The 60,948-nt window shown below is 41.4% G+C and overlaps 1 protein-coding gene across 9 annotated transcripts; it reads left to right on the forward strand.

Moving 5' to 3' along the window:
• The first annotated feature begins 40,882 nt into the window (after nucleotides 1-40,882).
• LOC147458506 (nucleosome assembly protein 1;1-like) lies at nucleotides 40,883-60,692 on the forward strand. Of its 9 annotated transcripts, none has more exons than XM_086513153.1 (11): nucleotides 40,883-41,102; nucleotides 41,257-41,291; nucleotides 41,373-41,456; nucleotides 41,592-41,684; nucleotides 59,067-59,160; nucleotides 59,278-59,339; nucleotides 59,404-59,529; nucleotides 59,627-59,685; nucleotides 59,772-59,949; nucleotides 60,036-60,079; nucleotides 60,209-60,692. In XM_086513153.1, exons 1-11 carry the CDS (start codon nucleotides 41,048-41,050, stop codon nucleotides 60,375-60,377), a joined length of 999 nt encoding a protein of 332 aa, XP_086369279.1. In that variant the 5' UTR covers nucleotides 40,883-41,047; the 3' UTR covers nucleotides 60,378-60,692. The 9 variants fall into 9 exon arrangements, with proteins under 9 accessions (XP_086369279.1, XP_086369280.1, XP_086369281.1 ...); XM_086513154.1 differs by having other exon boundaries at nucleotides 41,260-41,291; XM_086513155.1 differs by having other exon boundaries at nucleotides 41,263-41,291.
• The last annotated feature ends 256 nt before the right edge of the window (nucleotides 60,693-60,948 follow it).

Here is a 60,948-nt window from a genome sequence, read left to right on the forward strand (position 1 = left end):
AGTTTGGGATAGCCAATGAAAACTTTTACCCTAAGGTTTTAATACCAATTGCCAGGTCCGTAACCCTGAAAGATTGGGGCGACTTGATAGATAGCCTTCCTTTATTCTCAAGTTCCATATGCAACACCCAACTCTGTTTCCAAGAAGCAAGGATACGAGCAACAAAAGAGAGGAAGACCTCTATCTATCGAGATTGTGGTTGTAAGGGTCATACATCGCAAACCACGTCGATAAATCAAAGGACTCTAATATAAGCTAATTCCTATATCATAAGGATAAAATCCGATTAACATACTTAGGATCTATAAACAATACCTTTTTCCGATTAACATACTTAGGATCTATAAACAACACCTTTTTCCCACATTTAAGAGGCATGACCACCATTCATAAATTTTAAATATGATATGAGACTTATGCTTAACTAACTAATAGTCTTGTGAAAAGTACCTAACTAATCGAATCACCCGTCCATAGACATAGTTTTCTTTGGATACTAGTGTCCACTTTCCACACTGCACTCACCTGTTCCTCTTGTTTTTTAATTACTATCACATTGTTTTACATATACAAACGTGATTCTTTTATTAATTTTGAGTACAGGTTCTTTCATACAACCCTTATAATATCAAGAAAATAATTCTTTCTCAAATAAGGCCTAATAAAGATAGTTCTATATTTCAATAAAAATAATTATTCAATTTTCTCATGAGTTTGCCGCTATCTACATACTATCTCTCTCTAGCCAACAGAGGCTTTACAAAAGATTTACTTATTCGCTAACTGCGAATTGTGCTTACTTCTGCAATTGCAAACCGTAGGAGGAATTTTGCTAATTGCAAGAGAGCTGATAACCTCAGCTTATTCTCTCGCTAACCGCGGGATCATCTCGCTAATTGCGAGGCATCTTGCTAACCTCAAGGAACAAAAGATATTCTTTATAAAATTATTTTCTTTAAGTGATTCTTTAGATATGATCAATCAAATCTTCATATCTAATAGTAACAAGTTATCAAACAATAACAGTTTATCAAACAATGACAATTTATCCAACAAATCTTTCACTATTTTATGAAATCAATGCTTGTTTTTTTTTATACAATCATGTTTCTTGGACGGTTTAAGGAGAATTCCTAGACTTGACTTACTATGTCAATGTCATAAAATCTAATATATAATATCTAACCAACCCAAATGATTTTCTCATATTAAATTGATCACTTAATGTGGGAGAATAAACGAGAACAAGTGTTAAGATATAGACATGTGCTTGTAGATCTATCTCAACACGGGGCCAATGGTAAAGGGGCCCAAATGAGAGATGGTCTATCAAAGAGCAAGGCTAACAAATGGAGCATAAGACCTAAGGGTTAGCTTCATTGAAGACCTCCAATAATGTGTGTAAAAGTCCTTTGACCTTAGGTAAGCTAGGGATGAGCTTGAGGCGCGGGAACCTGACCCAGCTCGAGGTGCTTGCCCTGCTTGATGACTAAGGTGCTTGAGGTGCTTGATGATTGAGGTGCTTGAGATGCTTGAGGTGCTTAATGATTGAGATGCTTGAGGTGCTTGACATGCTTGAGATGCTAGGGTTGCACTTGAGGTGAGAACACAGCCCAAGCTTAAAGTGCTTAAGAGCCAAGCTTGTGGTGGGAACTGGGCCTATGCATGAGGGGCTTGAGGTGTCAAAAAGTCAAATATTCAATCCCTACAAGGAGGGGGTGAGCCCTACATGAGGGGGGATGAGAGAGAACACCCACACACTCACACAAGGCATGCATGATACAAAGAAAGCAAAAGGGACACTTGTCAAGTTCCTCCTCATGTTGCCCTCATGGTGTGCCTGAAGCCTATTGGTTGGCCACTCAAGGGGTCCAATAATAATTTAGGAGATTTAATTAATTGATTTAGCATTTATCTAGCCCTCTCTCTCAAAGGGGAAAGGGGGACACTTGTCTCAAGGCTACCCTTGCTGCTTGTAATGCCTCTTGCTTATGATTGGCTAGGCTTGGAGGGGTCCAATGAGCTTGAAGCATGAGCTACAAGGGGGGTTCTACCCAAGCAAGCTAGGGGGTTGCTTAGGGGGTATACTCACCCATACACACTCACAAACACTCTTATTGTGTGCTATGCAAAGTGCAAGAGCTCCCTCTCCTTCTCCAAGCAAGTAGAGGTTCAGAGCCTACACCAACACTCTTGGATATGGAGTGCAAATCCAACCAAGAGCCATGATTCAATGCTTAAGCTTGCCATCTCCTTCTTCTTCATTACTATGCTATTATGTATGCTAGCAACAAGAGTTATGATAAGTGAGGAACTAATTCTTTCTCCTACGAAATGTTTCTTCTTCCTCTTCCCTACCCTCATCCCCTGCTAGCTCTCTCCACCTTCGAAGGTGTTTGAGGTCTTGGGACTGAGGCTTGGGATAGTTAAAGCTTTTTATGTTATGTTTGTGATGCATGAAGCTTTCCATCTTCATTGCATCACCTAGGTCACAAGGAACACAAAGATTGTATTGTAACAAGTCTCTCTTAATGGGAGAAATTATAATACAAATGCCTATTGGAGGGGGGACCGGCTCCACATAAATCCGGTCCTCAACTGTTGTCATGTTCTCTAAATTCTCTCTCTTGCAAAAGTATTGTTCATGCCAAGTTAACTAATTGCTATGATTATGTTGCTATCTTCAATTATGCTCACCCGCTATGCTCACAAAGTCATTTCTCAAAAGTACTCTCATTAATTTCCGCTACTCTCAAATTAAATAGGCCAATTCCATTACATTGGTATCATAGCATTTGGTTCTCTTTTCTTGCTTAAGAAGAGAGGTCCTTAAGTAGCCTATAAATGGTTGATGTTGTTGATTATATTAGGGTAAGTGGAACTGGGCTCTATTATCGGTTTTGTTGAGCCCACTATGTGGGGGATGGTGCACACCTCGGGAGATTTGGACTTAATAATGGAGTCTTTTTAGACTTGCCTACGGCTTTACGATTATTGAGCCATAAGAAGTCTGAAAGGAGCTAGCCCTCGGCAACTCTGCTATGTTAGACCTACTCCTCTACTCTCTATAATTAACCACTTCGAGCCGTGGGTGTAGATACTTAAGATCCGATTTTCAAAGGCTAAGAGGAGTGGAAACTAAGGTTTTGAATTGCCAAAGCATACACTAAGTACATACATAAATTTTGTTAACATGGCTGACAATAATCAAGAGAGTAGAATGAACATTGATAGCTTTGGTTTTGCACATGAAGGTGCTTAGGATGATGCTCCCATGTTTGTGAATTATCTCGTCACTAGGTTGCAGCAAGCTATGGGCAACCCTGCTTTGCAAGCCGAAGTTACTCAACAACTTCGTGCTTATGGAATTTCCCTTCCTCTTCAAGAGGAGAGAGAGCTTAGGAGGCCTCTTGAAGAGACCCCCAAAAGAAGACTCTCTCCCATTCGAGAGGAGGAACTCAAAGAGCAAGAAAGCAATGAAAGTTTAAGTTCCTCTGAAGATGTGGCTCCATGAAGGCCGCGGTCTAGACGATTGCCCCCTCCTCCCAAGAGGAAAAGATCAACACATAGTCCTTCTTCTCATCACTCTAAAAGGCAAGAGAGGAAACAAAGGAAGAAAAGGGCTAGGAAGAGGTCACCCTCTTCTCCTTCTTCTTCACCTTCCTCCTCTTCCGATGAAAGTTATGGCTATTCTCCTAGAGAATACAAGAGGGGAGGACATCGCAAATCATTTCCTGCATGGCGAAGGTCACAAAAGCTAAAGAAGTTCGAGGAGGGAGGAAAGAGTATCTCTTTTCTCACCTATGATGGCACCTTTGGTGCTACCGACAAAGTGTTGGCCTTCATCCAGCAATTTGATGCGGCCTTTGGAGACGAGGGCTTCACAGAGTCCTCCAAGCTACACCATGTAGCTATACACTTCCAAAAATCAACTCGTGAATGGTGGGCTAGCCTTCGTGGCAATGGTGAAGCCCCAAAGACGTGGAAAACTCTACGAGTTTCCATCATGAAGCAATTCCTCACAAGCGATGCAAAAGACAAAGTGCTTACTGAATGGCGCAGCTTGAAGCTTCTCTCTCATGAGTCTATCCACAAGTACGTAGACAAGTTTTGGGATTTACATCTCAAGGCTACTGTCTTTCAAAAGATAGACTTTGCCGAGCAAAGGCAACAATTCTGTGCGGGATTACCTGAAGAGATGGCCGAATACATCAACTCTCAACGGCCTGGTACTATTAGCGAAGTAATCCATCACACCATGGTTGCTTCACGCATCAATTTCCATCAAGGGGCTAGACGTAATGTCAAGCCCATGGAAAACAAAGACAAAAATGATGCAAAGGGGAAAACCAATGTTCAAAATACTTCCCAAGTCACGTCCAACAACAACAACAATCGGTCCAAGGAGAAGGGAGTTTACAAAGGTAAAAACAAACTTTCTCTTGAAGAGCTTGAAGCTTTTCGCAAGGACCATAAGTGTTTCAAGTGTGGGGAGCAATGACATGGCTATCGTTCTTGCCCCAAAAAGAATACTCGCAATGAGACTCCTAGGGCTTCCACCATCGAAGCTCCAAAAGAGGATGCTCATTGCAAAGGATCATCACTTTCCTATGCTTGGGGAAAGGTAAGACAGCATGATGCCTTCATCTTGTTTGACTCTGGCTCTACTCTAAACTTCATATCAATGGAGTTGGCCACCAAGTTGGGCATTCAAGCTTTTGAAATGGGAGATATGGTAATGGCTGATGCAGCTTTCAAGGGACAACAAGCCTCCGTTACTCCCTTGATTGGGAAGTTGAGGCTTCATGTCCAAAGCTATGTCGACAAAGAAGACTTCTTCATCTCTCCTCTCCAACATGAGGACGCTGTCCTAGGGGCGCCATGGTTTGATCGCATGGCTGCCAACATGAAGTTCCCTGAAAGGAGAATCTACTTCACCTACAGGGTAAAGAACATGTATATAGATGCTAGTGAGCGTGGTCCCACTATTCCACTTGTAAATCCTCTTGATTTTGATAAGTCAATGAAGAGCTAAGTTTCTGCGTACATGATTTTTGTCAAAGAGTCTCTAAAAGATACTAATGTTTCAACAAATGTAAATGGTAGGAATCAAGAAGAGTTAAACTTGTCTAATTTTCTAAAAGGATTCCAAGATGTGTTCATGGATGATATCCCTATGGACTTACCTCCAACACGAGGGGATGATGACCATTGCATTGAGCTCCTTCCAGGAAGCTCATCGCCTAACAAACCTCCCTATCGAGTCTCACAAGCTCAACAAGAGGAGATCATGAGGCAAGTACAGGAATTGGTAGACAAAGGGATGGTGAGGCCTAGTTCCTCTCCCTTTTGTTCTCCAGTCCTTTTAGTGCAAAAGAAAGATGGTACATACCGTATGTGTGTGGACTATCGAGCACTAAACCATATCACTATCAAAAACAGATTTCCCGTGCCTCGAGTAGAAGATCTATTTGATAAGCTACAAGGCTCTACCTACTTTAGTAGGATCGACCTTAAGAGTGGCTATCATCAAATAAGGATAGTGGATGAAGATATCTTAAAGACCGCGTTTCGCACAACGTTTGGTCTTTATGAATATCTAGTCATGCCTTTTGGCTTGACTAATGCACCAACTACGTTCAATCGTCTGATGGAGAAAATTTTTAGACCATACCGCAAATTCACTGGAGTGTTCTTTGATAATATCATCATCTACTCCAAGTCTTTGGAGGAACATAAGCAACATCTCCAAGTGATTTTTCAAGCATTGAGGGAGAACAAGCTTTTTCTCAACCAAAAGAAAAGCAAATTTTTCCTTCAAGAGATTCAATACCTAGGTCATATTATCTCTCACGATGGTATCCGTATGGATCCATCAAAGTTAGAGGTAATTAAATCATGACCTAACCCAAGAAATCTACATGAGCTAAGAAGATTTATTGGTATGTGCACATACTATAGATGCTTCATAGCAAAATTCTCTCAAGTAGTAGGACCACTACACGACTTAACTAAGAAGAACGTTAAGTATGTATGGACTGCTAAGGAGCAAAATGCTTTTGATAAGCTCAAAGAGAAGCTTACTTCCCAACCAATCCTCGTGCTTCCGGATCTCTCAAAGCCATTTGAGGTCCAATGTGATGCTTGTGGTGATTGCCTTTGAGCAGTTTTTCTTCAAGAAGGGCATGCCATAGCATATGAGAGCCGAAGGCTCAATACTGATGAACGAGTCTTGGGCATTTATGAGAAAGACCTTTTAGCTGTTCTACATGCCCTAGGTACATGGAAGCACTACCTATTGGGGACTCTATTTATCCTACGAACCGACCACCAAAGTCTCAAGTATTTCATGACGCAAACCAAGCTTTCCGACAAACAAATGAGGTGGGCAAATTTATTTTTGCAATTTAATTCCCATATTGCTCACATAGCTGGTAAGCACAATCAAGTGGCCGATGCACTTTCACGACGACCAAAATTAAATGCGGTGTCTATAGCTACTCACAATTATCTATCCACTATAATAGATGAGTATGCTACTGACCCTGACTTTAGAGACATAATGTCAGCCCTTGCTTTGGGGAAGAAAGAGGAACCATTCACCTTTCAGGATGGTTATCTTCTCCATGGCAATAGGCTATGCGTTACCATTCCCTTCGTGAGAAAGTTATGTATGATTCCCATGCTCCTCCATAGGCGGGGCATAGAGGTATTCAACCTACTCTCCAAGGAGTAGAAACGTACTTCTATTGGCCTACCATGAAAGTGGACATACAAGAGTATGTTTCAAAATGTGTAGTATGCCAAAAGACCAAGTATGATAGAGGGAAGCAACTTGGATTACTCCAGCCATTGCCTATCCGAAATTCACCATGGGAGAGTATATGCATGGATTTCATCTTTGGATTACCCAAGTCTATCCATGGGAATACAAGAATATGAACAATAGTCGACAGGTTTAGCAAGCAAGCACAGTTTATTCCTGCCAAAAAGACTATTAAGGCACATCAAATGGCCAGTAATTTCTGGAAAGGTCTCTTTGAAAATTTAGGAACAAGATTGAATTTCTCTTCGGCCTATCACCCACAAACGGATGGCCAAAGTGAGATAGCTAATCTTACGATACTCGATCTACTCAAGTCTTATGTTACCGAAGTAGATCAACGCTCACAATGGGAAAAGTACTTACCTCTTGTAGAGTATGCCTACATTAATACTGTACATACTTCTACGGGAAAAGCACCTTTTGAGGTCATTGAGGGAAGACCTAAAAGTCCCTTGCTACTCAAAGTACATGGGAAGATCTTCGCCGCCGCCAATGAATATAGCCGTGACCTACAAGAATCTTTTCAAAAGATTAAGGAGGCTATATCCATCTCTCAACGAAGTCAAAAAGCTGTTGCTGATAAGCACAGAAGAGCCTTAATGTTCAAAGAAAATGATTGGGTCTTACTCAAGTTTCCTAAGGCTCGATTAAGGCAAACAACGGGCAAAAATCCTACGGGCCATCAAAAGTATTATGCTAAACTAGCAAAAAGATACTATCGTCCTTTTTAAATCTTGAAGCCCATCAATGAGACGGCTTATCAACTCAAGTTGCCCAACCATTGGCTCATACACAATGCCTTTCATGTAAGCCTACTTAAGCCCTACAAAGGAGAGCCACCAACTGAACCAATTATTGAAGACCCTCCCAAAGTTGAAGACCAAGAAGAGGTGCTACAACCCGAAGCTATCCTTCGGCATGAAGACAAGGTACTACGACATGGCAAGATTATCCGACGGTATCTTATTAAGTTCAAAAATTATCCTTTTAAAGATGCTAGATGGATGCAAGGAATACAACTTAAGGATAGTATGAACCTTGTCAATGCTTACAATGCTACATTAGAGTAAGCAAATGTACAAATTTGTTTTAAATGACTCATATTTTTGTCTTATAAGACTAGTCCTCTTTTTAATTGTGCACAAATTTAACTAGTATGCATGCTTAGAATCATGTTTGTGATGACGATGTCTCTCAAACACCAAGTAGAATTTGTCACTCTACTTTGGGAGAATAAAATGGACTAAAGAGCAGACATGCTTGCAAAAGCTATGTCTCCCAAGCACCAAAATGGATTAGTCATCCATCTTGGAAAGATGTCGTAGGGTAAAAAGGGATTCTCTACCCGCTAAGTAAAATTGACTAATGACTAAGGCTTTATCTCTTCTACCTCATAGTCGAGGACAACTATGATTTCAAGAGAGAGGTAATGTCATAAAATCTAATATCTAATATCTAAGATCTAACCAACCCAAATGATTTTCTCATATTAAATTGATCACTTAATGTGGGAGAATAAACGAAAACAAGTGGTAAGATATAGACATGTGCTTATAGATCTATCTCAACACGGGGCCAATGGTAAAGGGACCCAAATGAGAGATGGTCTATCAAAGAGCAAGGCTAACAAATGGAGCATAAGACCTTAGGGTTAGCTTCATTGAAGACCTCCAATAATGTGTGTAAAAGTCCTTTGACCTTAGGTAAGCTAGGGTTGAGCTTGAGGCGCGGGAACCCGACCCAGCTCGAGGTGCTTGCCCTGCTTGATGACTAAGGTGCTTGAGGTGCTTGATGATTGAGGTGCTTGAGATGCTTGAGGTGCTTAATGATTGAGATGCTTGAGGTGCTTGACATGCTTGAGATGCTAGGGTTGCACTTGAGGTGAGAACACAGCCCAAGCTTAAAGTGCTTAAGAGCCAAGCTTGTGGTGGGAACTGGGCCTATGCATGAGGGGCTTGAGGTGTCAAAAAGTCAAATTTCAATCCCTACAAGGAGGGGGCGAGCCCTACATGAGGGGGGATGAGAGAGAACACCCAAACACTCACACAAGGCATGCATGATACAAAGAAAGCAAAAGGGACACTTGTCAAGTTCCTCCTCATGTTGCCCTCATGGTGTGCCTGAAGCCTATTGGTTGGCCACTCAAGGGGTCCAATAATAATTTAGGAGATTTAATTAATTGATTTAGCATTTATCTAGCCCTCTCTCTCAAAGGGGAAAGGGGGACACTTGTCTCAAGGCTACCCTTACTGCTTGTAATGCCTCCTGCTTATGATTGGCTAGGCCTGGAGGGGTCCAATGAGCTTGAAGCATGAGCTACAAGGGGGGTTCTACCCAAGCAAGCTAGGGGGTCGCTTAGGGGGTTTACTCACCCATACACACTCACAAACACTCTTATTGTGTGCTATGCAAAGTGCAAGAGCTCCCTCTCCTTCTCCAAGCAAGTAGAGGTTCAGAGCCTACACCAACACTCTTGGATATGGAGTGCAAATCCAACCAAGAGCCATGCTTCAATGCTTAAGCTTGACATATCCTTCTTCTTCATTACTATGCTATTATGTATGCTAGCAACAAGAGTTATGATAAGTGAGGAACTAATTCTTTCTCCTACGAAATGTTTCTTCTTCGTCTTCCCTACCCTCATTCCTTGCTAGCTCTCTCCACCTTCGAAGGTGTTTGAGGTCTTGGGACTGAGGCTTGGGATAGTTAAATCTTTCTTCACGTTTATGTTATGTTTGTGATGTATGAAGCTTTCCATCTTCATTGCATCACCTAGGTCACAAGGAACACAAAGATTGTATTGTAACAAGTCTCTTAATGGGAGAAATCATAATACAAATGCCTATTGGAGGGGGGACTGGCTCCACATAAATCCGGTCCTCAATTGTTGTCATGTTCTCTAAATTCTCTCTCTTGCAAAAGTATTGTTCATGCCAAGTTAACTAATTGCTATGATTATGTTGCTATCTTCAATTATGTTCACCCGCTATGCTCACAAAGTCATTTCTCAAAAGTACTCTCATTAATTTTCGCTACTCTCAAATTAAATAGGCCAATTCCATTACAGTCAACATGTATTACGATGCAAACTTTTAAATTTATCTTACCATATTGGGGATGTGTTCGACTACCTTCCGTGTTGGAGGTTGGATGGCTTCAACTTCTTCCACAATTGATACGTGCGCTTGAGCTATAATTGGAGTAGATAATCCCTTCATTTATACCTTCCTTGGAGGTGGAACAATAGAAGCATCCTTCGAGCTTTGAATCACTACGTTTGAGTTACAATTGGACTAGATAATACCTTCCTTTGTAGCTTCCTTGGAGGTGGAACGACAAAAGCATTCTTCGAGCTTCGAATCACTCACTTCGGGGTCATCGTATTATGATAGAGAAAAGAGAAAGCTTTGCCGTGAAAAGTAGAGTTATGGATTCTTTGCTTGCCAAGAAGATGAGGAGAGAGAAAGAGAACTCAACAATCTTAGGGACAACAGGATGGTGGTAAAGATGGAGATGCATTGGGGGTGAAAGCTAGAGGGAGAGAAGGTAACTTCGGCGTCAAGGCAAGAGAGCTTCTGCTTCTGAGAAATTTTGTGCGTGTCTTGAATTTGAAGGAAGAGGTGCTTTTATATAAGCTCTCAAGAGCCAAAAGAGAAAGCTAAGAATAGCAAAAAGCAAGAAGAAAAGTTCGCGTACATCCACGACTCTTTTTTTTTGCACGTACACATCCTGACGCGCGTTTTTGACTCTAATTTTAGGAGAAGCTTGTCTAATTTGAGAAGAAGAAGAAAAGGAGCTTTAATCTTGACTTTCCTAAAAATACTCTTTTATGTTTTAAACACTCTTTCTTTTCAAAAAATACTATTTCTTTCCTAAGAATTAGTCAAAAGTTTCTCTTTCTTTCTAAAGGGTCAACTCTTATTTTTGAACAGTTTTAAAGCTTAAATTTTCCATGGCAACCCATTGTTTTCAAGTGAGTAAGGGCCATAATTAATAGTTTCGGAGCCGGATTTTTTATTCGATCGATTTGTTAAAACTCTTTATGACTTAACAAAAACTAGACCTCAAATACTTTTGTAAAATAGCTGAAATAGTTTTTATTGATAAATCTTGGGCATGTTACAATCTCTCCAAAATTGGGATTTGAGATGTCCATATCTTGAGAAAAAGTGAGGGTAGTCCCACTCTCATCACTAGCTCGTCCATTGATATATCCAAAAGGGTATTGTCTATGGTCTGCTTTAGTTGTTACTACTGCTCTATTACTTAGACGTGGGTAATTGTTTCGATAATGGCCCAACTCTCCACATTCAAAGCATTAAACATCCAAACGTGGAGGATTTTTCACATTAGCAGCATAAACTCTTTGTGGTTGTCTATCATTGAAGCTCTGATTCTGTTTAACTCTTCTTCTAATCCCTTCCTCCTTCATCAAAGATTTAGCTCGTAGTAAAGCATCTTGTACAATGGTAGGTTTCAGGGCTCCCCATTGCGAGCTAATTGGTTCTCTTAAACTTTGTCAAAACTGGACTACCTGTTGTTCTATAGTCATTGGCAATGCGTAACATATAAGCCTTACAAAATTTGAATAATACTCTTCCAAGGATAAGCTGTATATTTTCAAGCTAAAATTGCTTCACAAGCACGAGGTAAGTATCTTTCCTTCATTGCTTGTTAAATTTCCCTCAAACTCTGAGAGTTCTCTAATACTCTCATGTCACAACAATGTTATTTCAACTATAAATATGATACAACTTGTCGTAATATTCAGTGGATTATGATATGGATTTAGGAAATGATACACACAATGAAGTTCGGGATAGCCAATGAAAACTTTTACCATCAGGCTCTGATACAAATTGTGAGGTCGGCAACCCCGAAAAATTGGGGTGACTTGATAGTTAGCTTTATTTTATTCTCAAGTTCTATTGGCGACACCTTACTCTGTTTTCAAGAAGCAAAGATATGAGCAATAGAAGATAGGAAAACCTCTATCTATTTCTATATCATAAGGATAAAACCCCATTGACATACTTAGGATCTATAAACAAAACCTTTTTTCCATGTTTAAAAGGTACGACCGCCATTCATAAATATTAAATGTAGTATGAGACTTATGCTTAACTAACTAATAGTCTTGTGAAAATTACCCGACTAATTGGTTCCACCCGTATGTAGACATAGTTCCCTTTGGATACTAGTGTCCCACTTTCCACACCGCACTCACTGGTTACTCTTTGCTTGTTTCTTGTGATACAATCAAATTTCTTGGACGGTTTAATGAGGATTCCTAAACTTGACTTACCATGTTAGCATGTATAACAATGCAAAGCTATAAATTTGTCTTATTGGATTAGCGATGTGTTCAACTACCTTCCATGTTGGAGGTTGGATGACTTCAACTTTTTTCGCAATTGATACCTCCGCTTGAGTTACGATTGGAATAGATAATACCTTTCTTTGTAGGTTCCTTGGAGGTGGAAGGATCGAATCATCCTTCGAGCTTTGAATCACTCCGCTTGAGTTACGATTGGAGTAGATAATACCTTCCTTTGTAGCTTCCTTGGAGGTGGAACGACAAAAGCATCCTTTGAAGATTTGAATCACTCGCTTCAAGGCCATTGTATCGTAATAGAGAAAAGGAAAAGCTTCACCTTGAAAAGTAGAGTTATGGATTCTTTGCTTGCCAAGAAGATGACGAGAGAGAGAGAGAAAGAGAATTCAACAGTCAGAAGGACAACACGATGGTGGTAAAGACGGAGATGGATTGAGGGTGAAAGCTAGAGGGAGAGAAGGTAACTTTGGCGTCAAGGCAAGAGAGCTTCCATTTCTGAGGACTTTTGTGTGTGTCTTGAAACTAAAGTAAGAGGTGCCTTTATATAAGCTCTCAAGACCCAAAAGAGAAACCTAAGAATAGCAAAAAGCAAGAAAAATCATTCACATGCATTTGCGGCTCTTTTTTTCATTGCACACATGCATTTTGGTACGCGATTTTGAGACTCTTATTTTAGGAGAAACTTGTCTAATTTGAGAAGGACAAGAAAAGAAGCTCTAATCTTGAGTCTCCTAAAAACACTCTTTCATCTTAAAAATACTCTTTCTTTTCTGAAAACACTCGTTATTTTCCAAAAATACTTTTTTTTTGAAATTTAGCCAAAAGTTTCTCTTTCTAAGGGTCTAAGGGTCAACTCTTATCTTTGAACACAGTTTTAAGGCTTAAACTTTCCATGGCAACCCATTGTTTTCAAGTGAGTAAGGGCCATAATTAATAGTTTTGGTGTTTGATTTTCGATCCAATCATTCTGTTAAAACTATCTATGACTTAATAAAAATGAGACCTCAAATACTTTTGTAGAATAACTGAAATAGTTTTTATTGATAAATTTTGGGTATGCTATAATCTCCACAACTTAGGGATTTGAAATGTCCTCATCTCAAGAAAAAGTGAGGGGAGGTAGTTGTCCTCTCAAGGTAGTCCTTGACTCTTAGTCCTTGACTTTGTATATGGGCATATTGTCATTGTTCTCAAAGAGAGGGACCCAATTTACTCTCTTGAAGACGTGATTCATTTATTACAGGCATTTGAAAAGAAGCACTCTCCACACACTCCTCATTACTCTGGAACACTCATTGCCACTTCAAGCCGCTTTAACAAAAGGAACCTAAAATGTTGTCATTGTGGAAGAACCAACCATTTGTCTAAAGATTGCTACAAAGTAAACTCATGTAAAATTTGTATAAAAAACAACCATGTCACAAAGATCTACATACTCAAAGACAACAACAACAATAACTATGCTGGTAACAACAACCACTACAAGGATAAGGGGAAATAAAAAATCAATCTTGTTGTTGTTGATGATTTTGATGACGACGACAACAACAGTATAGTTAGGTTAGCTTATGATGATGACATCTTGTGATTCATATCCATATAGCACTCTTTTGTATAATCACCCTCTTTGTGTATAGGGGAGGATTGTGTGTGTGTGTCTGTGTAGGGGAGGATTTTAACAAACGATGAAAACAACAATATAGTCATGTTAGCTTATGATGATGACATCCTGTGATTCATATCCATATAGTGTCAAATTCATTGGCTAACCTTGATCTATTGGTGGCCATTAGAATTCATCTCTCTCTCTCTCTCTCTCTCTCTCTCTCTCTCTCTCTCTCTCTCTCTCTCTCTCTCCCCCCCCCCCCCTTAAGTGTTTGTCTGTTTTCCCACTACTAAACCATTACAATATGAACTTTATGTCAATCATCTCTCCACAATATGGAGATTTGGTTGACCTTCCAATACATTGATCTTTATAATGAATGAAGGCATAGTGATGGGACTTACTCTCAAGTAGCAAATAGCAGTTTAAGACACCCCTAGATACAACATGGATAAAAAGAAGCAGTACAATACTTGTTGCTTGAAGAGGTGGAAGGTATACACTAATCTCTCTCTCTCTCTCTCTCTCTCTCTCTCTCTCTCTCTCACACACACACACACACACACACACACACACACACACACACTCACACACACACACACACACACACACACACACACACACACACACACACACACACACACACAAAATCCTTTCAATTGTTGTCAAAGGCGGAGGGAGTCTCACTTGGAGAGACTCCAAGTTGATACTCTCTCTCTCTCTCTCTCTCTCTCTCTCTCTCTCTCTCTCTCTCTTTCTCTCTCTCTCTCTCTATAAAGGCGGAGTGAGACAAACTGATCGATAGGTCGGTTTGAATCACTTGTTGCTTATAAGGTCAGGTATTGGTTTCAAGTGATAAATTGACATTATGCTTTGCACAAAATTGACTACTTGATTCCCTTGATTTTAAAATCGTTAATGTGTTTCATACAATATTTTATCTTTATCTTTAGTTTAACAAGGTGAAGAATCACGATGGCCTGTTAAGAAAATGTAATGCAAACGTAGATGAGGGTTGTGCTTGTAAAATTTATTTTAACACAAGAAATATTTTGAAAGGTTGCAAAGAGGGTATAAACTATAAAGGGAGTAGTCGATTGGCAAAAGGTGACTAATAGGTCAAGCTATTGTTGGAATTATGCTTGCAGGAACACACAACAGCTTGGAGAAGACAAAGAAAGCTCAAGGCACACAACAGAGAGTGTATTACTTAGTCTGCAATAGAAAGATAGATAGCCCTAGAATGATGGGCGTGTATACAATGCACGGGGGGAAAAACATCCTAGTGAGGGAAAAAAGGCCCCGACGATCCTAAATGTGTTCACACACATCACTACCACATGTATATGGTAACAAATCCCCCATGGAGTGATGCGGTGAACGAGAGCTGGCACATAGAGTAAATAGAAGTGACGTGCTACCCTTAGGACATCACCAGTCCACAAAGGGGAGTAAGCCCAAATCTTTGCGAAAATCTTCAACTTCTCACGAGACAATGCCTTTGTGAAAAGATCTGCAAGGTTGTCCTGTGTTGGCACATAAGCCAAGTTGATCTCTCCTACTGAGAGTCTCTCCCTGGCATAGTGGTAATGCACCTCAATGTGCTTTGTGTGAGCATGAAAAACTGGGCTCCTTGCAACTGCCAATGCACTCTAACTGTCAGTGTAGATAGTGTTGGCAATGTCATGTCCAACACCCCAATCAGCCATAATCCATCTGAGCATACACACTCAATCGTAGTTGTGAAGACTGCCATATACTCAGCCTCACAACTAGAAGTGGCCACAGTAGGTTGCTTCTTGCTCAACCATGATATACACGAACTGACAAGCATGAAACAAAAACCACTTTTGGACATTCGTGTGTCAAAACAACCAGCCCAATCTGAGTCCTAAAAAGCATGTAAGTCTAGCAGCAATGATCCCCCCTTGGGATAAAACAAGCTAAGATGTAAAGTGCCACTCAAGTAGCATAAAATCCTCTTGACATCCTGCCAATGCTTACACACTGGGCTATGCATAAATCTCTTAGACCTGTGAGACTACAAACTGAATATTTGGCCTCATGTTTCATACATAAATGAGCCATCTAACAATAGTTTGGTAAAGAGTGACATTTGTAGGATCACCAGCATCATGAAGACTCAATTTCAAACATGTCTCCATGGGAGTGGCAATAGGTTTGCAATCCTCAAGTCCAAACTTACATAGCAATGTCTTTATGTAACTTTTCTGACACAATGCAATACCACCATCACACTGCTTAAACTGTATACCCAAGTAATGATATAACAACCCAAATCTTTCATCTTGAAAGAAGCATTCAAATCAGCCTTGAATTTAGTAATATGTCTCTCATTTGGTCCAATGATCGGCAAATCATCCACATAAAGAACTACAATGAGAAGTACATCACCCTCATGCTTTACACACAATGTGCTTTCTATTGGACAGTTACAAAAGCCTCGTTTGACCAAATGAGTTTCAGCCTTCTCATACCAAGCATGAGGAGATTGCTTCAACCCATACAAAGCTTTCTTACATCTGCACACTTTATCCTCTTGTCCTTTCTTGACAAAATCGCGAGGCTGCATTACATAAACTTCCTCAAATATGTCACCATTTGAGAAAGAAGTAACAATGTTTGATTGATGTACATCCCAATCAAAATGAGCTTCCAATACACATAGAAAATGTACAATAGTCATATGACAAGTGGGAGCAAAAGTCTCTTCATAATCTATGGCTTTTTGTTGTGCATAACCCTTTGCAACAAGTCGAGCCTTATAGCGATCAATCTCACCATCTGGCTTGCGTTTCAACTTGTAAACCAAATTTGTACCAATGGCCTTTTTGCCAAGGGGAAAATCACATAAAGTCCAAGTGTCATTTTTTATAAGTGCAATATATTCTGATTGCATGGCACTCATCCAATTTTCAAAACTTTGTGCGTCATCTAAAGAGAGAGGTTCCTCAACATCATGTAATCTAGACACAGCCAAAGCATAACAATCTGATGCATAAGATGCATGGCGAGAACCTGAACAAGTACGACTAGACAAAGGTGCGTCCAATTTACTATCATGCAAAGTATGCACCAACCATTTTGGCATACCTCTAGCCTACTCATTATCAACCCTTTCCTCATTATGTACATCATCTACATCTGCATCAATAATAGGCTGATCTACAACATTTTCACAAACCCCCATAGGTTGTACATTTGCCTCACTAGAATTTACATTTGAACTTCCACCATTGAAAAGAGGCAACAAAGTGTCATAAATGTCCTGTGAACTGACATTATTGTCTCTAGTACATGACAGCAAGGGCTGAACAAAATCTTCCACAAACACAACACCCCTTGAGACCAAAATACACTTTGTTTGCGGATGATACAACCTCTAACCTTTGGTTTCAGCACTATAACAACAAAAATACAGTTGACAATCTTCTCATCCTAATTTTTGCGTTGTGTTTGTAGCACCAAAGCATATGCCAAACAACCAAAAACACACATGAGCTCAATAGAAGGCTTTCTATCATGCCATGCTTCATATGGAGTAATAGATTGCAAATCTTTCATAGGACACCTGTTAAGTACATAAGTGGCACACATGATGGCCTCAAGCCAAAACAAATGCGGCAAAGCTTGACTTTTGACCATACATCGTGCCATTTCCGTAAGTGACCTATTTTTCCTCTCAGCAACACCATTTTGCTGAGGCGTATAAGGCACTGTACATTGGTGTTTTATCCCACGACTAGCCAGAAATGCATTAAATTCATGAGACATTTACTTCTCCCCTCGTTCGGAATGGAGGGTTCCCATATTACATTTTGAAGCATTTTTAGCTATAGCCAAAAACTGTTTGAAACACATAAATACTTCGAACTTCGCTTTAAGCGGATATACCCATGCATGCCTTGAGTAATCATCAATGAAAGTCACAAAGTAAAGGTAATTGCCCAAGGACGGAGTTTGCATAAGTCCACAAACATCACCATGCACAAGTTGCAACCTGCATGTGGCCCTAATTGAACCATCCTTTGGAAATTTCAAACGCTACATCTTACCCAAAATACAGCCTTCACAAACATGTTTGACAAGTGCTTCAAGAGGCTGTAAAGAAGAAATCATATGAGATTTTTGCAAACGCAGCAAACTAGAAAAATTCAGATGTCCAAAACATGCACACCAAAGTTTTTCATTTGAAATAGCCTTAGAATCCACAACTTCATTTATAAAATTATGCCCACACTTGTCATACAAAGTGAGCTTATACAGCCCACATCATAAAATTCTAGATGCAACAGTTTTATCACCAAAATTGAGATCATGTACTGTACATATGTCATCCACAAATTTGACTACAAGACCAAGTCTAACAAGTGTGGATACAGACAAAAGATTCTTCTTGATCCCAGGTACATAGAATACATCAACAAGTGTGAAAGAGCTGCCATTTGTAGTAGTAAGCACAATCTTTCCAACTCCCTGAACCGGATAAGAGGCATTGTTGGCACAAGTAACTAAATTCCCATGAGGGACAAACTCAAGAGAGGTGAAAAAATCACGATGTGAGGTAATGTGCTTTGTAGCACCACTGTCAAAATACCACACATGTGAATCTGCAACAACTAAAATGCATGCATCATGGACAATAAGATTATAAGTGCACTCTACACTAAAAGCCCATTTTGCATCAACATTAGCATCACAATCTCCTTTCACAAGATCAAGTGATCATTAGCTTTACAATAATGACAATGCATCTTCTTTTGGTCCTTATCAATAGAATTTCCAGACGAATTGCTGCCAACAGAAGCATTACGAACATGTGATTTTTCACTCGCAGAAGAACCATTAGAAGTGGTTGCATTGCTGTTACCACCTTATCTTTGAGCAAAAATAAAGACACGTTCAACTGCACGCTTTCCTATTTTTTCTGGAAATCGACTCTTGCAACAGTTATGTGCATAATGCATCAAACTTGACAACTTCAGGATTTCCTTGGGTCATAAGTCTCCAAGTACTAGCAAAAGTTTGGTAAGAATCTGGCAAGGCATCAAGAACAGTATGCACAAGGGAACTATTTGAAATGACTTCACCAAATAAGTTGCTCATTGATATCCTTGACACTAGCAAGAAAAATGTCCATGTCATCTTCCTCAAGCATAATCTTTGACTCTAGCTCTTTACGCAACAACACAATTTTTGTCTCATTGCGGCTTGCATAAAGACCACCCAGAATATTCTAAGCTTGTTTTGCAGATTTTACTGAACAAATGTGACGAGTAATAGTGTGCTTCACAGACAACGTAATCAATGCATGAGCCTACACATCCTTTACATCCCAACGAGCCTGGTCAGCCGTAGGCAAAACAGCTCTGGCAACAACAATCCTGCCACCAAAACCTGCAACATCCTCAACATCACCTACATCCTCAGAACCAGGACGCACATCAATGCCTTACACAATGTTCCAAAAAATGCCCTCGGATACAAGGACATGTTGCATCATGTAGCCCACATAGGGTAATTTTTCCCATCCAATCTGTCATCAGCAACAAACATCTTGAACACATCTATGTTGCTGTCAGCCATGGCGAATGCATGTACCTGATGTGAAAATTGTTTGAAAAGAGGAGAAATGAAGCAAGAACAACATGTGCTATATAACACAAACCGTAGAAGATTGTAAGGAACATGTTATGCAAAAAATGGCACTGACAAAATTTTTGCACAAAATGACAAAATAGCATGTGTAGTACTGCCTGTAGTGGATACAGAGTCCGAGATGAGCCCAAATCAAAAATCTGAGCAGACCAAGCTCTTTAAGTATTCCCAAAATATTTATTGACCCTACAAACGCTCGCCAAAGCTAACTGAAATCGGAGAAAGTGAGCAGGCGTAAGCTGGAGGTGTTGGCGACTAAGCCCGGGAGGATGCAACCTGCTTTGATACCAATTGTTGGAATTAGGGTTGCAAGAAAACACACACAGCTTGGAGAAGACGAAAGAAGCTCAAGGCACACAATAGAGAGTGTATTACTTAGTGTGCAATGGAAAGATAGATAGCCCTAGAATGATGGGCGTATATACAATGCACGGAGGAAAAAACCTCCTGGTGAGGGAAAAAATGCCTCGACGGTCCTAAGTGTGTTCACACACATCACTACCACATGTATATGGTAACAAATTTTAGTGGTAAATATGGAGAAGCTACGTGTTGACCAAATTTGGCTGAGGTTGGAAGTTTAGTTTGTTGCTTTTTGAAATAAATGTTAAACCAATGTGATTATTTCAATACAAGGTGGATTTTAGAGTTAATATCGACATCTAAATGACATCGAAGTATGATCAAATGACATAGATTATTGGATTATAGAAACATTATGAAGAAATGATGGGCCTAAGTAATTGTGTGAAAATTTAAATTAATAATAATAATCTTTCATAAAAATGACATAAATTAAGCATTTTTTTTTCAACATTCTCTTGATCAAGTGTTACTTGTGACATGTATATAGGAATTTTTCCTTTGAAATGTATTTTATCAATACTGGGAATGTCTCAAGGAAATGTGAAGAAAGCTATTTACAAGACCCAATTCACATAATTTGTCTGGAATGCCCCTCTTTTTTCCATTATTTCTCCTACTTGACATAAGGCTTCTCGTCCTATGCATGTTGCGCATTCAAGCCGACAACTGCTTTGTGAATCAAAACAATATGCATTGTTTGCAAACTCATAGGCTAATTTTGGAAATGCAGATTGAGATGAGGCCCCATGGAGGTATGTATGCAATGGTGATCGGGAGCCAACAATGTCTAGAGTGTGTGTACTTTCATTTAAGGACAATTTATAATTTTTTAGTTATAAATTGTCTGTAAATGAAAGAAAAATTTACAATAAAAAAATATGGTACACAGATGTCAACACCCTCTCACAAGGACCTAAAAGAAATGATAAACAAAAAGTTTTATTATCATTAGCTTGTCATGTGGGACTAATCTGCAAGCTTTATCCAACGGTCCATAGATGCACCCAAAATCCAACCCTTTATTACCTTTACTAATGACTACTTATGTAGTCCAAAAGAAGATATCGTGTTTATAAAACTTTCCTTTTAAAAAAACAAGGAAATCAAGTGAACATTAAAAGAAGGGAGCGAAATACAATGATGAAAAGATTTGTTTACATTATAAAAGAACGATATAATTTTTACAAAACCTTTCTTTTCAACAAAAGAGGACACGTGTCCACCATCGATAATCCCTAATCCCTGCATAATTGATCAAAAAATTGCATCATTTTGCCACCACAACGCTATGGCCTTATGCATGCAAAAAAAGAAGTAACAAACAATTAATCCACGTGTCTCAAAATGCAAGCTGAAAGCTAAACTCCAAAGTGAAAAAAATGTAGCCGCCTCCTTCTTTACAGATGGGGTCCCGCTCATTCATACTCTCAACTGCGATTCTGCCAACTCAAGCCGTCGGTATACATTGTAATGCTGCAGATAGGGCTCGCATTCATATTCTAAGAGCGAAACAAATTGGTCGAGAAAAAGAGAGAGAGAGAGAGAGAGAGAGAGAGAGAGAGAGAGAGAGCAACTCTCACAACCCTACATTCCACACACACACAGAGCGAGCCACTGAGGTAAACGTTGTCACGTTTGAAATTTGCATGGTGTTGCCTTAGCATTGTGCGCTCATTTGTTTTTTGTATGTATTGCAGGTATTGTGGGAGCTCTTATCTTTGAAGGCATCTACAAATTAACAGGTAACAAGAGGCGCTACTATCGAAGGCCATGTCCTCTCTCTCTCTCTCTCCGCCCCCCCGCTTGGCACCAGCAGCTTGGTAACACCATGATGGAAGTCGGTTGTAGTTATGTGTGTGTGTGACCGCGTGCACGTGCAACATGGCTGCTATCGAAGGCCTGTGTGTGTGTGTGTGTGTGTGTGTGTGTGTGTGTGTGGGGCCAATGCATGGAGTGCATGTACGAGTTGCTACAGGCCGGGGCCGCAAGCACAGGTCAGAACCGTTGCTGCCTGTGTGTGAGTGTGTGTGTGTGGAGCCAATGCAGGGAGTGCATGGTAGGCCATGCCCTCTCTCTTTCTCTCTCTCCCCCGTTTGCTTGGCACCAGCAGCTATGTTGTGCGTGTGTGTGGCGGCGTGCATCACCATCTATAAGCATCGTCAATGCTTTTGCCCACGTCAGCAACAAGGGTGGTGTTGTACTACTGCATTACCATCTATAAGCACCGAGAAGACGACGTCAATGCTTTTGCCCGCGTCAGCAATAAGGGTGGTGCTTAGCAGCCATAGACGGTGTGTGTTGTACTGCTGCATGGATTCTCTCTCTCCGGTTGGCACCAGCATGCGAACCTGTATGGATTTTCTCTCCTCACGAGCACGAGGTGCCGTTGATAGCCGAGAGCCACTGATGGGCACCGCTGATAGCAATAGCTGGCCTCCCTTCATATCTCTCTCTCTCTCTCTCTCTCTCGGAGCTCTACACCATATGGGATGCTATTGTGTGTGTGTGTGGTTGCATGCACGTGCAAGCAGAGAGAGAGAGAGAGAGAGAGAGAGAGAGAGAGAGAGAGAGAGAGAGTTGGAGCTCTACACCATATGGGATGCTATTGTGTGTGTGTGGCCATGTGCACGTGCAAGCACATAGAGAGAGAGAGAGAGAGAGAGAGAGAGAGAGAGAGAGAGAGACCACTTGTTGTTTGCAGGCTGCGATTAGCGTAGCAAGCGTCGAAGCAGGAGGGGAGAAGCAGCGGTCAATTACCAGATAGAGAAGCAACGGTCAACCAGGTAGAGCAGCTATATTGAGTTATTTAAATTCAAAAAAGATAGATAGAAAAATAATCAAAGTAAATGAGAGAGAGAGAGAGAGAGAGAGATTGAATTATCATCCACGGACACTACAAGAGGTTGTGTGCTCTTGTGACGCTGTTAGCGACGGAAATACACTGGGTTTTTATAACCCCCGGCGTCGTTAAAACCGTCGCTACGAGAGCGTCGTTATAAGCGTCTCTATATAGAGACGCTCATAGCGACGTTCATAGCGGCGGTTATAGCGACGTTTACACTGAAGACTATAGCGACGTTACAGAGCCATAAATAGCGATGGTTATAGCGACGCCCGAGAGAATTTTTTTTTGGTGGCAGAGCATCGCCCATCAACCATATTGTACTTGATTCAATTTTTAAAAAAAGTGCAAGGGTAGATAATAGACCCAAAATAGTCACCCACAAGACGCATTGTTTGCAAAATTGACAATTGTACACATCATAGGCAAAATGAATTGATTGGCAAATGTAATAATGACAATTGTACAACATCATAGGCATAAAGAATTGATTGGCAAAAGGAACTGCGGTGACAAATGTAATAATATACATGGTTCAAAAAGACGTATAAAATCCGTCTCATGATACCTAAGCTATGAGAAACCCTAAACTCATGCTATCTAGCTACGGCTAAACTGACGTCGTCTAGTCAGACGTCTCATCGCGTCCAAGCGACGTATCTGTCGGATTCTGCAAAAAAAGACAATAAGACAGCTTACAGTAAGTATAAACATATAACGACATTTATAAAACAATACAAAAAATAAAAAAGAGTAAACCCTAATACTAACCATGCCGCCGCGAGAACTGAGAATGTCCATCAGGACGTTTAAGCCCTTCCTGCCTGCGTACTCGCGCTCGTACGGTGTGGGATCACGTCCTGTCATCGATCACTGTCAAAACATACAAAGATTTCATTATGTTAGAATTAAAAAACTCATAAATCCTAAACTATCGAACATAAAGAGCAATGTGAAAACACTTACAAAATCGGCCTCAAATGATGCCCATCCACCGCTCCCCAAGTGGTGCGAGCTCCCTGCCTGTACTCGCACTCTGGCTGCATCCTTTTGTTGCTTCCACTTGTCGGGATTCTCGCGCGCTGCTTTCTTCGCATTCTTCCAATCTTCTTTGGCCAGCCAATCTGGCCTGTTCCACCCATTCTTGATTGCTTTTTGCACTTCGGAACGCTTGTGTTTGCAGTATTCGCGCATTCGAATCTTCATCAGGTCTTCATTGAAGCGCTGATCCCGTGTTGGAACGGGAAACTCATCATGAAGTATGCTGATGACTCTGTTTTTTAAATCACTTGGTACTTCACTCCATTTGTTTAGTATGTAGTGTCTAAACAGCTAAGAGCAAAGACCACGCATGCGCGAGATCACCTTCTTGCCGTCATCATCCATGATGATGCCGCCGCTGAAGTCGATGGAGTAAGACAAGCCCTCTGGCCGGTGACGCGTGAACCTGGGTGTCCCGGTAGGGGTCTCTAGCGGCGTGTCGATGGGGGTACGGACGTCAGGTGTCTCCACCGGCGTCTGGGCCCCGAAGCGAGAAGTGTCGAGTGGGGTGGCTCCTGGCGGAGTAGGTAGAGGTGTGTAGCTTCTAGGAACAGTCAGCCGTGCAAAACCTACCGTAGATGGCGATGCTGTGGCTGGTGTGGGGGCGGGCAAAGAAGGGGAGGATAAAGAGCCTCGTCGAACACGAGGCGGTGTGGAGGCATCGGTGGCGGAATCCCCACAACAACCGCCACCGCCACCACTAGAGCGCCGGTGTCTAAACGAGTGTGAAGCTCGTCTCGTCGACGCCGAAGCTTCGGAGCGCGCCGAATGCTCCGAAAGAGAGGGAGATGCGGATGGAGTAGGAACGCGCGATGATGCGCCAGAGCGATGACGCTCCACGTACCACTGTCTCTGCTGCGGTGACAAAGAAGAAAGAAACTCCTCATCATCCATACCTGCATTAAACACACGAATATTTAAACTTAATATTGAATGAATAGAGTAGACAATGACGCAAAGACCATTAAATACAATGACGTAATGACGCATATAAATACAATGACGCAATGAATTGAGTGATAGAAAAGGCAAGTCGAAAACTCAGAATTTTCAATCAAAAGATGTGAGCGCGAGTAGAAAAGAGCGTTATACACCATGGAAGGTACTTAGAGAGCCAGTGCTTTTACAACACGGAGCAAAATTGTTCAAATACAATATTTGTGGCTTTAAGAGATCTCTCTCTCATCCTCGCATAACTCAGCATAACTTCCTATATCTATATAGAGCTCTCCGTTTAAACACATATCCTCTGTTTCATTTTGTAGCTCCTCTACATGCACCCCATATAGAGTAGTAGCATCTTGATGCTCGTCTGGCACCACCGCAGCGGCTTCTGATTGAGCATCTTCTCTGATCTCCTCCATTGATGCCGTTGTGATTGGCACATGGTAGCCTTCATACGTCCTTGTTATAATCTCGTCTTTATTGGTCAATACCTATATTTGTGGGTACAAGAAATCTACACACCCACGTCTACATGATACTGCATGTAGTGGACAAAACCCCTTTGCCTCTTCTCTAGCTGTAGCACTTCACAGCATCTTAACATCTTTTCATAGTAGATCTTTTCACTGTTCGTCTAACTCTAAACTCTAAACCGTAAGTAATTCTTGCGTGGACTCGATCTAACGTAAATAAGCGTAAATTTAAATTAACGTAAATCTAACTAAAAATAAACCTAAATCTAATTTAACGTAAGTCTACATCTAACCTAATCTTTAACGTCTTTTGGGATAGTTTCCTACGACGTTAAAACTCTCTTCTTCTTGTGTGTGTGTGTGTGTGTGTGTGTGTGTGTGTGTGTGTGTGTGGGTAAACCTAAATAAACCTAAGTCTAATATAATATAACATAAATCTAAATCTAACGTAAATTATGTTATATTAAAAACAAAGAACTAAACTAACAGGGATTATAAGAACCTTAAAACTGATTTAACACATAATTTTTCACATAACTCGGCAAGAGTTTGCATTCTCATCACTAAAGATGTGAGAGTTAACTTCCGGCGGTGACGCTGCCTCATCTCCATCCACATCTGACGACAGCAATTGGCCCTTTAGACCGTTCTTGCTCTTGTTACTAACTTTGAAGTTGCTGTTGAATGACTAGAGGTTGTCTAGATGGTCATTGTGTCGGGGATGTAGTGACTCTTGCCGCCCTGAAGATCCACCTTCTTCCCTATCTTCTGAAGACATTTCACCAGTACTTTTGGATCGACGGAGCCCACCATGAGTGAAGGCAGCAATACCCTATATTCCATTGAGGGCTTTCTTCACCGGCTTCATGCAGGCATTGCAGTCTATGGAGACCTAAATCTAATCTAATATAATGTAAATCTAAATCTAGCGTAAATAAACGTAAATCTAGTTAAAAATAAACCTAAATCTAATTTAATGTAAATCTACATATAACCTAATCTTTAACGTCTTTTAAGATAGTTTCCTACGACGTTATAACTCTCTTCTTCTTGTGTGTGTGCGCGTGTGTGGATGTGTGTGCCAATAAAAAGAGATAAATGGTATAACCTTTCTATCACCCATGCCAAGTATGATAGATTGATTATGCCATTTCCCTCTTGAATAATAGGTCTTGAGTTCAACTCCTCGTCGGCTAGATCTTTAGGTCTTTTAATTTTAATTAGTTTCCTACGACGTTAAATTAGTTTCTCTCTCTTTCTCTCTCAATGTGTGTGCGTTTTTTTGGATCGTATGCATGTTTTCTCTCTCTTTTCCTCTCTCAATGTGTGCGTTTTTTGTTTATGCATGTTCTCTCTCTCTTTTCCTCTCTCAATGCGTGCGTTTTTTGTTTATGCAAGCTCTCTCTCTTTTCCTCTCTCAATGTGTGTGTGCATTCTTTGTTTATGTATGTGTGTGTGCGTTTTTGTTTTTGTTTGTACTCTCTCTCTCTCTCTCTCTCTCTCTCTCAAAAACACTATGTGTGTGTGTGTGTATGTGTGTGTGTGAGAGAGAGAGAGAGGGAGAGAGAAAGAGGGGAAGGGAACATGAGAATGAGGAGAGGGAAGGAGAATACCTGGCTCTCCTTCCTCTCCTCATGTGTGTGTGTGTGTGTGTGTGTGTGGAGAAGAAAAAGAGAGAGAGAGAGAGAGAGAGAGAGAGAGGGAGAGCGTTACCTGCTCCTTGCTTGAGGGCGCCGAAAAACTCAGATCTGAGATCTGAGTTTTCGGGCGCGCTCGGTTATTTTTTTAGCCCAGTCAGCGTCGTTATGAGCGTCGCAAATTTACAAAGAAATTTGCGACGCTCATAGCGACGCCGGGATTTTTTTTTTTGAGTGTCGCTAATATGAATAGCCTCTTGTAGTGGGAGGTCAGATATGACGCATGGGACCGGAGACAAAAGCGTTACAACGTGACCTTCTAAGTAGGTGCATTAGATACGTATCAGTTAAGGACTGAGGGTCTGTCAACAAGGTGGGAAAAAAGAAAAAAAAAAGAAACAAAACCTAAGTGGGTCGGGTAAGGGGAGAGCCCTTTTGGGAGTTCGAAACTCTTGGATGATGGCCTTACCCCCTCGGTATACTACCTATTTACCTTGTTTTCGTACTTTGTGGACCTTTTTGAGCTCCCGTTTTTTCATCTTGAGTTGATTCGTGGTCAACTCTTCAGCAATCCAAACCTTTGTTCCCTTGAGTAGGTGAGTTTGGTGCAACAGCCGCACCCGCTCCTCTTTGTCCTTGAAAGTCAAAAGGCAATGCTCTGGTGGAACTTGCCTATGGGTGTCATTGATCCAAGAAATGGCTTCCGGCTTGATGTTGATTGTTCGCAGAATATTATTGAGCTTGATCATTGATTTTTCAAGGGTATCATCGGTGGTGCACCATGGTGAGGGGAGCCCACCAATCCGAACCTTGAGGGAGTTCTCTTCTTAAAGTTTCTGTTCTCGAAGCTCCATTGTCACACATATGTGGACTTTACCAATGGTTGCAACGTGAGCTTGGGTGACTTTGGCTTCAACTTCTTTGACTAATTCTGCGGCGAGGTTGACCATAGAGTCAAGGCTAGCCTCGAGCTTGCTAAGACACGCTTTGAGGTCGCGATTCTCTTTCATAAGTAGATCAACATCTCTTTTGAAGCTCTTCGATCTGGTCGTGTTTGCTCGGTGCTGCTACAACAGTCGCGAAACTAGACCGACCCCTCGTAGTGACCTTTGGGGTATCCATGATGAGATTTAGCTTCAGTATGACCTAGCTATAAAACCAGGCCTTAATTAAGACTTCAAAGGGTTTTCCAAAGCTTCGTTATGATGGGATGGCCTCGCTCTGTAAATCCGAGCCAGAGGACTGCAACCTTAATTAACACTTCAAAGGGACTGCAGACTGTACTGGTGTATCGCGAGGTCATTTGTTGAGAAAGATTGTGCTCGGGCCAGTTGGCTTGCTGAAGGAGTTAGGAGCGAGGGGCTACAAAGGCTAGGGTTGGCTTGAGTGCGTGCAGAGCAGGTAGAGAGAGAGAGAGAGAGAGAGAGAGAGAGAGAGAGAGAGAGAGAGAGAGAGAGAGAGAGAGATTTCTTTGGTATACGTGTATGCAAGAAGCCAAGCGAGGGAGCCATGTAGAGAAGGGCCGTGTAGGGAATGGTTTTACTCAAGAGCTTTTACATTTGCCAAATCAAATGGAGAGAGAGAGAGAGAGAGAGAGAGAGAGAGAGAGAGAGAGAGAGAGAGAGAGAGAGAGAGAGAGAGAGAGAGAGAGAGAGAGAGAGAGAGAGAGAAATGAAATGAAATGTTATATTAACGTCTTCAAAAGGCCAAAATAATCTATGAGACCAAACTGTTACAAAATTGTGAATCTGATACCATGTTTGGGTACAAAAAGACTAGAAGAAAAATACTACTACTACTAGAATCCATCCTCATATGCACTCTGGATGTCAAGAGAGTATAGCTTGAATCCTCTGATGTAGTCTACGTCGATGCTGTGTAGCCCCTCTCCTCAATCGTGGCCGTCTGGATTTTCGTACCTCCACACACACACACACACACACACACAGAAATAAATAAATCAATATAAAATATTCTATGAACTTTCCAAAACTTAGGACTAAAAACTTCCTATGAGAGCAGACTTTATAAGTGCACTTAGGGTGTTAAAGTCTTCGCACAATAATATACATAGGCGTAGATTTTAATACGGTGGAAGGAAGCCCCTTGCCTATAAACATGGTATGATACTCAAAAGGCAATCCCAAGAGAGCATGATACTGAAACAAGAGGCCTTGCACATCTATTGTATGGGCCTTGAACTCAATATTTTCATCAAGAGGGTACTCAAATATCCAAGATAACAGTACAACCTACTACAATTCGGTGCCTTGAACTTAAGTGACAAGAGTAATTCTAGAAACCCAAGATGGTTATTTTGTCTTCTCCCTTATAAGGAAGAGGTTTTGAGCGTCTTGACTATGGAAATATTGAAAGATCTATCTAATGATAGGGCTCCAAATCCAGCTATGCTATTCAAGTGACCATTAACATAACCAATCCGCCACACATACACTCACTTGGACATGAGAAGATATGGTTGTCACTCTCATATGAATAGTCACAAAAGATCCCAAGGATTTAAGTGCCATGACGCTAGCATTTATTCTATTAGTCATGAAGAACTCTAACGAGTTTTGAAATGAAGGCATGATACCCAAGAGAGCATTTGAATAATCAAGATCTTATTCTTAACAATAAGATACCACCCTGGGTGTTCTATACATCATGCCACTTGGGGTTGAACTTAAAAGCCTAAAACAATCCTACAAATCTAAAAGCTGTATTGGGTTTGATAATTTCTACCTCATGAAGATAGTATCAAGCTCACGAGGAGATGATGTTAGCATCATAGATATAAGAGCATATCTATTTTATGAGTCTTAAACTCAACCTGTTATTCTAAAGTGTTTTGAATGTGGAACATGTCCAAAAGGGACAAGGCCTAGGCTATTTTTCATATGGTGCGAAGCGAGGCGATCTCTCCAGATGCAATTACATATGCATTAGAGTTCAAAATGAACCACAGTTTGATCACCAAAAGGTGACCACGTAGATAGAGAATCACACACAACCAAGACAGATTTAAAAAAGGGTTAGATAGAGAGATCGAAAGATCCAATGTTGCTTTTGAACCCTACAAATTTTAGATACAGAGACACACACATACACACACACACACACATAGAGAGAGAGAGGGAGAGGGAGAGAGAGCTAGAAATCTATAATGCTTATGCTTTGAGCGCTTATCTAAAGAGACATATTGAAAAGTCAAGTTTTGTGGACAAAGTCCTATAGAAGCTACACTCACATTGTCTCATATGTTTTTCCACTAGGAACTTTATGGAACCTAGGGTATCTGCTGAATGTTTTGGTCATGGATTGGAAGCAATGGAGATAGTATTTGGATCATATAATGATTCACTACTCTCCGGAAAAGAAAGTTGACTTCTTTCAAAGCATTGTTTGAGGTTTCTTTTCGGGTGTTACTATAGAATTAGAAGCTTGGAGAACCTACGATCGCACTTCCATGACTCGAGATGGGGTGCCCTTTCACCAGGTGTTTGTTAGAATCCAAAATGATCCTAGTCAATGGTTTCGCAACCTACGTCTTTTGCAAATTCGAGTAAAGTTTGGATACTCAAATGCCCTCTACCTTGATTCCGAGTTAGATTTTTGTTCTATCTCTGAAGCTTATAGCAAACTTAATGCTTTAAAGAGCATTGTAGGACCTGATAAGATAGAGAATCATAAGGAGCCTACTTTCAAGCGTCCCATCGCTAAACGCCCTTTTCCCATTTTCAAATGTAGATGGGGTTGATCATGTATTGAGCAAAACTTTTATCTGCTAACAAAAACGATCGATGAGCATTTTGGTTTGTTATTCACTCTTTTGTTTCCAAAAAAGCAAGCACGTAAAAAGTGAATATTCTAGGAGGGTTATTTTTTTAATTTACAAGCATTCAAACCTTTCTCTTTGGTTGTCATATTTCTCTTTGCAACCACTGTAGTTTTTTGTGTACAGTAAAATAGAGATTAGTCATGCCATTCCTCTTGCTATTGCAACCAATGGCTTGATATCTTCTTGAATAGCTACAAGTGCATCAGCTAATGAAGAGGAGATACTGTCATCTCTTCCTATTCACAGTGTGCGTGCGGCAAAGAGAGCAGCTCAAAATGTCGGGAGGAATAGTTCATCAGCTAATGAAGAGGAGATACTGTCATATCTTCCTATTCACAATGTGTGTGCGGCAAAGAGAGCAGCTCGAAATGTTGGGAGGAATTCTAAAAAGCAGATTATTGAAACCCCGCTAGAGATCAAAGCCTCGAGACAATGCAAACCAATGTCTCTGATGTGGTTAAAACTTTAAGCTCTGCATTGGAAATTGAAAGTCGGATACTGTGGAAATTGCGAGGAGACAAAAACAACAAACTTGCAGATTAGAGAGTGAGGCATACTTGAGAGAAACTTTCTCAAGTTGAGGATTCTCAAAATATGATATTGGCTTCTATTGAGAATCTTTGAAAAGAGGTTTCAAGGAGTCAACGCGAACCAAAAGGATGACTTGAAGACAATACTCTATGACACATCGTGCCAGGAGTGAGAAGTACTGTCAATAAGCTGGGTGTTTTGACAAAGGTTCAAGGTTCAAGACTTTCAGATATACGAGCTACCTCAAATAAATTAAGTGCTTTGGCTAGATTAGTTGGGGACCAAAGCATCATCAAGTTTCTAAACGACCTAATCCTACTAATGAAAGAAATATGTAATTCTATGTTGTATCTTCATCAAACTATACTTTTTTTTTTGAGCCACTATCAATGTGTCAATTGTATTCAGTTTAGAGGAGACAATTTGATGTTCCGGTTTATATTGATTTTTTATTATGCATAAGAACGTCCTTTTACTAACAAATAAAAACTAGAGCAAGTACCTTATACGATATCTATTTGCATGTGATTTCATAGATGGTATCTGGAACACGTCTATTATCACCTGGTCATGCACGACGCAATCGACTATGTGATGAATCCCGAAAGGCGAGACGCCAAATAGCACGAGAGAGAACAAGGCATTCACTACAAAGTACTATTGGAATTTATTGGAGCTTGCATGATGTACATGAAGGAAACTTTGAAGACATGGATGTTGGGATGACTATGAACATAGCATTGCAATGTAATCAAGACACTGTAGAGCCTATTGTTGTCCTTGAAGAGGGAAATTATTCTAAAGTAGAAAAGCATTGTTTATCCATCCACTTTGAATACCCAACTTCTCTCCTTTTACATCACAAGTCTATGGCACCTGTTCTATCCAAAAAGTGTGTATTGCACAACTTAGGAAGCTTAGATTTTGTTTGCTCCAAATGTGGAGCAAAGGCCTGGAAGGATGAAGGAAAGACTATCCAAACATTCGTGGGTAAGTATTGTTGCTTTGATGGAAGATTTTGATTGCTTCCTTTGAATGAGCCACCAAATAAATTGAAAGATTTGATGAGCTCAACCACAACAAGAAGTAGACAGTCCTTATAAAATATTCGAGGATATAATAATGCATTGGCATTTGTGTCTCTTGGTGCCCATATCGATGAGACTATTAATTACGGAGAGAGAGATGTATACACTTTTAAGGTATATGGCTCTGTTTATCATAGCATTGGTTCTTTAGCGCCAGCTAAAGGACAAACTGAAGTTCCACACTTTGCACAATTTTATTTTTTTGATACCAAACATGTGTTGAGCAACAAATTGCATCATGTTTCAGATTTAGATCGTAGTATTCTAGAGTGTTTACAATTGATGATGCATAGAGTAAATCACCATTCAAATTCTCTACGATCTATTGCTTCTTCGTCTAGAGATGCTATCGTACCCAATATGAGGATGGTTATTGTAGAGCATTGTTGTGATGGTTGGCAGTATCTTGCTCCAAGTGGTTCTGAAGTTGCTGCAATTATGCCAGGACAAGGGGATGATAGAAATATTGGCTGTCGCGACATTGTAATGAATTTTCAACATGGAGGCTTGAAAAGAATCTCCAACATGCATTGAGCTTACATGTCCTTATTGTATGTCTTATTATTTCCAAGTGAAGAGGATGGGTGACATATTTATTTACAGACTAGCGATGGAAAAAAGTTGAGTCAAAAGAAATATTATGTCTTTCGCTTACAAACAAGAGATGATACAGCGGAGTGTCTTCTTCGAGGGGGTAGGCTACTACAGCAATATGTCTTGGATGCTTATAGTACTATAGAGGAGTCACGGCTATTGTGAATGCAAAATAATCAAAGAACACTTCGTGCTGAAGTGTACCAAGGATTGGCTGACATGGTTGAGGCTAGAGATGGTTAGAGAGGGCTGAAGGTCAAAATGTTGGCCATAGAATTGTTTTGCCTTCTCCTTTTGTTGGAGGTCCAAGATATATGTACCAACTATTCCAAGATGCAATGGCAATTGTTTGTAGTAAGGGTAAATCGGATCTCTTCATCACACTCACATGTAATCCACGATGGAAGGAAACAGATGATGCATTACTACCTAGACAAAGTAATGTCGATCAACCTGATGCGACTATACGTGTGTTTTATCAGAAGTTCCAAGATATGATGCATTTACTTATCAAGCAAGCCGTATTTGGGGAGGTGATTGGACATGTATTAGTGATTGAGTTTCAAAAGATAGGTCTTCCTCATGCTCATATATTGTTGATACTTGCATCCGAATATAAGCCCATAGATACATTCCACTATGACAAGTTGGTTTGTGCAGAGCTCCCTGTCAATAATGTGTTTCCAGAATTATTTGATGTAGTGAGCTGTTGTAATGTTCACGGGCCATGTGGTCCTTTGAATCCAAGTTCTCCATGTATGGTTGATGAAAAGTGTAGATTCAAGTTTCCACGAACATTTTCCACGTCTATTGTCATAAAATCTAATATCTAATATCTAACCAACCCAAATGATTTTCTCATATTAAATTGATCACTTAATGTGGGAGAATAAATGGGAACAAGTGTTAAGATATAGACATGTGCTTATAGATCTATTTCAACACGGGGCCAATGGTAAAGGGGCCCAAATGAGAGATGGTATATCAAAGAGCAAGGCTAACAAATGGAGAATAAGACCTTAGGGTTAGCTTCATTGAAGACCTCCAATAATGTGTGTAAAAGTCCTTTGACCGTAGGTAAGCTAGGGCTGAGCTTGAGGCGCGGGAACCCGACCCAGCTCGAGGTGCTTGTCCTGCTTGTCATGCTTGATGACTAAGGTGCTTGAGGTGCTTGAGATGCTTGAGGTGCTTGACATGCTTGAGATGCTAGGGTTGCACTTGAGGTGAGAACCCAGCCCAAGCTTAAAGTGCTTAAGAGCCAAGGTTGTGGTTGGAACTGGATCTATGCATAAGGAGCTTGAGGTGTCAAAAAGTCAAATTTCAATCCCTACAAGGAGGGGGCGAGCCCTACATGAGGGGGGATGAGAGAGAACACCCAAACACTCACACAAGGCATGCATGATACAAAGAAAGCAAAAGGGACACTTGTCAAGTTCCTCCTCATGTTGCCCTCATGGTGTGCCTGAAGCCTATTGGTTGGCCACTCAAGGGGTCCAATAATAATTTAGGAGATTTAATTAATTGATTTAGCATTTATCTAGCCCTCTCTCTCAAAGGGGAAAGGGGGACACTTGTCTCAAGGCTACCCTTACTGCTTGTAATGCCTCCTGCTTATGATTGGCTAGGCCTGGAGGGGTCCAATGAGCTTGAAGCATGAGCTACTAGGGGGGGTCGACCAAGCAAGCTAGGGGGTTGCTTAGGGGGTATACTCACCCACACACACACACTCACAAACACTCTCATTGTGTGCTATGCAAAGTGCAAGAGCTCCCTCTCCTTCTCCAAGCAAGTAGAGGTTGAGAGCCTGCACCAACACTCTGGGATATGGAGTGCAAATCCAACCAAGATCCATGCTTCAATGCTTAAGCTTTCCATCTCCTTCTTATTCATTACTATGCTATTATGTATGCTAGCAACAAGAGTTATAATAAGTGAGGAACTAATTCTTTCTCCTACGAAATGTTTCTTCTTCGTCTTCCCTACCCTCATTCCCTGCTAGCTCTCTCCATCTTCGAAGGTGTTTGAGGTCTTGGGACTGAGGCTTGGGATAGTTAAAGCTTTCTTCAAGTTTATGTTATCTTTGTGATGCATGAAGCTTTCCATCTTCATTGCATCACCTAGGTCACAAGGAACACAAAGATTGTATTGTAACAAGTCTCTCTTAATGGGAGAAATCATAATACAAATGCCTATTGGAGGGGGGACCGGCTCCACATAAATCCGGTCCTCAACTGTTGTCATGTTCTGTAAATTCTCTCTTGCAAAAGTACTGTTCATGCCAAGTTAACTAGCTGCTATGATTATGTTGCTATCTTCAATTATGTTCACCCGCTATGCTCATAAAGTCATTTCTCAAAAGTACTCTCATTAATTTTCGCTACTCTCAAATTAAATAGGCCAATTCCATTACATCTATGAACGTAAATGAAAGTGGATATCCTGTGTATATGAGACGAAATGATGGAAGGTTTGTTCCGTCTAAAAATTACAATTTAGATAATCGTTGGGTTGTTCCTTACAACCCTCTCTTATCACTAAGATACAAAGCCCATATTAATGTGGAGATCTGCTCAACTGTCACTGAAGTTAAATATCTTTATAAGTATGTCTACAAGGGACATGATCGAGCCACTATTGTACTTCAAGATTCTGAAGGAGCTACTGATGAGATCAAGGGCTATCTCAATGTACGTTATGTTTTTGCATCTGAGGTTATGTGGAGAATATTTGGCTTTGACGTGCATAGTAAAAGGCCGGCTATTCAAAAATTGCAAGTACACCTTCTATTGCAGAGTATGGTTACATTTCAAGATGGTGATGATGTATTAAATTTGCTAGACAATGAGAAAAATAAAAAAACTACCTTGACATAATGGTTTGTTGCAAATCAAAACTATTTAGAAGCAAGTAGCCTCACATATACTGACTTTCCAAGTGGTTGGGTATGGAATAAAAGTCGAAAGGCATGGTCTCCATGACAACATGGTGTTTCTATTGGAAGGATTTATAATATTGTCCCTACTGCTGGTAAGGTTTATAACCTACGAATGCTACTCAATATTTGCAAGAGATGTAAATCTTTTGAAGACTTGCGGATGTATGATGGTCACATTTATGATACATACAAGGAGGCATGTATAGCTAGAGGATTATTGCAAGATGGTGAAGAATGGTCACTTTGCCTCCAAGAGGTATCTTTTTTTCAAAATGGAATGCGATTGAGACAACTCTTTGCAATCATATTAGTCTTTTGTGAGCCACTTCATCCGGCTCCTCTTTGGGACAGATTTTGTACCAAATTTTGTGAGGACTATGTTTATGCCCTAAGGATGCGTATATCATATGCAAGTGTACGATTTGATGTGGCAAAAAATCAAGCTTTTCTTCACATAGAGTTTCCAATAGCATGGCAAGAGGCTTTGCAATTATATGTTGCTTGCGATAGACTCGACAATGGTATCCTTAAGTGAAACCGGTGCTATGGTTGAAGAAATAATGTTGAATGTTGATGAGCATCGTAATATAGTAGATCGTATGGAGACTTCCTTAAATGAGGATAAAAAAGATGCTTACCACCAAGTGCTGCAGGCTATTGACACAAATTCAGGGAAGGTATTTTTCTTAGACGGTCTTGGTGGCTCAAGAAAAACTTACCTATATAATGCACTTCTTTCACGAGTGCGAGGTAGTTGTAGAGTTGCTCTTGCATGTGTATCGTCAGGTATTGCACCTTTGCTTTTGAGTAATGGAAGAACTGCTCATTCTAGGTTTAAGATACCTTTGAAGCTTCACTTTGAAGCAACTTGGAATATAAAGGTAAATAGTCAACTTGCAGAACCTCTAAGGAATGCAGCTTTACTTATATGGGATGAAGCTCGCATGACACATCGCTATGCATTTGAAATAGTGGATAGAACTTTAAGAGATATTATACAGCGAGATACTTTGTTTGGTGGAAAAGTCATTTTGTTTGGAGGCGACTTTCGACAAATACTACCCGTTGTACCAAAAGGTAGTTGTACAGACATTGTAGCTTCATTAAATCATTCTCACATATAGAAATATACAAAGATATTGACGCTTACTAGAAATATGTCTATACTTGATTGTGGTTCAAATTTGCTTCAACAAAGTTTTTTTGCGTTGGGTGCTTAATATTGGCAATGGGGATATGGATGATGGAGGAGATTTAGATAGACTCAAAATACCTTTACACATGATGCTTCCACGAAATAGTTTGACAGATCTTCTAAGCTCTATATATGGAGATTTGTGTCAAGTGCAAGATCATGCAAGTTTTTTTAAAGAGATCGAGCAATACTTGCTCCGCGGAATAAAGAGGTGGATTTAATCAATGACTATGCATTGCAAAGAATGCATGGAGTTTGCAAAGAGGATCTGAGTGCAGATTCAATTTGTATGTCAGAGGAAAATACACATTTGTACACAATTGAATATCTGAATAGCTTTACTCTTGGTGGTCATTTTTCACCTCATGCTTTAGTCTTGAAAGCAAATGCTCCTATCATGTTGCTGCGAAATTTGGATCCAAGACGTGGATTATGCAACGGAACGAGATTGATATGCAAGCAATTTTATCATAAGGCAATTGAGGTAGAGATAGTTGCAAGATCAAATATTGGAGAGAGTTTTTGTTTCAAAGATTGACTTTATTGTTGGAAACCATCAGAGGCTTCCATTTAAAATGAAGCGCCGCCAGTTTCCAATCAGGCTTGCTTTTGGGATGACTATCAACAAAGCACAAGGGCAAACACTGGGAATTCTCGATCTATATCTTGCATCATCGATCTTCACTATTGTATGTTGCAATGTCACGTGTGCGAAGTGCAGCTGCTATGAGGATTGTTGTCAATACTAAAAACACTCAAGAGGAGTGTTACTACACTCCAAACATTGTATTCAAGGAAGTATTACAACTAGCGAACTCATAACAATAAGTTTAAATTGACATTGTGGCTCTCGCTTAAAGTCATACAGACTTGATATTAAATTTTATTGATATTTCTTAGATCAAAGTATTGGCCACAAATGGATCCTCGTTGATGCAGTGCATCCTATGTAGTGGGCCACATCACTGAATTCATTCGAGGTATTTATCTTCTTTTTTCAATTAGAGTATTAACTTGACCTATTATTTTCTTGAGAAGATTAGCTTATACATTGAATTACTTTGTTGAAGATCCACCACAATGGAGGGGAAGAGTTCCCGCTATGTTTTTAGTGATTTTATTTGATATAACTCATATTATATTGTAAGAGTTTTTATGTGGTACTTTGGTAGTTTTAAGCTTTTCTTGCTCTACATAATTCATGGATGCCTTTGCAGAGATCATTGCCATCGAGGATTTATCATTGTAGGTGTTTATGAAATGCTATACATAGATAGAGATATGTCTATGGAAGTTCTTGGTTACTACCATGTTGCCTTTTCTTTGGACCACGAGCATCGTCAAATTCAAGTTAATATTTGGTTTGTGAGTGATGAAAGGCCAGTGAATGCACAACATATAAGGATTGCTGGAGACCTCACTACACCATATCGATTGGGGATATTTACTCAAGTTGAAACACCACCCCGTATCTTGCAAAATGTATACAACATAGGTCCTTGGACTTATAGAATCCCTAATGTGGTCTCTCGAAGGCTACACTTTGAATAATTCTTTTGTATTGTCTCTACTACATTCGAAATATTCAAAGCATCATTGTGAAGTTGTGAAATTTCAAAGTCTTTTGAATTGCTTTCATTCCTCTCTCTCTCTCTCTCTCTCTCTCTCTCTCTCTCTCTCTCTATTTTAAATCCTTCTTTTAAACAAAAGAAAGATGCACACAATTCTGACATGTATAATCGTGTAAGTCTTTTTTATTCTATTTCATCTCTCTTCCTCTCTTAAACTTCTAAATCTCCATTGTTAGAGCAGATAAAGAATGGCATGATACATCATGGTTTTGTACACCCTCAATGATGTACCTTCTTATATTAGAGCTATGTAAAATCTTATCTTTGATACTTACTTTTACCATGACTGATAAATTTATGGTCTTTATTTTGTGTATTTACACATGTGACATTTTTTTCTAGATCCTCCATTGTGAAGGGGTCTTGCACATGCTGAGGATATTGTTCATATTATCGAGGATTTTGAGATACTTTGGTGCGTATAGTTTGAACTTGAATCCATGTGACGCTAGATAAGTTGTTACTTTTTATGCGTGAATGGCTGGTTGTTTCTTCATTGGAGGCTTCAATATTATTGCAGACATTCTGTCTTGGCATTATATGAAGCACAATATTTTAGAAGTGTTGTAGGTTATTATCACAAAGAGTTTGATATAGATGATATGCGAGTCACTGTACGAGAGTTAGGTATGCAACGACCTCTCAATTGCAACTTTTCATACGGTCCCTATGGATTGAATGAATGGATGTTTAGAATCTATTCTTTGGGTGACTCACCTCGACGCCTCGGTTGTAGTGTTTGACGTGTTGGACCTTGGATCTTGAAAGTTCCAAGTAGAGTGTGTTGTCGGTTCAACTTCTCTAGATGATCGAACACTCTGATCCATTGTCTATGCATTCTAAGAACCATATTTTTTTACTTACTGTTGACTTATTGAAGTGGGATTTTATCTACTACATATGTTAGAGAGAGAGAGAGAGAGAGAGAGAGAGAGAGAGAGCTTTGCTAATTGCTAATGTAGGTTAACATGGGTCATGATGTATTGGCTATTCTCCCAATACATATAAAGATGCTTATTTATTTGAAAGTTAAGGATGAGTACATTTGTCAAAGAAATGGTACATGGTGCTGGTGGCATCATTGGGTGTATTCATATGCTCATGGGTGGTATGGAAATTGCGGACACTTAAGCATTTCACTATGCAAAGTATCACAAATATTTAGCGAGATAAAATTGATGAGAGTCCTACAAGATACATATGGTTGATATTTATTATATCAATGTTTGTGGTTGTGATATTCAATTGCGAAAGATATATCATAATCATAAATCTTATATTTCAGATGACGAGTTTGAAGTTTTGAAATTAATTATGAAGTTTATCAATGGGATATATTGGAGTGATTCTCAGTCGTCCAACTACAGAGTAGAATATGAGTTGTTGTAAACAAAAACATTGAGGTTGTTGTAAAAACTTTGACCTAATGGATCTCTTGACAATTTTTGGCAATGCGGCACTATTCTGGAATGACTTTGAGTAATTGAAGTGTTCGTATTGCGCTTATACTTTTTTAAAGTGTTTAAGTGCACGTTTAACAAGTGCCATGTTGATCATCTCTCTCTCTCTCTCTCTCTCTCTCTCTCTCTCTCTCTCTCCATAACTTTAAGCTTTGAGTACTAATGTTGCCCTCTTTTCTTGCAGCCAAATAAATGGCCTACGAAATTGTGAATATTTTTTCAAGTATAAAAAATCTTATTGTTGATGTCTTTGAAGAAAGTTTGTTACCTGCTGAATGGGGATGGCAATGGGCATGGGAAGTGATCGAGAAAAATTACACTGTTTGGGGGTCATATGTAGATGAAGAGTTGGACATGATTTTCATCAGGTTTCTTGATCCCTATTTTTTTCCCAATCTTAGGCTCATGCTCTTAAAGCAAGAGCTTGGGTTGATTCGTCATTACAAAGTTTACTTGAGTTGGGTTTAAAAAATAGATCTAAAAGAAGTGTATAAAGCTCTAACTCAATATCTTGATCCTGTTGAAATAGCACGACTAAGAGTGCTATGTAGATATGTTCTTGAGCTTTTTTGGCAATAATGTAAACATTTTTTTTGTTGAAATATGTCTCTTTATTGATGTGCTTTTAAAAATCTCTTTCTCTCTCTCTCTCTTTGTGTGCAAAAAGGAGAAGGAGAAGAGAAAGATGCAAAAAGGTTAAATGTAACAAGAGTAGTTTAAAAGAGCCAAAGAGAGAATGAAACAAAAACTTGCATTTGAATAATTGATAAATAAGTATCCTTAGGTTATTGATGATAGTTTCGATTGTGTGTGTTATGGAGAGATGTATAAAGATACAGACACACACACACACACAAACACATACAGCTAGTATCTGCTACAACGAGGCCAACCTGCCAGCGTAAGACCTTTTTAAAAGAGCGATAAATAAATAAGAAAAGAAGACAGCATGGTCGTCCGCCCGCCCAACTGTCAGCCTGTCGTTGCGTGTTGACAGCGGCAGAGGGATTCGAACTTCGAAGATGAGCAGCAATTCCGGTTCCCTCTCCGTTTCCGACCTCCACCAGGCTTTGCCAGGTGAGCTTCATCCGCTCACCGTCTGCGTGCCTCTGGAAAATCGTAGTTTGAATTTCCTGCCATGCACAAGTTGTATGTAGAGGATGTGCCAATCTTTTGTTAAGTCAAACACGCCATTTTGATCTTCTTTACGCTTTCTGTTCTACTTGGACAGCAGCAGATCGTGCGGGGCTTGTCAACATGCTTAAGGTAGCTTTAATGGAGCATCAATCATGGTTTCTCTTGATTAATGAATGTGAAAAGCCCATATCCTTTCAGGACAAGCTCCAGAGCCTTGCAGGAGAGCAGTCGAGCTTATTGGATTCGCTTGCCCCTAATGTCAGGAAGCGGGTCTTTGTTTTACAGGAGATCCAGGTCTGCAAAGCCATATTCCGCTCACAATTCAGTTTGGCCATTTTAAAGCATCTATTTCATACAGAGATCCAACTCAGGGCATGTTTTAGATACCTTGTACTTCTTTGTACTCATTTCTTTGATCACACATTTCAGGGCCAGTATGATGAACTAGAACAAAAGTTTTTTGAAGAAAGAGCCGCATTGGAGGCTCGCTATCAAAAGCTGTATGAACCTCTTTATTTAAAGGTTTGTGTCCTTCTTCTTGCACTCCCATTTTATGCTTTATATTCTAGCAGAAATTTGTTCCGAGATCTTCTATGGTTTTTTCTGGCAGTATAGTGTGTGCTGTTTACCACCCAGGTTAGTCCATTTAAAAGTAAAACTTCTAGGTAGTCCTGATCCTATTATGGAACTTGATGCTTCGATTCCTATCTTTAATTGTTGCTTATTCTGAGTTCAAAGGAAGTGGAGAGAGAGAGATGAAATGGAATGTTATATTAACATCTTCAAAAAGGCCAAAATGACCTATGAGACCGAAAAGTTACAACGTGGTGAATCTGATACAATGTCTGAGTACCAAAAAATAAAAAGGTACCGAAGAAGGGGTACTGTAGAATCCTAAACTGCTAGATGTGAACTAAGCAACTAGCTGGAACTGTGTAGGATATGAGTAGGGGGGTGAAAGTAGTGACTGAGGGCTAATACAACACAATGTGTGTGTGTGTGTGTGTGGGGTGAGGGGGGGGATATAATGGGTAAGAGCTGATACAAAGGCTGGTACAAGATGAGTAGGGTCTACAATCCTCAAAAGAGCTAAATCACAAGAGATCCATCATTGGTTGTTGGCAGATCTCATCAATCTCCTCCATGGTTAGTAGTATTAGCTCTCAACACTTTGTCAAATAGTCTACAAAGGTACAATAGATCCGTCTCCCATGTGATCTCCCATGTGATCTGCCTTCCTCAATAATGGCTCTGAGTGTCAGAATGTGTTTTAAGAGTAGAAAAACCTCTCCTGAACCCGGCCTGCCCGGCTACGAGTATACCCTCTCTCTCTCTGCCCATCTAGTCAGGTGTTGCTCAAGAATGGATGCGTATAGCCGTGCGAATGTGTGTCCAATCATGATAGTGTGATAATTCCCAAGCTCCATAGGGTCTCGTGACTTGCAGATAGGTACAATAGTAGATAAACTCCAAGCATCAGGCAGGCCCTCACTCATGGCACGGTTGAACATCACTGCTAGAATCTGGGCTTATCCTGGATTCATCTAGGTATATCACTGCTAGAAGCTTTGCGAGCAGATCCCTGGCATGTATAAAATGCTCAGCCATTAAGCCATCATGATCATATGCTCTCCCAGTCCTCATCCTATCAATGGCCTTCTTTACCATCTCAACAATGAGAAAAGCACATGTGTGTGGGCATGGCTCTGTCACAGTTTTGGCATCTCAAGTGCCCAATGTGATCCCATTATTTATTTTGGCTTTTAGGTATTTATTTTACTTATTTGTCAAAGTCTGGGTAGGGCAATTTAAAGAGGTTGCTATATAAGCAACCCCTTGCCTCCATTGTATGCACATTTAGTTTTTGATTGCCAAGGTTGATTGGTTCAGGACTCTCTCTCTCTCTCTCTAGTGCTCATTCTCCTTAGTCTCTACGCTTTCGCATCGTCGACTTTGACATGTATCAAAGCTGTGTCGTGCTTGACGACGTTAGTGGGGATGTCGTGGTATTTAGTCAATACTATGCATGATGGAGCTGATGGTTATATTGTCTTGTGGGTGACTACCATGGGTCTATACCTTGCACTTTCCTTTACGAGTGAATCTGGGCTTATCTTAGATTCATTTAGGTATTTTTTTTAGTTGTATAGCGGACATGCAGACTTCACATTGTGAAGTTTTCGTTCGAGTTACGACCAATTGATATTGTGCTAATTCTTTCTATCTTTTGTGGTGCGTATGCCCTATCAGCGACAGAAACTCAGTACGTTGAACTTTGTGTTGATGTATGCTCGTGTGTGTTTGGTTTTGTGTTCGGGAGCAAATGTTAGTACCTAGTTCTACACCCACTATTGGGCACTGACGACGTTAGTGAGGATGTTGTGGTATTTAGTCAATACTATGCATGATGGAGCTGATGGTTATATTGTCTTGTGGGTGACTACTATGGGTCTATACCTTGCACTTTCCTTTATGGGTGAATCTGGGCTTATCCTAGATTCATCTAGGTATATGTATCAGAGCCGTGTTGTGCTTGAAGAACCTTGGAGGAGAAGAACCTCGTCAACGACGCTCCATCCCCACCCTATGTCGCTGCCCAAAATGCAGCCCAACAGGAGCCTCTCCTAGCCGCCGCCGCTGCCCCCAGCGTTTTAGAACGCCACTCCCATTGTGCCTCCTGCAGCGTTTAAAACACAGGCTGCCCAGCCTTTCGTTGGTGCCCCCTCTGCCCTGCGAGCGTTTTGAAAACAGTCCCTCTCTTCAGCAGCTCTTCCCTCTTCCGCCTTGAGCTGCTGTGTGCTGCGGGCTTTGCTCTCATAGCGAGCATTTTGAAACGCAGCCGGTAGAGCGGCCAAGTGGCGACAATGCACCCCTCCTGCGATGGCATCCCAAATGCTGCAAGGACGGGCTTGGTGGCGACATCTTAAGTGTGCTCCCCCCCTCCTCGCAGCGTTTGGAAATGCTGCTACTTCCAGCGCCCTTGAAGGCGACGTCACCCCGCCCTTACCACGAGCCTTTGGTAGCGCGTATTACCCCGCATAAAACCCTTGGATGCCCAGCGTTTCAAACGCTGTGAGCACCTAGTGGTGGGTGGCTTAGAGGCTGTAAAAGGGGTGAAAGTCGATTATTTCTTTTGGATTGGAAGGACGACTTTTGAGCACAATTTTTTTGGGGTGCAGCTTGGAAGGGCAACGAGAACCTCCTCGTTTGGTGCGGCTTGAGGACGAGTTTGGCAAAGCGGCTTGGGGATTGTGCGGCCAACTTTTTGGAATGCGAGGAGGAGTTATCTTCACATCCCGTACCTTCAACATGGCCTCCCCTTGCTCGAATGCCGACGACATTGACCAAAACCAACAAGTGGCTATGGATAGCAGATCCACCATCTAGTTAGCGGCCTATGCATTGTCAAAGTTCTCAAGGAAACCAGCAAATTGTTTGGCTCGAGATAGTGAAGCCAAAAGCAAATGGACGAGTTCACTAGAGGACACAGTCACAAGCAAGCTTGACAAGGATGGCAGTACCAGTACTTAGTTAGCTGCCTTGGTACCTATGAGGTCCGACAACTCTTGTTATAAATGTGACACGACACTTTGTTTGGCTCGGGAGTTTGAAGCCAAAGGCAAAAGCAGGAATTCACATATAGACAAAGACAAAGGCAAGCTAGATAGAGATTACAATAATAAAGATTTGACAGAGGAGATTGGCATGGCACATGTGACGGCGGCCACAGTGGCCTTGACGTCAGATTTCTAGTCAAAGGGTAGTTGCCGTGTCATAGGACAGGCTGTAACAGACTTGGACACTCCAAGTCAAGGTTCTACCGCGACATGAGAGGAATTCACTTCAAAACAGTTTACTGTTCACAGTTGATTCAACACGGCCCGGTGGAGCTCCGTGCCTAGAGATGTTGGCCCCAAAGACTGGCGCCCCTTTCGGTATTTCTTTTTGTATTAATCCGTTGCACAAAATACACGGAGTGGTTGGGTCTCACTCTCAGTCTCTGCGTCCAGATGCTCTCAGAAGTGGGAGCCCAACTACTCTTATAAAGGTTTACAAGGGATGCCAAAAGCAGAGCCCCAAAAGTTGCCCCAAAAATAATGCAATTTATCTCACAAGCTTTGCAAAATAAAGCAACTTAAAGAGCTCTCTCTCTCTCTCTCTCTCTCTCTCTCTCTCTCTCTCTCTCTCTCTCTCTCTCATGCTTTGCGTAGCCAAATCAGCCTTCTTTTTCTTCCGTACACTGCCGTACAAGCCAGCCAATCCGTACGAGTTTCCTCTTTTTGCGCCGCAATTTCCGAGGGACTGTACGGTTGCCATGTTAGCATTTTTAGCTAGTTTTTCCGGGGATGTCTGCCAGCAGGGGAGGGTGTGTGTTTTCTGCTGCCCCAATGTCCATTGCCATGTCACCCATTTGTGACATACCTCTCTCTTGAAAGCATTGTAATCACCCTCGATTACGCTTGCTGTAACAGACTTGGACACTCCAAGTCAAGAATCAACCGCGACAGCACCAAATAACCACTTCAAAACAATTCACAGATCACAATAGATTTGCACTGGCCCGGCGGAGTTCCGTGCCTAGAGATATTGGCCCCAAAGTCTGGCGCCCCTTTCGGTATTTCTTTTTGTATTAATCAATCATCAAAGTACAAGAGAGCGGTTAGGGTTTCACTCTCAGACTCTGCGTCCAGATGCTTTGAGAAGTGAGGCCTCACCACTAATTTAAAGGTTACAAGGGATGCCCAAAAGCAGAGCCCCAAAAGCTTCAAATCAAAAGCAATTGCTCTCTCTCTCTCACAGAGAGTCAAAACATGAAAGCAAAAGCATTCTCTCTCTCTCTTTCTCATTTAAGTAGAGAAAAAGCGAAATTTGTGTCGCTCATCATTTTCCTTCTTTTTTTTTTTTTTAATAATCCGCCTCCGCGATTTCCGGAAATTAGGGTTTTTGGCAGAAATTAGGGTTTGCAGGAATCTTAGGGTTTCTGGCAAAAATTAGGGTTTCTGCTGTCCGCCACGTCGTCACTTTGTGACATACTAATCGACCGCGATTACGCCTGCAAAACCGACAAAAGCCATAAACCGTCTTAGCAGACACTGACTGTTAGTACCTACGTACTAGGAACACACATCTAGCACATGTACAAAATCGACAGCCACATCACACGACATCACAGGACATCACCAGACATCACAGGACATCACATGACATTCAACATTCATTCGGATCTTAGACCATGATTTATCGGCAATGTAGCTAGCAATCACATCTAGGTCCAATCGGGACCTCATCGATGTCCGATTGACTAACCCCTATTGCAACCATGTCTATTCGAGATCAATCAGACCAAAATGCTGCAGTCATTTCGGCTATCAATTCCTGCACTTACAAGAAGTCAAGAACAAATCAGTATCATAATCAGGAATTCCATTTCATAAAGTCATCCAGCAGAATACTGTCAGCTCTCAGTATCCCTGAAGCTCAAAGAGACATCAGTGACTTTAGTATCAAAATCGAGGCATCTGTTGACAAAGGAGCGGAGTAACTCCCCTCTTGTGCATCCCACTGCACCAGATCTTCGGCCAAGCTGAGTTTCTGGGTTCCGTTTGGAGTAGACTATGCTAAACCAAAACATCGAGGTAAAGTTTCACAATCCGAGGAGTATCTGCTAGGTCCTCCTCCTCCATCCACTTCGCATCAAATGCAGGAAAGTTCTTGAACTTAACCAAGAACCGCCTTCGGACTTTACCTTTCTTCGTATCATTATGTGCCAAAATCTGTTCAAGAACAAGGATCTCCTCGTTTTCTTCCACTTTGGGTTGCTCATCAGGCTCCCCATCATCAGGCACATCACCCTTAACAGGTTTCAAGAGACTCACATGCAATGCATTGTGAATCCTCCAAGTATCTGGCAGTTTCAATCGGAAGGAGACATCATTTATCTTGTCAGTAATCTGGAAAGGTCCGTAGTATCACATACTAAGCTTTGGAAAAAGCCTCTCCTTTCCCTTTTTCTTTCTTAGGCGTGCCTTCTCAAAAGTAAGAGCACCCAATCATCCTCCTTCAGTTTCCAGTCGCGACGATGGCGATCCGCTGCCTTTTTCTGTCGTTCTTGAGACTCCTGCAAAGTCTCGTGAACCTTGGCAAAAGCCGTATCCAAATCTCGCGAATATTCATCCGCTTCAAATTTCTAATCTTTCGTGCTCAGGAAGGATGGAACCTTCGCAGCACTTTCAACAATCTCACATGGCGTCTTCCCCGTCGAAGAGTGTATCGTGTTATTGTAGGCAAATTCCACCAAAGGTAAGTTCTTTTCCCATTGAGTCTTCTGATGCGAGATACAAGACTTCAATAAATCTAAAATCACTGAATTGGCATTCTCAGATTGCCTGTCAGTCTGCAAGTGGAACGATGACGAGAACTGCAACCGCGTGCCAATGTTCTCCCAAATTGCCTTCCAAAACAAACTCATAAATCTGGGGTCTCTGTCGGAGACAATCGTCTCAGGTGTGCCATGTAATCGGAAAATCATCGTGATCATTCTGTATTCTCGGGAGATAAAAAAAAAAAGAAATCCATTTCAATATTTTCCCAGGGGCGGGTGGGTATGGGTAAAAGCTGTAACAATCCCTGTGCCTTATGCCTGTCAAACTTGACCTTCTGGCATACCGAGCAACTGCGCACAAACTCTTCCACATCCTTCTTCAGTCTCCGCCAAAAGAAATCTCTCTCTACCCCTTTCATGGTGGTAGCAATGCCGCGGTGACCCGTAAAAGGTGGACAGTGGCAATCAGTCATAACCTTTTCCCTCAACGGCTGTGTAACGCACAACATAGTCTTTTTCATCAAGTAGCCTTCCCGAAGGGAGTATCCAGCTACTGTCTCCCCATCCCGTATCCGTGTGAAAATATCTGCAAAATCTGTATCTGTGGCACACTGATCGACCATATCCTCGAAGCTCCTATGATGTATCGTGGAAATAGCCAGAACCAACGGTTTTCGAGACAAAGCATCTGCCACCACATTCTTGTCCCTGCACATGGACAATCTGGAAGTGGAACTATGACAAGATGTTCACCCACCGCATCTGCTTTTCCGAAAGCTGCTTCTGTGACAAGAAGTAGCGCAAACTCTGATGGTCTGTAAAGACAGTAAAATCCGCTCCGAGTAGGTAATGCCGCCACTGAGTAAGAGCGTGGATAACCGCCAAAAGCTCTTTCCCATAGATCTGTGTTGTCATCTCCGGCCTAGAGAACAAACGGCTCTCGTAAGCTATGACATGGCCTTCTTGCATCAAGACCGTACCCAGACTACGACCACAAGCATCACAAAATACTTCAAATGACTTCTGCAAGTCCGACAAAGTCAAATCTGATCCTGTAGTGAATTTCTCTTTCAATGTTTGAAAGGCAGTCACCTCTGTGGGTCCCCACGAAAAAGGTACTCCTTTCTGTGTCAAGGTATGCAAAGGGGAAGCAACCTCTGCAAACTTTCGTATGAACCGCCTGTAGTACGAACACAGTCCCAAGAAGCTTCTAACTTCATGGACATTCCTCAAATTGGGCCAATCATGGATAGTCTCTATCTTGGCCGGGTTCATTTGCACTCCTGCTGTTGACATAATGTGTCCCAAAAAATGTATCTCTGGTAGGAAAAATTCACTTTTCTTAGCATTAATCACTAATGTGTGATCTCGTAATGCCTGAAAGAGTTGAAGCAGATGATCTCTGTGTTCTGCCTCATTCTTGGAGAAAACAATGATGTCGAAGAAAGTGCCAACAAATAGCCTGTACTCTCGAAAAATCCTATCCATCATCCGGTTAAATGTCGCAGGAGCATTGGTTAAGCCAAAACGCATCACCAAAAACTCAAATAACCCAAAAGTCGTCCGAAAAGCTGTCTTGTAGACATCTCCTGGCACTATCCTGATCTGATGATATCCACTCTTCAAGTCAATCCTGCTAAAGCACGAGGATCCCTGTAACCTGTTGAGTATATCATCGATCCTAGGAATCGGAAATCTGTTCTTGATGGTGATTTCGTTGAGAGTGCTATAATCGATGCACATTCTCCAAGATCCGTCTTTCTTCAAAACCAACAACACTGGAGAGCAATACGGTGAAGTACTAGGCTGGACAAGACCCTTTTCCAAGAGGTCTTTCACTGAGTTCATAATCTTTTCATTCTGTACTCGGCTCACACGATAAGGTGGCCGATTCGGTGGCGTGCTTCCAGATATCAGATCAATGGTATGATCTTCAGGCCCTCTCAAAAGCAATCGGCATGGGCGTGGAGAAAAAAAAAATCTTGGCGTTCTTTTCTTCAGGTCAAAACATATTCAACTTTTATCCATTGTTCAGTTCTCCCAAAAGAATGAGTAAGAAAACTGAAGTTCATCAAGTACAATCTCTAAGCCCTTCATTTATCAAAGTCGCTTTCTCGGCCCGGTAGTCAACCACGGCGTAGTTCTTGTGGTACCAAGGGATCCCGAGTAGAACGTCACTCGCGTGCCCTGAACACCCCTGTCATTGCAAACGAAGTTTGCCAATGCTCGGTGTAATGGCAACATCCCATCCGGGTGCCAGTCGAACTACCTCCGCCTGTGGCGTCAGTCTGTCGGGCGTAGCTCCAAATCGAGCCGCCAATTTCAAGTGAAAAGAAGTTGGCCTTGGCTCCTTCAAAAGAGCTTCCTGATCCTTCACTTTGCCCCGAAAGCGGCAAAGTTTGTACTTTCATTCTTTTGATTCGATGCAAGTCCCACGCCATGTGGTACCAGTTCTACTTTTCTATCTGCCTTTTTTGCCACATTCCTCAGCTGCTCTCAAACTCTTAGGCCTGTCGTCGTCTTTATCATTCTGTTCTTTCTGTGCCTTATCAGGGCACTTTGCGGAAATATGTCCATGTTCCCCGCATCCAAAGCACTTCCCCTCTCTGATGAAGCGAGCTCTCTCCTCAGGAGTAAGCTTGGGTCGTGCATCCTTTTTTTTCTCTGGGTTGCTCTTTTTCATTCTACTTTCATTCCCAGAAGTCTGTTCGGCTCGTTGTGTCATGGCCTCATCTGTGGGGTAGGTCAGACTGCCAGAGTGAATGGCAAAGCCCCCCTTCGCATGACTCATCAACTCCTGAACAGAAGCTGACTTCTGTTCCAAGCAGTGATTTCGGATCTCTGTAGGTAGACCCAAGGTAAACCGCTCAATCTGTTCTCTGAACGAGATCTTCTTGAATGAAGAGGCGGGTAGAAAAGAGCTCCAGAATCTTTCACAATAAGAATTCACTATATCGCTCTTGGTCATCCGGAGATGGTTCCAAGCAGCTCGTATATCTCGCTCAAACTCTTGAGTCAACCAAGAAGAAATAAAAAGCCTCTTGAATTTCAGCCATGTAACTGGCACAGTCTTGCTTAATAGAAGCATGGACCACCAAGTACGAGCATTCCCCTTAAAGTAAGAGGCAGCTTTCCGAATCTTGGAGTGCTCTGAATAGCGTCCTCCCGCGAAAGCGATGTCAAACTGCTGTATAAAAGACAAAGCCTTCGAAGCATCTGAGTATCCTGAAAAGTATCAAACTTGATCGAGTGGCCACCTTCCTTAAACTCTCGAACTTTCTTGCTTTTATCTTCGAGAAAGTCATACTGGTTGGCTTTGTAAAAATTCTTCTTGTTCGCATAAAACTTTCCGTCATCGGAATCTGAGCTGTCTGTAGACGAGTCCTCAGTAGAACTGTCAGTCTCTGGGCGAGATGTAGCCTTCTTTGCCATTTTCTTGCCCTTTCCGAAGCTTTGTTTCTTGCTTCGCTTTTTGCCTTTTCTGTCTTCTTCGCTCTAATCTGAGGAGCTAGAAGAACTGTCAGAAGAAGAAGAAGAAGAACTGGGTAGGTCTTCAAACTTGACGCGCTTCTTCAATTTCTTTGCCTTGTCAAATGTCGACCGACGACCCAAATATGCCGGGAAGTCAGTGCCTTTCTTTTGCTTTTTACCGTGCTTTTTGGCTTTCTTTTGCGTGTCAAAAAGCTGAGCAATCCGTGCATCAACCACGTTCTCCAGTTCCTTCTCCGTATATTTCTTGGAGGCAGAAGGTTTCTTGAGAGCGGGTTTCGGGAGTGGTGTTGTGGTTCTCTGCCACTCCATCTGTACTTCTTTCAAAGAGGTCTGGTTTATATATTTTGCCATCTTCGGGTCCTTGGCAAAATTGAGCATCATCTTTGTTGCATCGCCAATCAACTGACGACGCTCCATCTCTCTTTGCTCCGCCTGAGTAGGCCGAGGCGGGCCATACTCTCTGTCTGAATCTTCGTTGTGATCCCAGCCCGCATCTCCAGATGTAGAGGGAGTCGACTGATCATTGCTTGAAGCCATAGGTGCCGCGGAAAAAAATTTCGGGGATCGGATTTCCCGTAGAAGAGAAATCGGCCGTGCTCTGATACCACTGTAACAGACTTGGACACTCCAAGTCAAGAATCAACCGCGACAGCACCAAATAACCACTTCAAAACAATTCACAGATCACAATAGATTTGCACTGGCCCGGCGGAGTTCCGTGCCTAGAGATATTGGCCCCAAAGTCTGGCGCCCCTTTCGGTATTTCTTTTTGTATTAATCAATCATCAAAGTACAAGAGAGCGGTTAGGGTTTCACTCTCAGACTCTGCGTCCAGATGCTTTGAGAAGTGAGGCCTCACCACTAATTTAAAGGTTACAAGGGATGCCCAAAAGCAGAGCCCCAAAAGCTTCAAATCAAAAGCAATTGCTCTCTCTCTCTCACAGAGAGTCAAAACATGAAAGCAAAAGCATTCTCTCTCTCTTTCTCATTTAAGTAGAGAAAAAGCGAAATTTGCGTCGCTCATCATTTTCCTTCTTTTTTTTTAAAAAAAATAATCCGTCTCCGTGATTTTCGGAAATTAGGGTTTCTGGCAGAAATTACTGTTTGCAGGAATTTTAGGGTTTCTGGCAAAAATTAGGGTTTCTGCTGTCCGCCACGTCGTCACTTTGTGACACTTGCAAAATAGACAGAGGCCATAAATTGTCTTAGTAGACACTAACTGTTAGTACCGACGCACTAGGAACACACATCTAGCACATGTACCAATCGACAGTCACATCACACGACATCACAGGACATCACTTGACATCGCAGGGCATCACATGACAAATCACATTCAAAATTCATGCGGATCTAAGACAATGAATTATTGGCAACGTATTTAGCAATCGCATCTAGATCCACTCAGGACCTCGCAGATGCCTGATTGACTAATCCTTATTGCAACCATGTCTATCGAGATCGTTTAGACCAAAATGCTGCAGTCATTTCGTCTATCAATTCCTACACTTAAACAAGTCAAGAACAAATCAGTATCATATTATCGGGAATTCCAGTTCATGAAGTCATACAGCAGAATATTGTGAGCTCACAGTATCCCTGAAACTCAAAGAGACATCAGTGACTTTAATATAAAAAATCGAGGCAATCTGTTGACAAAGGAGCGGAGCAACTTTCCTCTTGTGCATACCCGTTGCACCAGATTCCGCCCAAGCTGAGTTCGGGGTTCTATTTAGATTAGACTATGCTAATCCAAATGCTTTAAGGTAAAGATTCACAATCTGAGGAGTATTTGCTAGTCCTCCTCCTCCATCCACTTCGCATCCAATGCAAGATAGTTCTTGAATTTAACCAAGAACCGCCTTATCACTTTACCTTTAATCTTTCCGTCTTTATGTGCCAATATCTGTTCTGGAATAAGGATCTCCTCGTTTTCTTCCAGTTCGGGTTGCTCATCAAGCTCCCCATCTTCAGGCACATCGCCTTTAAAAGGCTTCAAGAGACTCACATGAAAAGCATTGTGAATCCTCCAAGTGTCGGGCAGCTTCAGTCTAAAGGAGACATCATTTATCTTTTCGCAGATCTGGAAAGGTCCGTAGTATCGCATACTAAGCTTTGGAAAAAGCCTCTCCTTTCCCTTTTTCTTTCTTAGGCGTGCCTTCTCAAAACGTAAGAGCACCCAATCGTTCTCCTTCAATTTCAAATCGCTACGATGGCGATTTGCTGCCTTTTTGTGTCTTTCTTGAGAGTTCTGCAAAGCCTCGCGGACCTTGGCAAAAGCCATGTCCAAGTCACGCGTGTACTCATCGTCTTCAAAAATCTTATCTTTCGTGCTTAGGAAGGGTGGAACCTTCATAGCATCTTTAATAATCTCAAATGGCGCCTTCCTCGTTGAAGAGTGTATCGTGTTGTTGTAGGCAAATTCCACCAAAGGTAAATATTTTTCCCATTGAGTCTTCTGATCCGAGATGTAAGACTTCAATAAATCTAGTACCACTGAATTGGCAATCTCAGATTGCCCGTCAGTCTGCGAGTGGAAAGATGACGAGAACTGCAACCGCATGCCAATGTTCTCCCAAATAGCCTTCCAAAACAAACTCATGAATCTGGGGTCCTTGTCGGAGACAATCGTCTCGGGCATGCCATGTAATCTGAAGATCTGGGCCACAAGCAGTCTCGCTAAGTGATCCGGCTTGATTGTTTTCTTCACTGGAATGAAATGAGCTTGCTTGCTAAATCTGTCAATAACAGTCCAGATATCATCATGACCCTCTGTGTTCTCGAGAGATAAAAAATGAAATCCATTGCAATACTTTCCCAAGGGCAGGTGGGTATGGGTAAAGGCTGTAACAATCCCTGGGCTTTATGCCTCTCAAACTTGACCTTCTGGCATACCAAGCAACTGCGCACAAAATCGTCCACATCCTTCTTGAGTCTCGGCCAAAAGAAGTATCTCTCTACACCTTTCAAGGTGGTAGCAATGCCGCGGTGACCCGTAAAAGGTGGATAGTGGCATTCGGTCATAACCTTTTCCCTCAACTGTTGTGTAACGCACAACATGGTTTTCGTCATCAAGTAGCCCATCCCGAATGGAATATCCTGCTACTATCTCCCCATTCCGTATTCGAGTGAAAATATCTGCAAAATCTGTATCTGCGGCATACTGATCGACCATATCCTCGAAGCTCCTATGATGAATCGCGGAAATAGCCAGAACCAAGGGCTTCCGGGACAAAGGATTTTCCACCAAATTCTTCTGTCCTTGTACATGAACAATCTGAAAGTGAAACTGTGACAAGATGTTCGCCCACCGCATCTGTTTTTCCGATAGCTGCTTCTGTGACAAGAAGTAGCGTAAACTCTGATGGTCTGTGAAGACACTAAAATCTGCTCCGAGTAGGTAATGTCGCCACTGAGGAAGAGCATGGATAACCGCCAAAAGCTCTTTCTCATAAATTTGTGCTGTCAATTCCGGCCTTGAAAACAATCGGCTTTCATAGGCAATGACATGGTCTTCTTGCATTAAGACCGCACCCAGACTACGACCACAAGCATCACAATATACTTTAAATGACTTCTGCAAGTCCGGCAAAGTCAAAACTGGTCGTGTAGTCAATTTCTCTTTCAATGTCTGAAAGGCAGTCACCTCTGTGGGTCCCTAGGAGAAAGGGACTCCTCTCTGTGTCAACAAATGCAAAGGGGAAGCAACCTCCGTAAACTTTCTAATGAATCGCCTGTAGTATGAACACAAGCCCAAGAAGCTTATAACTTCATGGACATTCTTCAAATCGGGCCAATTACGGATAGTCTCTATCTTGGTCGGGTCCATCTGCACTCCTGCTACTAAGACAATGTATCCCAAAAAGTGTATTTCGGGTAGGAAAAATTCACTTTTCTTAGATTGAAGATACCATATACTTGGAAGATTCACACTGTATTTCATGTGAGTCTGTTGAAAACCTTTCAAAGGTGAGGTGCTAGTGGATAGGGAGCTTGAGGAGCAACCTGAAGTGAAAGAGAACGAGGAGATTCTTGGTCCGGAACAGATACTGGCTCACAAGGAAAGGAAAGTGAAAGGTAAAGTGAATGGCGGTTCTTAGTCAAGAACTATCCGGCATTGGATGCGAAGTGGATGGAGAAGGAGGACCTAGCAGATACTCCTCGGATATTGAAACCTTACCTTAGGCTTTTGGTTTAGCTTCGATTATTCCAAGAGTTCCCGATGATCAACGGGTTGAATATGGTGGAGCCAGGAATTGCACAAGCGGGGAGTTACTCCGCTCCTTTGTCACAAATTACCTAGATGGAATAAGGTCACGGATTTCCTTTGTGATTTCAGGGATACTGACGAGTTGACAACATTCTATTGAATGACTTTATGAAAGAAGTACTTCGAAATGGGAATTCCTGAAATGAATCTGTTATATGTGCTCTCTCATGTGAGTAGTGTTTGAGTGCATGTTTGAAAGACGGAATGACTGCAGCATTTCTGTCTTGTTCTCTGGAGAGATGAGATGGACATGATAGTAACAAGATTTAGTCAATCAAGAAATCTGCGAGAGATTAGTGACAGATTTGGATGTGATTGCTAAATACGTTACAATAGATCATGATTCTCATCCAAGATCTCGACGAAGGTAGTGATGTGAATGTGATTTGAATGTTCAGTGACTGTCATCTTTGTGCAAGTGTTGGATATGTGTTGTCTACTGCGTCGGTCCTTAGAGTCGGTGTCTATTGAACTAGTTTCTCACTTATGTCAGTTTTGCAGGTGTAATGGACAAGAGAAAGTGAACCGACCAACTTGAACTTACGAGCACCGGCTGTGGGGCCTAAAACCCTAAAGACCAAAATCCTTGACTTTGGGAGAGATTTTCATAAATCGCGTTGCCATGCTGACATGGCAAGCCATATGGAATTTCCACAATTTGCGTTGTAGGTGCCATGTGGCAGGCTGTCCATATTTCTACGATTTGCGTTGGGCTGCTGATGTGGCAGTTTTTACGTGAGCTTTTGGGCATCCCTCGTAAGAATAAAAGAGCCATGGGGCCTCACTTTGCAGAGCATCTGGAGGCAGAGTCTGAGCGCAGAGGTCCCTCGGGAGTTGTACTTTGTAGTGATCAATAACAAAGAAATACCGAAAGGGCCGTCACTCTTTGGGGCCAATGCTTCTGGGCGCGAAACTCCCCTGTGCCGTGTTGACTCTCTCTCTATATATATATTAAAGTTCAGTGATTTTGAAGTTTTTGTTCGTGTGTTGCTATTGATTTGTCGCTTGGAGTGTCCAAGCTTGTAACACTTGCCCAGAAACAAAAGCCAGAATGGGATGGACTTATCGATTAATTGTTTTCAGAGTATGCTGACGCTTTATAGAGTTACTACTTCATGAGGAAGTACATCCCATGGGAAAGGTAGGGAGAGATATTTGAGCCTTCACCTTGACGCAGAGATCCTTTTGTGGCGAGGAAGATACATTTCATGTAATGGGAGGGCACCACTTGCCAATGGAAAAGAACAAACGGAACAAACTTTTAAGCACTTCAATAACGACTAGACGGAAAGAGATGCATTTTTTATATTGCTTCAATAGGTTACAACTCCATGGCTCTGCTCTGCATTTGCTCCTGCAAGAATGACAGAGAGAGAGAGATCCCACTACATGAATTTAAAGGCCCACGGCCTAAAAGCAGCTACATCCAAAAGCATCAAACTCAAAAGCATCTGGTCCAAAAGCTGCCAGGACCATAGTTACCGGGGAACGCCCCCTAGCCCCCGTTCCGGCGTTCCGGGGGGCAGTTCCCTTCCCGAACGTTCCGGAACGTCCCGGAATGTCTGACGTTCCGGGTGGCCAATGCAAACCGGAACGGCCGTTCCAGAACGTTCCGAAACGCCCCCGGACCGTTCCGGAATGCCCCTGGAACGGCCAACGGCTACAAACAAATTTGGCAAAAATAGAAAAAATTGAAGTAAATGTTTGGGCTTCTTTTGAAAGTGTGCAAGGCCTCAAGGACTCATAAAATGCACCCCCCTCCCCCTTTCTCTTCACAAGCTAATCCTCAAGGCTCAAGCTCTCTCCCTTTCACTCTCAAGATCTCTCCCTCTCAAGACTCACTCTGTCAAGGCTCAAGGCTTCAAGCCTTCAAGCTCTCTTCCTCTCCCTCCCACTCTCTCAAATCTCTCCCTCTCCATCTCACTCTCTCTCTCTCTCTCTCTCTCTCTCTCTCTCTCTCATCATCTAGTCATAGCAAGGTTGAATGGTCTTCAAAACGAGTTTTTTGTGAGTATTAGAGTCAAAGCACTCTAATACTCCTTGTATTTAAACACAAGGAGCTAAAAATTGCACTATTTGGGTGTTTTTTATACCTCCCCGTTCCGCGACGTTCCCGTTCCGGACCCCTAGCCATTCCCCCGTTCCGCGGGGATCCCGTTGCCGTTCCCGTTCCGCGTTCCGGGTAACTATGGCCAGCACAAATCCGTACATCTGCCATGTCAGCATCCAACAGCGCCAAACGCGGATATGTCCGTACAGTCTGCCACATCAGCAGGTCAGCACGATTTGCTGAGCGACCGTACAACAGCCACGCCAGCAGGTCTTTACGTAAGGTTTATTTTGAGTGTGTGGGTCCTGCTTTATTTTAATGGGCCATAAGTTTGTAAAACTTCATTATTTGACCCACTTGGCGAGGATCTGTGAGTTGGTCAGAAGTTCGTCTTCTTTTGCCTCTTCTAGGGTTTAGGCCCCTTGTCCAGGATCTGCAGGTTGGCCCGTGTCTTCAATGGCTTGACACGTCAGCAGTTTGTGACACTTCAAGAAGGTTAGGAGATGGTATGGAGAGAGAGAGAGAGGGGGAGAAACCGCCTCTTCTTGAGGAAGAGAGCTGAATTTTTAGGAGAAGCAAGAGGTATATGTACAAGCATGTGGGTAGATAATTTCAATGAGAAGACTACTGAAGGAGGTACCAAATCTCAGTTGGAAATGATTTCTTGAAGGAGGTTGATATTTCCAGTTGAAAATAATAAATGAAGGAGAAAAGAGTCTTGACTATGCAACTTGTCGAAGTTGACTTGACAAGTGCCTATTCACTTGTCTTTATCTTATTTGTTGAACTGCACAAAATAAACAATTTATGTAAAAATTATCAAATGAAAGCTCTTTTTAGGCATGGTGTGAATATAGTTTTAGTACTCTTTAGAGATCGACTCTTTGTCAATAAGGCATGCATAATTAGCACTCAATCTATAATATATATGCTCCTAACCATACCATCTCAGTGATTGTAATTGTCTTTTCTTTCATGTCACACTCCTAGGCATTAACCCTTTCATGCGCAAGAAGACCTAGCATGTTTGAGTTCATGACCGCAAGCTCCCATTCGGCTCATATAGGCAGAAGTGTGAACTGTCACAAGCTGGTGATGTAGACGTACAGTCACAACTTCCGGGAGTACCCAAGTCAAGAGCACCCCACCTTCTAAGCTGGGAAGACTCACAAAAAGTCACCTCCCAGGTATGCGCAAAACAGCCCGTGATTTGCACCGTAAATCATGGGGCAAATTACAGACAGTGCAGAGCGGTGACATGGTTGATTACAGCTACCTCATCTTAATTTTTTTCCTTCTTTTGGAGTGCTTAAAATAATTAGAGGTAAATTCAACAAAGTGGCAGAGCTCAGAAGCCAGGTTATTGTTTATATTAGTGCCGTACACATTTGTAAGTCAGCCCCCTTTGGTGTATTTGTTTGTAACTTTGTTGTGTACATTTTCTGTTGAATTTGAACTTTGCATTTGCTCTTACTCTGCAAGCGCTAGCGTTTATCATGGCTAAGTTTTCCATGATAAAGAAACCTGCGCCCAACATGCATTCATTTTCAACTTCTGTGCATTGGAGCGTCTACTACTTATGTCAGCCATAGGTAGCAAGGGTCACTCAAATAATGATGTAGAAAAGAGTTGTGGTTGTGCTTCTCAGGCTTTGCTCGATACTCATATAAATGAGGCTAGGTGGAGCTATATCACTACAGTCATGTCAGAGGTTATTATGCAGGTTATGTGTGACTAGAAGTGACGGCTCCTCTGTACATCTGATTGCAGCGTTATGAAATCGTTAATGGAATCACAGAAGCGGAAGGTGTGGTTGAGGAAGAAGTGGTAAAGTCTGATGCTTCGGCTGAACAGAAGGAAGCAGGTAGCTTGGTTTATCTTTTTTTTTGCCCCTCTCATGCTGCTGTCACCAAATGGTATACATTTGAAGTTACAAAACATTGTTTCCTTAAGTTTTCTGAGAAATTATGTTTGCTTTCAGCGACAGGAGTGCCTGAATTTTGGTTGAATGCCATGAAGACAAATGAGAGGCTCGCCATTCAGGTGCCTGCTTTACTTTTTCTAACAGGCTGCTGTGACAGAGTTAACTAATTGAGAGTATGAACAGATCACTGATCGGGATGAGGAGGCTCTGAAATTTTTAAAGGATATAAGGTGGTCGAAAGTGGAGGATCCAAAGGGTTTCAAATTGGAGTTCCTTTTTGACAACAACCCTTTCTTTAAGAACACTACGGTATGTCATACAGATTGGTACAGTAGGCAACTAAATGCTTGGAGCTAAGGATTGCACTCTAGTGTTTGTTCAGGTCAAGTGTTTTGTTTAATTGCAGCTATCAAAAGAATATCACATGATAGAGGAAGATGAGCCAATTTTAGAACGAGCGGTTGGGTAGCAGGCTCATTCTCATGTCTTATAAAAGACTCTACCTTGAAGTAATTGTATCTATAAGGGTAAATATTTGAGCTCTGTTGCAGAACGGAGATCGAGTGGAATGCTGGCAAAAATCTAACTCAGAAAGTCATGCGGAAGAAGGTGAAAAAGGGTGCCAAAAATGTGAAACCAATTACAAAGACGGAGGCTTGTGAAAGCTTTTTCAACTTCTTTAGCCCACCTCAAGTACCTGAGGATGATGAGGAAATAGATCAAGAAAAGGTGTTTGGCTATATGGGAGACAATTTTATTAAGTACTATTCACATGTGGTGTTTTTGAAGGTCTTATTCTCTAATGTGATTTTTAGGCAGAGGAGTTGCAAGAAATAATGGAGCAAGATTATGAGATCGGGTAATGCTGTGTTTGGCCGGTTTTTGTTTTTGTTGCAGAATTGGGGAAGCTAATGCTGTTTGGTGTTCCTAGTCTAGTTTTTGTGGAGTTGCTAGAGCTAATGAGATGAGACTGTTGCTCCTCATTCAGGTCAACTATCAGAGATAAAATCATACCACATGCTGTGTCTTGGTATACTGGAGAAGCAGTGGAAGGAGAGGAATTTGAAGACGTAGAGGAAAGTGGAGATTTGGACGATGATGATGAAGATGAGGACGAAGGTGAGGAAGATGAGCAAGATGCTTGTAGAGAAAAGTAATACACAAATTTCGATAGGCCATGCCAATTTGATTTTTTCTGAGGAAGAGAGAGGATAACAGTCTTTTGCTAAACAATCTCTTGACATCCACATTTCTATGGGGAAGAGCTTTTGAGTGTCTTTTTATAGGGCTTTGATTGTTACATAAAAGATTTGTAGGGGCCAGAATAATGTGATGAAAATTTGGGGCCCAATTGCACCATATTACACACCTTCCTCTTAGTGAAATAAGTGTCATGTTTCCATAGAGAAAAGAGGTGGAATAATTATTGTTTTAAGGAAGAATTTCAAGGCAAGAAAATTCCTTTTTAGTTGTCCTTGCCTTTACAGAGGGAGAGTGTGTGTGTGAGAGAGAGTAACATACCCAAGATTTATCAATAAAAACTATTTCAATTAATTTGCAAAAGTATTTGAGGTCGCATTTTTGTTGAGTCATAGAGAGTTTTAATGGAACGATCATATCAAAAATCAGACTTTGAAACTATTAGTTATTGCCCTTACTCTCTTGAAAACAATGGGTTGCCGTGAGAAATTTAAGCTTTAAGACTATGTTCAAAGCTAAGAGTTGATT

The sequence above is a fragment of the Adiantum capillus-veneris genome, chromosome 5 (genome assembly GCF_014529385.1).
Source record: "Adiantum capillus-veneris isolate H3 chromosome 5, ASM1452938v2, whole genome shotgun sequence".
NCBI classification, from domain to species: domain Eukaryota; kingdom Viridiplantae; phylum Streptophyta; class Polypodiopsida; order Polypodiales; family Pteridaceae; genus Adiantum; species Adiantum capillus-veneris.

Bases quoted from the DNA above. Each gene is read 5' to 3' on its own strand.
- LOC147458506 (XM_086513146.1), top strand. From the start codon at position 41,048: ATGAGCAGCAATTCCGGTTCCCTCTCCGTTTCCGACCTCCACCAGGCT. The intron at 59,161-59,277 runs GTAGCTTGGTTT...GTTTGCTTTCAG, and splicing joins GGCTGAACAGAAGGAAGCAG to CGACAGGAGTGCCTGAATTT. The intron at 59,340-59,403 runs GTGCCTGCTTTA...GAGTATGAACAG, and splicing joins ATGAGAGGCTCGCCATTCAG to ATCACTGATCGGGATGAGGA.